Genomic DNA, 63190 nt, shown 5'->3' on the forward strand with positions numbered 1-63190 from the left:
CGAGAGCGACCAGTTCGCGAGGTGCTTCAGCCAGGGCACCAGACAGTGTCCGATGCACCACAGGCTGCATCAATCCTGTTTTGCTCCAACCGTGTAGAATTCCCCGAGGTTATTTTCTTCGTATGTTTATGTGAACTTTATGCACTTGAGAAATATATCCACTAGGCAAACTAGTTAGTCTATATGGTTTGTGATGGACGTCAAACACCAAAATCGATTATAGGAAATGTTGGGTACATTTCCCTTTGACGACTTTCTTGTAGTGCGTGGATAATTGAAATCATATCTAGGCCTGCTTTTTGCGGCTTCAGAGTGGGAGATCTTTTGTTCTTTTTCATCACTACTCCCACATCCACCGTGGAAGGAAAATCTGACTTGAGCCATTTCTATAAATGTTTTACGGATTAAAGTATGATATAACAATGTGAACTAACACGTTTGCCAAGTGTGTATCAACAAGAATTAAGTTCAGACAAACAAAAATCAACTTGGGGAATTCAAAGAAAATGAAGTTACATGACTTAGACTGATTGGATTATCACTTGAAATATTTGTCTAATTCATGGAACAATCTTGGACGAGGGCAATTTAATTTTGAAAAGATAATAAAAAGGACAAAGTGTAGTTGTCTGGGACGCGTCGAACCAATTGTGTGCACCGGACCGCTTACGCAGACGCGCTGCAAGTCGATACTCTCGACCTGGCTCACCGGACCATGGTTCAGTGTGCGCCGGACCACTTTTATAGAGAAGGCTGCAAATGGACGAGAAGACTCGGGCACACTGGTCCAGTCTGATGTGACCGGACCACTAGGGTCCAACGACTACCTCGGTCTCCAACGGGTGGCACAATGGCTAGCTGACGTGGCACAGGGTCCAGTGATGCACCGGGCCCATCCAATGCCACCTCAGAAGGAAGGCACCAATCAGGATTCTGGGATTGTGCTATAGAACTCGGTCCGGTGGTGCACCGGACCGATCGAGTGCACTAGCCGAAGCCGACCTCAGCAGTTTTTCTCAACGGCTCTTTAGAGCATTTGGGTTATAAATAAACCATCAAACCAGCCTGCTCAAGTCACTCAAGAGCTAGAGTTTCATTTCTAAGAATTAGAGCAACACCCCAAAGAGATCCAAGCACTCATATTCACGAGAATCATCTAGAGAGAGCTATGCTGCAGTTGTGCGCCTATGTTTTTCGTTCTTTGTGTTGTGCTCTTATGTGTGTTCTTCCTCCCTCTTCCTTTCATTAGAGTTGTAACTCCCATTCATTGGATACGGTTAGCAAGAGTCTCCAGTCTATGTGGCTTGTGATAAGAAAGATTAAAGAAAAGGAACTGAGGGATCAAGCTGATTGTTGGATCACTCAACTGGGACGTAGATTTTTCGAAATTGGACATCGGGGAACAAATTGATGCGTTTTGTGTTCTTTATTTTCTGTAAGTTGTTCTTCCTCTCTATCTCTCCAAGTTCTTGATACAAAATTCACCTATGTTAATGCTCTTAAATTAAACGCAATCAAATGCAAGAACTTTCCGATCTTCTTGCCCTACTAGGTATGTGCCTGTGCGTTGCCACAGAAATTAAAAATTAGTATAAATGATATATATAGAATGACAAATATAATAATGATATACAAAATCCGTGTGACAAACATCACATATAGACCTTTCTGTCAAAACAAGTGGATGTTAGTTCCTAGGCTGCTGCATAGGTGAGCAACAACTCTCCCACACACAACACCTTGTGCAGCAACTGAACTGGCGAGGAGAGCGACATGGTGGTGGTGGGCAGCGGGCCCGGAGGGTACATGGTGACGATCAAGGCTGCACAGCTGGGGCTCTAGACCACCTGCATCGAGAAAGTTCTCCTTCTCTATTGCTTTTGACTCCAGTGATGATGGGAAACCTCGATCTTTATCTAGATTTTCGCGCGACACAGTGGTCATGCAAGAAGGTTGATATGCGTACAAACCTCTGAGCCACCACCATGTTATTCTGCCTCAAGTCTGATATGTGTTACAAGATCAACGATAATGTGCGATACTTTGCAATTAGATGGCATGTTGAATTTGGCAACCACCTGTTTGAAAAAAACAAATCAGAGAAACGTATTCATTATCATCAAGTGTCGATGATGAAACATGGTTGCTACTGATAGTGGTAGCAGAAAAGATAAGATATGCTTCTAACTTGGTATGGTACTGATAGTCAGATTGCATGTCATTTCAAGATAACATCGCGGTTGTGCTCTAATAGTTCGAAAGCTTTATTACTCCATAGTATTCGTGTACTAATACTCACACTTAAATAAGCACATATGTTTCTACATTTGCAGCATAATCATGCCTCACCCTCCTACAATTCTTCTTTCTACAATATTATGCGTACAATGTGCTTAATTTCACAAAAACATGAGCATTTTAATGCTAATAAACATGAGACCATAAACACATATATAATATATTGCCAGAAATTTTGGGAGAAATAACAACATTAGACCCTATCATTTTCACTGCTTCATCTGCAGATTGGTCTTCTCCAGACAGCAACCTGTTCTAGTTTTTGAGCTGAGCAACAATAGCTGAATATACCAAAATGAAGCTAATGATAGTTAGAGAATTGAGAAGGTATATATAATGATGTACACTTCACTTAACAACAAAGAGGTATATATACAATGAGGTTGTGAGAAGCTCAAATCCCAACAAACAAATAAAAGAAACACATGGCGGATTTGAAACATGGAGCCTAAGCTTCTGAGAGGATGGCAGAAAACTGCTCTCAAGTCTGTTCATTAGCTAAGAAATTAGCAACTTGAAGTTCTAAGAGTGTGCTTAACACGGTTCAGGGTTAATCAACTTTTAAAAATGAGAGCAGTTAAAAGTACAAGACAAGAATATAGTACCCACACAGATTTCAGAATGGGTGATCAGGAGTTGACAGACTCCTGACTTTTAGTAGAGAAGTAATATCGTGTACACCTCATACCTGAAATATTTGTGAGCTTAAACCCAAGTTATTTTGTTGCCCTGAATGATGTTTTGTTGGAGATACAAGACTGTTGCCACATAATAATGACAAGAACAAATATGACTTAAATTATAAGAATAGTTGTCAAAAGCAAAATCCATATAATGACAGAACCAACAATAGTTTATTTCTCATTCACAAAGTGAGCATTAGGTAAAATATTGTTCATTCAGAAAATAAATTCTAATAATGTCCTTTTGCACTAAATCATATTGATTAATGCTCAACTTGCCCAAGAATCTTTTGAGAGACATAAAAGCTAACTTATTTTAAAATCAGTACAGGTTATCTCTAATGAACTTCCACCATGCAACAACAACGCAGCGTGTTCAAGGGAGGAAAACACCAACACAACTGAAAAATAGCCCAAGTGTAATGGCTCAACACAAATTGCTTGTGCAAACTCTAACATAATAAGTTTAACTTTTCCCTAATCCTTTCTTAATTGGAATTGATGAACAATTTCGATGTTTCACATAGAAATATGATTACCTCATTGAGGTAATAAACCTTGTGTGCCTTGAAAGCCTTGGTCGGGAACTCGGGATGAATTGGGTGGTGGTCCTTAGGTTCCATGCCCTAATGACCAGCCTGCGGATCAGCAAAACCAACACGTTAGCTAGTAAATCAACAGCTAAGAGCTAGCAGAGATACACTCGCAGATGCAAATTTGACTATAAACTAAGCATCATAGGAGGTTACTGGATCTAGATCACTCGGATCCAGCGAACTCATCATTCCAAGAAGAATATTCTAATTCATCAAGGACCCTGTATGATAGTGCCAATGTTCGCAAGCCCGCCCCACCACATTCATTCAGGTGCCTAGTTGTATCAACTTCATACATCCTTCCATTTTTTGCCAGCCTATCAAATATGATGCTTCTTGGTTGGAACAAAGAACAATCAAGGATAGGCAAGCTGAAGCCAAAAAAAGTAGTGGCATTGAAAAAGATAGAACAAACAAGCCAAGCATGTTGCCATCACTAAGTAATCAGGTGTGCAATTTGCTTCTTAACATTTTTAAGCTAATAAAAAAATTCAAAATATGAGTGCAAATGGCTTGATGTACATGCTTAGCCAAAAATAATTCCAAAGAGAATCACAAGTTTTTTTAAAAAACGGTACATATCCTACCTGTCTGCGCCCAAAATAGAAAATGGTAATGGATCAAAATAACTGCATTGATCATGTCATATATCAAGCTACCAACAAGCCCAATGCTGACAATGTCACCTCTATATCTATATCTAAATGTGCCTTCTTTAAAAAATAAAACAGTAGAGATCAAATGCCATGTAGATATGGATATTTAAATTCAAAAAGTGACCTACAACATAGCAAGCATTTTAATAGCCACCCATTAGATGGACGCTTGGGTTCCTACTGAATAAGAAAAAAATAACAACAAACCACAACAGCATATTGGTTCAGATGCTGTCAGGAATAGTCCAGGATGCGGATGCAACCAAAGAAAACATCAAGATTTTGACCATCTTCATTCTGGTTAATGTACCGGTTTTATCAGACAAAATTGTATGAACTCGGCCAAGTTCCTCATTGGCTCATTCAAGTTTGATGTACGCACATGAGTGGTATTGCCGATCTCCTCATCAAACATATGAATATCCCAGTTAATGATATGTGCTTGCAACACCTTCACAAGTTCAACCGAGACATACAATATTGGAATTAGATACCTATAAGGAATGGGAGCCATGATTAGATGGAATATCCTAGAAAGAGCAGGCATGATGGATCATCTAGCTTATTGCTTTCCTGTGACTGCAAGTACCACTAGTGGGGAAAATCTAACTTGATCCTCACAACGAATCCAATTGATGAGTCTTATGGGTCGTCTAAAGCTGGTTAGAAGTTGCATTTTGCAGAAATGCTCCATAAAAAACATAGCAACTCTCCACCGTGTAATGACAGTCTAAAAAGCATTATTGTGGTGGCAGTAGTGAGCAGCTACAGTTATTGTGGACGCTATGAAGTGTTCCCTACCTTGCACATTCACAACAGTAATCATTCTAATAGGATATATCCATAACTCATGAGCAAAGCAAAAATATGAAATTGAGCCAAGTTTGCAGTTTTACTATGACCGAGCAATCGAAAACGGGAGACGAAAAACAAGTAGCTGACCTCCAAGATGGCTGTTGTCTGCGCGAACTGCAGCGGCCTTGACGACGGCAATCAAAGAAACACTAAAACAAGATGCAATGTGCTTTAGGGAATGGTGAAGCAACCTCAAACAAATAGAACCTTGCCATCAGAATCTTCTTCTAAGCACTCAACACCAATCATGTCATCCCCTGCATTCAGCACTTGTTGGTAGAGGTGAATGGGGCCATCTGCACACGATTAGTAATAGCCAACAGAACTACGACCAGTGGATACAGAAATACCCCCACCTTGCTCAAGAGCTCAAGCTGTTCATCAAGTATGTAAAAGCTCACATTAGGTCCTTCTTCAAGCGTCGGCAAATTCTCGAGTCAGTCGATCACCTGTTACAGATCAGTGTACAACTAGCATGATACATTGGACTTTATGGCAAGAACATAACATCAACATCCAATTGCAGGTCCAGAAATATAATAGAATGACTAATTGTCATTATTTTATACTCTTGTTAGCATTTTTTTAAATGTTAAATAGGTTTATGTACCTTAAAAATATATATGTATGTGCCCATACTTCCGCATGGAAACTAAAAAGAAAATGACTAAATTCATATAAATATTTAAAAATTAGATAAAAAGTATCATAGAAAAGGCATAGTAATCTATTACACTGTTCTAGAGGATGCATGGAAGCACAACACATGACATTTATTTTTCAAATCACACACGTGTCAACAAAAACAACAAAACAAGATGCTTGTAGCATAAAATTTAAGTTAAATTGTGGAATGCAAGCAAGAAACCACATTTGAGAACAAGGGAAACCATGCTATAATTAATAGTACAATGTCTGATATTTGATATCTATAAAAATAAATCTAATATCAAGTGAACATATGGTACATATGCTGTAGAGATACATGTAGAGTATTTCTTCACCTTTGAACCAACGACAACTATCTCATATAGGTTCTACAATTTTTTAACATACACCAACTATACAAACAAGTAACTTAAAGAAGGTGGGCGGGTATCACGCAAAGGATAAAAATTGAACACAGGAGTTTATAAAATAAATTATTCTCGTTAATTTGAATAGGTTTAGCAAATTAAGTCCAATTCCAAAGAACAAAATTGTCAGCCTCCTTGAGGTCAGACAACTCGTCCCTCACATGCAGGTCGATCCGCTCCTCGTCGATATGGAACCTCACCCTCCACTGACGCTGCCGACAGACTCCAGCTCGTAGATGGACTGCAGGCTCCGGAGCACTTTAGCAATGACTAACCCTGCTATGACAAAGTTATGGAATAATCACTGGTTGCTCGCAACACTTAAGCAATTTCAACAGTAAGCTGTAGTGTTCATAAAAAATACATTATGCATTATTTTGCAACAATTTATTGATCATGGAAAGGAACACAAAAAATAAAGTGTCTGAAACAGGAAAGAGTTAGATCCATCCCATTGTATGGGGAGAACAGTATCATATCTTCCTCTAAATGTTACTGATGCTAGTTTTGTATCAGTAGGTGTATAAGCATGGAATCACTTGGGAACTTGAAAGATATCATAGCATATGATAGCAGGGGTGATTAGATAGCCAGATATTAAACAGGGCATTGCATACGAACATTTCAGGACATTCTGCTATGCACTTACAACATAAAGAACTTGGCCATCATCCATGGTCTTAAAGGACATGGAGCTTTCTCGATGCTGCGAAGGAAAAAGTGAGTTGAACTGTTAATTCCAGCCTAACAAAATGGAAATATATAGAGAGAGTAATTATCAACCGTTGTTTATCACAACATATGCTATCATAGGAAAAAGCCCAGAACATATAATTGCGGGCATTGTTGGTCTCCTAGATGGCAAAAGCCTCATACAAAAAGAGAAGGTACTACAAAAGGATAACAAACATAATACAAATTGTTTTATTCATGACTAACCATTTCATCAAATTGATCAGACTGTATAGAATTTCCAACTTGAAGTTCACGGTACTTGGGACCAGGCCTAAGCCCAAGGGCAGCAGCCTTAGATGGGTCAAACTTTCCCTTAATTTCTGGCAGCCTTAGATTATCCTGTGTGGGCTCTCTATTCCCTTTGAAAATCAACTTGGAGATTGGTAATTGGCATGCAACAAATATGTATAGAGTTATTACTATACTTGCATGGGCGAAGAATTGCTGAAAAGAGTGAAGTATAAACCCAACCTTGAAAGTCATCATGTTGAACAAAGAGATTTTTCCTCCAAAAGCAGACATGGCATATGAATCATTCTTTGACAAAGCAAAGTAGTGAACAACTTCTTAAAGATTATTGTCAGTCGTGTCATTAGTCATCAAAATGCCACTTGTTGGTTGCCATAGAGTGGGAGATACACTTGTGGTTGCCTATAAGATTGATGAATAGCAAAATTGAACAATTTAGTAACAATCTACACAAAATTTTCGCCTATGACATGTAAAGAAGATGAGCTATCTGAACACTATTTATGCACATCTATATGTACATAAGAAACAAGTCTCACCTTTCCAGAATTCCGATCATTGAGTGGCCATTTCTAGAGTAGACGAACAATGCTTGAAGTTAAAGCCAAGATCGCAAGACCAGAGTTTGTGTAAATCAATCTTGAAATCTATAATTATAGAGAAAATTCTTCAAACTACCTTATGTTAAAATCAGCACAGTCATTGCCAAGGAAAATGGAGAAATCAAGATTACAAGTCATATATGATGCTATCCATTCCATTCGGTTGGACAAGCATCACATATATTGAACTAAAAAATCTAAGGTAAAACGCGCAGGCAGGACACACCAAATGACAAAACGAGCTAACACACCAAACGGTGTATTCGTGTATACATGAAAACCAAGACCAAATAATGATGTGCCCGGACTTCATGAAATAAGTTGTAAACATACGTTATATTATATAGATTAAATGAAGAAGTGGAGGGCTTAAAGTACTATAACCTTGCTTATCTCATGTTATTCGCTAGTTTGATTGATCTGCACTGAGTTGACTCAGTTATCTCCATAAGCTTCAATTCCTTGACTTGTCAAATGACTCATCAGCTATTCTAGATTTTACATCAACCAAACTTCTGCTATCACCATTTTGTTCATTTTCCAGAGTACAACAAAGTTAGTTGGGCTCATAGTTGTTTTGTAATAGAAGAATACAAGATGAGCTGAAGATATAATATATGCAGACCATTGCAATTATAGCCGATGGAACACCAGCTCCTGAACTGCTTGCTGCAGCTACATTTGTCGCAACAGTCACTTGTCTTATGCAACATAACGTGCTCTTTCTACATCTTGTTGAAGCTTTACGTTATATTGACATTCCTATTGTCAAATCTGCACTAAAACCTCAGCTAAGGTGGTGTGTCTGCTAAGATGCCAAGGTACAATTATCCTCCTTTTCTTGTTTTTTACCCTTTTATAGTTCACATTATAGAATGTAAAGGATGGAAATTACATAAGAAGCATAAAATGGAAAACAAAATTTACAGGTGATTGGTTCTTCAATCATCATTTGGATAAGTAATGAATAATAGGAGTGAACAAATTATAAATTCTTAAACATGACAATTCCCTGTAATTTTTTAACAAGCTCAAGGGGGTAGCTAGGCAATTGGGTGTTGGCTGGTCGTCAACACCCGATGGCTAAGATCAGGCAAGCTAGGTTCATGTCAATTTTTTTTCTAAAAGAATAGAGACACTCTCTGTAGGATACTGGTTAGGAAGGGTAGCCTTTTCCTTGTTCGTTTATTGAACACTCACAATCATGCATAACATGAACATATCCTAGAACCAATGAACCTTTCTGAAAAATGAAACCAAAGGATTTTTAGTACACTTTGGCACTGCAATCACACAAACTTTTCTCCATAACGAGAATACAAAGCCTAATTATCTCACGAATGGTTCATCGTTGATTAGCTCAGGTTAACATTTCCATGAGAACATAGAGCACAAACATATGTGACAAAGGCTCCATCGTTGTGATGCAATTCTCAAATTACCTCTGACGAAGTCCATGGCGGACGCCTCAGGAACGTCATGCCCACGCCAGGAGATGACTACGGCGAGCTCAGCCTTGTGGTGTAGAGACTTGAGTGGCTCTGGGATCTCGACGGCGACGGTGGCCACACCAGCGTGGAGGAACGACGAGGTCGGCTTCAGGAACAGGATGGGCTCCTGTAACACACCTAAACACACGCAAGGTCAAATCCAGACTCCAGAGGTAGCATGGGAAGGAGTGGGGAGGGAGGTTGGAAGCGTGGCAGCGTTTTGGGATCGAAGATGGGAGGTGCGCGACTGCATCTTGGGGACCGGGTTGCCGAGCTCCTGGTCGTTCTTCTGTGGTCCGATGACCGGGACCGGGATTGCATAGATAGAGAGGAAATTTAGGGTTAGGGATTTCGGAAAACTTGAGAAAGAGATGGAGCGAACAATAGGAGGGGAACAAGCTGCAGCTCACCACTGTGTCGTTGGCTACCTTCCTCCGTGGTCCGGCCACCGGGCGCAGACTGGGGCACCCTCCACCGTGTCCGTTGTGCTCCCCCGTGGCAAGGAAGTTGGCGCCCCTCCACTGCGTGTAGGGAGCATCGTGGAGGCCCAAGGCGGACCTCCGTGCGGCAATGGTTGGGGTCGACGGTGCGGCGGCTGCGTGTGAGAGAAGGTGTAGCGTGTGAGGCGAGGAGATCCAAACACGTGCGAGGACCGAGGAAGGGCAGGGGCGTTGCTGGAGAGGGAGCGGTTGCTGTGTGACGCTCGTGCGGAGGAGAGGATGAGGAGGAGCGAAGCACGAACAGGTCTCGCCGCGGCAAAGGCTTTTGGTTGGGGATATGAAACATCTCAGAATTGCGACGACGGTTGTGCACGGTGAGCTCGACGACGTCTCCGTCTTGCCCGCCTCGTGCTCGCGATGGATGTGAAGGCGGAGGTCGAAGCGCCTGGGGCAGAGCGTGGTGGAGACGAACCTCCCGCATCGCTTCGTCAGGTTGGGCACGTCGAGGCCCCTGGAAAGCGACGACCAATGGTCCCCGGGGGAGCGGGAGGGCGGACAAGGAGGCCGACGCGGCGTGGGATAGGTAAGCATAGTGGAGGAACGACTGCTTGACAGGGGGAGTGGGACTTGGGATCCAGGCTGCGGGCGCCGCGCCGCCGCCGCTTAGGGTTTTGGATCCGAATAGGGGAGGCAAAACAGGGATCGCGAGCAGGTGTGCGTCGGGGAAGAGGGCGCACACATCGGACGACAGAGGGACTTTATGGCGTATCGGACGGTCCAGATCGCTGGAAAGCAGAACATGTCAGAGGCAGGCTACTCTTATAGCCTTAATAGTAGTAGAGATATATTCGAGATTTTGAAGTAACTAGAGGTGCAAACGGTCGGACGAGATGATTCAAGAAAGAGACATGGTGGTTACGGACGGTTGTAGAAATGTTGCACCGGTCATATTTTCGTAGTTCTCATGTATTATCTAGAAATCGTGTCATTTATTTGCATAAAAGCAGAAAAGGACTATCCAAATTCCACAGTAAACTATGATGGGTAGATAAAGACGACGTGGACGGTTCTGCAAGAACATCAGCGGGGCAGAGTTTCTTCAATGTGTTCCGACTCCAGCGCACCGATGACTGACTCGGTTTCAGTGAGCGCTGAGCCAACCGAAGCGGTCCTCCTCCTAGAGTGTGAGTCCGTCTCCAGCTGCAGGCTCTCCCTCAGCCCCTCCGCGACCTCGGACATGGTGGGGCGGTCCTTCCCTGCCTGCTCCGTGCAGCGGAGCGCCAGCTCAGTGACCATCCACACGGAGTTGACGTCGCAGTCCCCCCTGATTCTTGGGTCGGTGACGTTGTCGATGTCTCCCTGGGAGAGCCTCCCCCGCACCCAGTGCGCGAGGTGGGCTCTTTCGGTGCCGTTCACGGTGACGATAGCCGGACGGCCGGTGACGAGCACCAGGAGCACGACGCCGAAGCTGAACACGTCGCTCTTCTCGCTCAAGTGAGAGGTGTTGTAGTACCTGCGCACATGGTGGAAGAACAGTTTCGTCAGGAAGGATCTTCAGGAATGGTAGGACACTAGGCTGAAAGTAAGAAGTATATATGCGTACTCACTCAGGGTCTAGGTACCCAAGAGTACCCGCTGGTCGGGTGGTGGTGTGTGTTCTTGTTTCACTGCTGAAAGCCCTTGTGAGGCCAAAATCGGCGATCTTCGCCTCCATTTTTGAGGTGAGAAGGATGTTCTGGGTCTTCACATCTCTGTGTATCAAAGGAGGGTTGCATGACCTGTGCAAGTACTCCAGCCCTACAAGCATTGGGGTCATTTGAACATGAACCACCAAAAACATACAGAGTTAGCACACTGAACCCAGATGCGCCGCTGCCCTTTTTTTATTTTTGCAAAAACACAAAGCTTGCGTACCGTTACAGATGGCAATGAGTAAATAACAACCGGGTATTACTATCTCATACTCATACCCACGACAAAAAAATAACATTATCGGATCACACATATACACTGGTGGGTATGGATTTACTTCACACCCGTACCCATGTGGGTATGAGTCGCCCATCGGATCACTCGTACCCACAAAGATTAAATTTATCAAAATGCTACATTATATAAATGTCAAGTATATCCATATAAATATCATTATAAAATTTCTAGCATCATTTAATCATCCATTCAACAACACCAAAGATAAATGGATAAAGTAGCAACACTAGGATAGTACCACATAGCACATTACATGTTCCATTACATGGTCATTAAATAGTTGTTAAGCCTTCTATGACACTATGTCCCAAAAGGTTATTAAATAGTAAAACAGATGGATGACTGAAGCCTAAGTTCATGCTTTTAGGTTAAGTCTATACTAGATATTTTATACCCACGAGTTAACAGGTATGGATGATGGCGAAACATTCTAATATCCGTTTACTCATTGGGTCAAGCTTTTTGCCCAATAAAAGACCAAAGAGTAGAATATTTAGACTATATACATATTCTAATGAAATAAATAACCATAGGATACCCATTGCCATCTCTACTTACCGTAGGCAGAGTCCAGTGCAATCTTGAGGCGTTGTATCCAAGTCAGGTGCAGTTCGGCATGATCAGCTTCGTTGCCTTCGTTATAGACAGAAAAAAGCTAAAAAGAACTATATTTTGAAACAGGAAGAGTAGTAAAAATGATTACCCGCTAAACTAGTCCAGTGCAACTTCAAAAATAAAAATGTCGATAGAGTGCAAAAATCTCGAACCTTTCAGATAGTTCTCTAGGTTTCCACCGTCCATGTATTCATAAACAAGGCCTAAATGTTTTCGGTCCTTGCAATAGCCAATTAAGGTGACCAGATTTTTGTGATGGACCTTGGCCAAGTGCCGAGCCTGCAACATATATAATGTTTCCAAAGAAATTATATGATGACTGACAATTAGTAATGGTACTGGATCAGCGGGTGCATGCATGTGTACGTATGCACCTCGGCCAAAAACTCTGCATTCCCTTGCAGAGATGTCTGAGACCTCATCTTGACAGCAACTGGAGTTCCATCCAGCTTGCCACTGTAGACGAGGCCGAACCCACCCTTCCCGATGACGTTTCTGAAGTCATCTGTGATGACCCTTAGTTCCTTGTACTTGAATCTCCGGCTCTCAAATGGATTGGAAGCACGAGCCCCACCTGATCAGCACATAACAATCGTTTTTCATCTTCTAGCCATATCGTATGTGCAAGCAGTCAGTATGACGACAAATAAATGAATAATTAAGCACAGCTACCTTGTCTTTTCTTTTTCCTATGCCAAATGATGAGTAGGAGTACAGCCACGATGATAATAGCGCCGACGACTGGAGCAATAATCAAAGCTATGAGCACTGACTTGCGCTTCCTCGGGTTTGGAATAATGGCAGCACAAGATTGATTTGTGCATAGGTATGGATTGTTGTCAACCCTAGCAAACACAAGATTCATTTGTGGAAGATCGTATGTAGATAGCTAGAGAAGAATGAAGTCATCATAGAAACATGTTCACCAATTGATGCAAAGATCCTGCTATAGAGTCCAGACTTTACTATATATATGACAGTTAGCCTGGCTATTACCAACAGATTCCATGCATGAAGTGAAGAAGAAGAAGAAGAAGAAGAAGAAGAAGAAGAAGAAGAAGAAGAAGAAGAAGAAGAAGAAGAAGAAGAAGAAGAAGAAGAAGAAGAAGAAGAAGAAGAAGAAGAAGAAGAAGAAGAAGAAGAAGAAGAAGAAGAAGAAGAAGAAGAAGAAGAAGAAGAAGAAGAAGAAGAAGAAGAAGAAGAAGAAGAAGAAGAAGAAGAAGAAGAAGAAGAAGAAGAAGAAGAAGAAGAAGAAGAAGAAGAAGAAGAAGAAGAAGAAGAAGTTGTTGCAAGCAGGTGCAACCGTGTGAACCTTAGTGTCAGCACTCCTATCTGGGATCTTTGTAGCAGATTATTAGGTATTGATCCACTGAGGTTGTTGCTCGACAAGTCCCTATAAAAGAAGAGAGGAAATAAAAGTAAAAAAAGAGGAGCTTTCAGCAGTATATGCAGGTCGATCAGCAGGAAAGCTTACAGAAATGTAAGTGATGGCATTTGGCCTAGAAAATCTGGTATTGGTCCATTTAGATTGTTGCGAGACAGGTCCCTACGAATCACACACACACACACATGAAACACTCAAAAAACAAGTGCTGAAGTATAGGTGGAAAAGGTATGGAACACGCAACAGAAAATATATAGATGACATGATCATCACATAAAACATGGCAAAAGTAGGGTATACAGGTGCTCATCGTTTCAAACCGTAAAGGACATACAAGTGCTGGAGCAATGTTAGCTGACCAAAGGACGGATCAATTTCACCGGCTAGTCCGCTAGATGACATGTATCTGCAGGGGAAAAAAAAACTGAAGTCCTCATCGTTTTCGTTTCCTCTTAAGTTTCCATGTAATAACTCTACATGCACATATGCATGAATCGAGTGCAAATTGTTTGGTTTAGAACTTACAAGGCAGTTATTGTCGGTGGAGCACTGGGAGCGTAGCTACAGTTCACTCCAACCCACGCAAAAGCGACGGGGGAACAGGGATCCCCTGCCCAGTTTCTCTTAACCGAATACTTTGACTGGATGGCCATCATCGCGGTTGCTAATTAATTAAGAGGAGAAAATTATCAGAAAAGATACTTTTTTTTCAACAAGAATCGCTTATACGAGCCAAGGTAGATTAGATACAATATAAGGACATATATACATACCATCTCCAGAGTCAGTGGCAGACTCATTGAGGGGCCGAACCAAGAACACCTCCATGGCGCTAATCAGCGGAGGCTTGGAGTTGAGAGCTGGCACAAGGTACACGGCGTGGCTCCCCGCTCCTTGCACAGCAATGGCCGAAAGAACCGTGGCCGTCATCTGCTGTGGCCTGAAACCGCTAGCTAACGTGAAGTTGTCCAGGAGCACGTCGAACTGCCGGAACTCGCCCTGCTGCAGCGCCTCCACCTCGGCGAAGTAGAGCGCGAGGAGGTACTTGTCGCTGGAGGAGGCGCCGCTCATGGACCCGTCCAGGCTCCAGTACAGGCCCATCGTCGCCGACGAGTTGACCAGGGTGGACACGCTGCGCATCACCGCGGACGGCGCGCCGTAGGTGTCGTTGGGAGCGGTCTTGACGTCCCCGTTGATGGCGTCGGGCACCACTGTCCAGCCAGGGACCTGCTCGTACCTCTGCCATATCCTGTCGTAGGGGTCGTCTGGGAACCTGATGTGGCGGTAGTCGGTGCCGAAGTGGTAGCGGTTGGGCCCGAACCCGACGTCGGGGCGGAAGAAGCTGAGCAGGACGAGGGACTGCGTCCAGGTGGAGTCCGGGTAGAGGCTGGGCTTGAGGAGCCTCACGTCGAGCCCCGCGATGAACGGGGTCCCGAGCCCTCGGTTGACCAGGCAGACCTGCAGGTAGTCGGCGGCGGACACGGAGATGGTCTCGTGTATGTACGCCGTGCTCGAGTTGACGATGGTCACCGTGGTCCAGTAGTTGGGCCCGAGGACCGAGGTAGAGGTCGAACACGGGGAGCCTGTTCAGGGTGTCGTAGTTGCCGTACCCGAAGATGGCCCTCACCATGTACTTGGCAGGCGGCGGCGGCAGCGACCGCATCGTGTAGCAGTTGCGCGTGCCGTTGGGGAAGTAGCGGATGTTCTTGTACCTGTCGGCGAGGTCGGGCTGCATGTTCTCCGGGTACACTGGCCATGTGTTTGGTTGCAGTATGAGTCTAGCCAGTCCGGTATGAGTCTAGCCAGTATCGTTAGAATCAGGATTAGTCCATACAAGCGATTTTGTTTGGTTGTTTGTACATGCTTGTGCAGATTAGACACCGACTTTGTTTGGTTGTTTGTACTGAGACGTGAGTGTATAAATAAATCTCTAATATTATATAGTATGATTGGCCTAGTTTTGTCCACCAAAGTCTTAAAAACACTAATATAAAATTAATTAGTTGATCAAATCTTTTTAATTAAAAGATATAATAAAAAACAATCCAAAAATGTATTCTCGTTTTGCATGCTGCATGTAGCGGCCGACTGTGTCTAGCCTGGGCGCGCGCGTACGCGAGATGCGGGCGTATGGCGTGGGCCTGGCCGGAAGCCAATATCTGCATCTGACGATCCTGCATCTATAAAGAAGAGAACCAAACAAACAACACTTTAATGACCCACGGGTGCAGCTGCATGCATGCGAGCAGCAGTCAACCAAACACACACAGTGGGTGGATCACGCCGGCGTCGGTGAAGCCCACGTCCGCCACGTACGTTATGCCTGTCTTGTCGTCTGTGTAACTGGGCCTCTCCGTGTATCCACAGTCGATGCTTAGAAAGCCTATTAGCAAACAGCGTCGTCAATGGAGATCAGTTAAGTTATTAACACCAGAGGAGGACAGATCGATCGAGCTTCACACTACTGCATGCACCTACCGTGACTGTCAAGCTGGGCGTGATTCACGTCAATGCAGCTCAAGATGGACAGGGACAACAGCAAGATGACCTTGGCCGTCGTCCATGCGCAAACAAGACCATCTCTTGGCTGCACCAGCATTTCTGCTTCCTGGGCGCGCGTCGTCGTTCCCCTTTCCCTCTTCGCAGCACAAGTGAGGGCATGCCATTTGTAGCAAGCAAGCGACTCGTACGTGTCATTGTTCTTGACGCCATGGATCGACGTAGTTCTCGATGCAAAACACGCACGGCTTATTAGCTGCATAACCAAGAGCGCCAGCATATATGCAGATAGAGAGAGATATATAGCAGTGTCCGCTACATGCGACGTGCCAACCTAGGCTACGTCCTCGTTTCTGCACCACCGTACCATCTCTCACGTCATCAGCTGTCATAAATCATTCGTCATCACTACCTACTACCATCAGCGCGGTTCACAAAACAAAAATATAAAAAGACTGAACTCTACATGCACCATCGCTCGTCCACTTAGAGGTAGCCATTTGTTTCAGCTAATAGATTATATAATCTAGACTATATACGAGATTAAATGCGAACATAAGGTTGACTTATTTCTTGTGTTTCGGGTTGATGAGTGATTGTCAACAGGTAGGTTTTGGTGTGAGTCTTGTACTAACCAGAGTACGAGAGCTTAGGTTATGCAATAACCATGTCTCTCGGGTTGTGGTATGCAGGTGTGGAGCACAGGGACGATGGTCGACGGTGAAGGTCATGTGGGGTTCGTGCGATGGACCAGGAGCAGCGAAGGACGAGCGCTGGGACTTGATTGGTTGGGGGACTGGAGAAGATGGGCGACTAGCCGTGATGGCCGACACCTAGGGCACGCACGAGCGAGAGGACGTGGCAGAGCAAATCGTGTCACCGGCGTGGTCGAAGACTGGCAGGACATGTGTCCAGGACGTGGGGGACGCGCATGCGATGCGCTACTCACGACGGTTTTAGTGGTTGAGCCTCAAAACCACCGAGCTTATGGTTTTGCTGAGTTTGGAACTCAAAACTCGGTGTTGCGGTTCTGGCGGAAATCCGAGGCGTCACATGGCGTCATCACGAAGGGTACGTCGAGGCAAAGCAACTTCGTGTGAAGCGTGTGGTCGTCAGATCAAAATCTCAAGAATTGGTCCATTTCGCCCCGGCTAAGTGGATAGGCTCCACGTAATCTAGGGGTAGTTTAGACTAGTAAAATAACCCTCTATAAATAGATGGGTGGGCTATTGTGGACATCCATCTCTTTGGCTAAATCATTTATGTTTTGTTTAGAAAACCCTGGTCTCTATTTTCTTAGTTTAGCCCAAGATCCTCATATGCTTTGAACTCGATGTCTCTGCTTTTGTATTCTTCATCGCATCATTCAAAAAAAGGGTGGCCAAATCCATCCATAGGGTTTGTCGAATCACGTTTAGTTGTTATGTGCTGAAGTTTTTTATTCGATTTTGTCTTCGTGCCCATTTCCTCTCTTCTCCTTTGAATTTTGGAAGAATCCTTGATTTCTTGAGTTGGAGATTGTCTTGGAGTAAAGATCACTCTCTAGACCACTACAATCATTTGGTTTCAGCAGTTTGTGGTTGTGATTCGATCTGAACTGATTTTGAAAACCCCAACTAAACTCTGGTCTAGTATGTGTTTTCTGATCTGCAACGATTTACAAATCTATTTGAGTTCAAATTTTGTGGAGACCTTGGAGACTCATTTTCAAAGTGTGTCAAAATTTTAGATCAATCGGAGTGTGTTTGGATCATTTTGACATTCAAAAACTGAATTTTGAGCTGCTGAAAACAGCACTAGACAACGACACGGTTTTCGGCCGATTCAGACTTTTAAGTGCCCGATTTGCGATCCATTCATTTTGTTGGTCTCGTGTGAGTCCTAGGAACATTTTCAAAACATGAGATCACTGGTTGGTTGATGTACTTTTGTTCTGAGTGAATTCTTTATCTCCATTGAAGTGAAGTGCTCAAGTTCCGGTTTTTAAGCAACAAAATTTGATTGGCTCCCATTCTCCCCCCTCGGGTCGCCTTTTCGATCCTTCATTGAATAATATGGATTGTGCAATCTAGAGTAAATAATCTGGGTGTAGTTGTTTAGCAATCTAGCTTATTGACACTTTGACTATTGATCTTAGACATGTGTTGTGTGGCTAGAGCAAGGAAAAAAGATGGAACGCTTTTTGTGTGCAAAGAGTGATAATGTTGGATGATTTCTGTCGAGGTTGCAATGTGTAGTGAGTCTTTTTATCAAACTAGTTGAAATGTGTCACAGACGTAATAAAAATATCACATATATATACAAGATGTTTGTATTTATCGGTTGGGTCCTCGTTAGCCTAAAGTCTTCAAAACATTAACTCATTAACCATTACCAAGTCTATTTTGAGTATAACGGAGCACATGCAGAAGAGTACCTTTGACCGAAGATGGCACACTGTTGTTATAGTTACAATTACAAAGGTGAAGTTATAGAAGCTTCGTTTTGATGACACATGCTCATGGAGGAAAAGCTAGCTGAAGCAAGGCGAGATCCTCAAGACTTGTTGAACAAGACTACGAGGGGAAAAGACAACAATATCCTTTGTTTATTCAATAGCTTGTATGTATAGCCTTTAAGGGTACGATTGTAATTTCGCCAAAGTTGTACCCTACAACTATAAATAGAGGAATAATGTCATGCATTGGACACACTTTTTTGGTCAAAGTGCATTGTGTGGCTTGACATTCGAAGTCGTATATTCTTTTTACCTTCGTGCTACTGATTGTAAAATTGAAAGTATTCTTGTAATTATTTATCATGTTCTAGAGAATGAAATAAGATATTCATACACTCAAATGAGTAATTCATTCCATCTCCAATCTAATGTGTTTTATTTCAAGTTAATGCTTCTCTGCACCTTTTTTATCTTCCTCTTTGATTAACTCTCACAGAAGACTTAATTAAGGGGATAATATTGTTGTTTATTCATTTGTGTTGCATTGTTTTTGATACACTGAAGGAACCAAAAACAAGTGACCAACATTGGCGTCTACCTCTGGTGAATTCACAACGACCACAAGGAATATCTTCATCATGCCTCCAAAGAAGACTACAGCAGTTGGTTCTGTTCTTACTCCCATAGATCATAACAATGAGGAAGAAGCACTTCTCCGAGAGGCACGAAGCTAGAAGAGAAAGGTCGTTGACCCCCACCACAAGACGAAGAGCTTGATTGAGAGATCCGTAACCTTGAAACCATCCAACAACAAGTGGAGAAGTACAAAGAAAAGATGCTTCAACTTTACTAGCTCCAGAAGCAGATTGACGAAGCATCTGAACAAATGTGCAACATTACACAACAAATTGAGCAACCAGAAGAACAGTACCATTAGAGGGATCTTCAGCACGAGGACCACATCTCTGATGATTTCATGTGCGACAACACTTCTCCATTAGCTGCAGAACTACAGGCCATGACATGGCCACCATTGTACAAACCACCTCAACTACCAATGTATGGTGGACATTCAGATCCGAAGCAATTTCTCATGAGTTATGAGGCCACAACATCATCTTATTATGGTGGTAACACGATAGTAATGCAAAAATGTTTGTCATAGTAGTCAGAAGTGTGGCTCAAACATGGTATTCTTCTCTTCGTAGGCACCTTGACCTCATGGCAGAAGCTTAAGGACTTGCTCATCATAAGTTTTTAGGGTTTCCATACGAAGCCCATCACTGTGGAGGCCTTGTTCCAATGCACCATGATGAGTATCTTTAGGCCTTTATTCGAAGATTCCTTCAGCTTTGGGCTCAGGCGCCAACAGTCCTAAATGAAATCATCATTAAGGCAATGATCAAGGGGCTTCGTCTAGGCCTAACTGCTCAATACTTTGCCAGGAAGCCTCCCTAATCCCTGGAAAAGATGCTTAAAATACGGATGAATATATCATGGTAGACAACAATTTTCGCCAAAGAAGGGAGGACCAATGGTATTCAGAGATGACCAAGGGCTTCGAAGTAAGGTTTCACCCAAAACATATCCAAAGCATTCACAATCTAGGCCAAAATGTAGACAAACCTAGTCAGTCTCAAAGGCAACAAAGTCATTCCCATGAGTCAGGGACTCAACAACAATTCTCCCAGAATTTTTTTCGCCCACTAGCCCCAAGAAGAGGCTGAAGCTTTGAAGGAAGATTCAGTCAGGGGAAATTTTATCGTTGATACATGTCCTGATAAACCCAATTTTTCCTGTTTATCACTGGGCCCTGATTTTTACGTATCGGCCAAAAATTTAGGCCCTTTTTAAAATTGGGCCCAAATTAGAGGCGGTGTCAGGCCCGGCGTGAGGACGTGAGCTAGTTTTATGTCGCAGCCGCTGGAGAGTCAATCACATTCACTCAGTCTTCCACTCTTCCCCACCCGACGCAGCGGCTGTCGTCAAGTCGGAGAAGCCTCGGTGGCTCGGCCTTGGGCCTCGGCGCACCTGTTCCTTGCTGCTGCCACTGCTGGTACGTATCCTCTTTAGCTTTTCTCCCATGAGCACGACGACCCACGGCCGCCGCCCTCACTGATGCCGCGCAGGCACAGTCCTCGTTGCAAGTTTCCGCCTTCTTCTTGCCCTCACTGCCATGGTTGTCGTTGCCAATGCCGAAGATGGAGTGCCACGGCGGCTGGTGCGTCAAGACTCGGTCGAGCTCGCCACGACTGCTGGCGATGGAGTAGTTGTGGTCGAAGCTGGCCTTGGCCATGTCGAAGGCTCAAAGCTGATGACAGCCATGAGACAAACTGACTATTAAAAATCGAATAAATTAAAGCAAGCAAACTAAATATTAAAACTGAAGAAAGCCCGATGTAGTAGAAATGTTAAAAGTAGCACTTGTGGTCGATAGCTTCTTTAGGTTAATAGAAATATTAAAAGCAAGCAAACTGAATATTAAAAGCAATCAAACTCCATGAGACAAACTGAATAAAGCAGGCACTTGTGGTCGTTAACTTCTTTAGGTTCATAGGTTATTGTCATTTTTTGGTAAATAGTAATATTAAAAGTAGATGCTTGCTTACTAGTTAATATACAATTATTTGAGATGATTGTAGTAACACATGGCATTTGAGGTTGAGGAAGATGATGCACATCCTATAGGGCATTCAAATGCAACTGTGACAGATGAACAAGGCGATTGCCATCGCAAAGGAAAGGGTGTCATTGGGGACCACCTTATAGACCAGGCGTGTGAAGACTATCTACTAGATGGATATTGAGGAAGAAATTGAGGACGATGTTGAGTCAGATTCTTCATAAGGTAGCCTAATACATTTTGAATTATGTGATAACAGTTCAGATGATGGCGCATGTAATGATAAGTTCTATGTGAGGAATGAACTTTCAAGTTCTTTGATAATTTTAACAACATATAACTATTGTAATCTTTATGGTCTCAAAGTAGGTGATGAGTTTTGTCGGGGACCATAATTAGGGGTACCCTCAAGACGCCTAATTCTCAGCTGGTAACCCCCATCAGCATAAAGCTGCAGAGGCCTGATGGGTGCGATTAAGTCAGGGATCAGTCCATACGAGTGACTCGATCACGCTTCACCCGAGCCTAGCCTCGGACTCGGGCAGCCGACCTCGAGGGACTTCCGTCTCGCCCGAGGCCCCCCTTTTAACGGCGGACACATCTCCGGCTCGCCCGAGGCCTTGGCTTCGCTAAGAAGCAACCCTGACTAAATCGCCGCACCGACCGACCGAGTTGCAGGGGCATTTAACGCAAAGGTGGCCTGACACCTCTATCCTGACGCATGCCCCCCGGCAGAGCCGAAGTGACCGCCGTCACTCCGCTGCTCCACTGACCGGTCTGACAGAAGGACAGCGCCGCCTGCGCCACTCCGACTGCGGTGCCACTCGACAGAGTGAGTCTGACAGGCAGTCAGGCCTCGCCAGGGGCGCCATAGGGAACTCCGCTCCGCCCGACCCCAGGGCTCGGACTCGGTCTAAGACCCGGAAGACGGCGAACTCCGCTCCGCCCGACCCCAGGGCTCGGACTCGGGCTCGGACCCGGAAGACGGCGAACTCCGCTCCGCCCGACCCCAGGGCTCGGACTCGGGCTAAGACCCGGAAGACGGCGAACTCCGCTCCGCCCGACCCTAGGGCTCGGACTCGGGCTAAGACCCGGAAGACGGCGAACTCCGCTCCGTCCGACCCCAGGGCTCGGACTCGGGCTCGGACCCGGAAGACGGCGAACTCCGCTCCGCCCGACCCCAGGGCTCGGACTCGGGCTAAGACCCGGAAGACGGCGAAATCCGCTCCGCCCGACCCCAGGGCTCGGACTCGGGCTCGGCCCCGGAAGACGACGAACTCCGCCTCGCCCGACCCCAGGGCTCGGACTCCGCCCTGGCCTCTGCCGAACGACTTCCGCCTCGCCCGACCCAGGGGCTCGGACTCGGCCTCGGCAACGGAAGACAGATTCGACCCCAGCTTCGGAGGAACCCCCACGTCGCCCGGCCTCTGGCGCGGGCCCGCCATGTCAACAGGGAGCGCCATCACCACTCTACCCCGAGCCGACTCGGGCCGCAGAGAACAAGACCGGTGTCCCATCTGACCAGCTCCGCCAGATAGGCAATGATGGCGCCTCCCAAGCTCCATGACGGCGGCGGCTCTCAGCTCTCTTACGGAAGCAGGTGGACGTCAGCAAGGACTCGACCGCTCCGACAGCTGTCCTTCCGCCAAGCTCCGTTGCTCCTCCGACAGCCACGACATCACGCCAGCAGGGTGCCAAGATCTCTCCGGCTGCCACATAGGCATGTACTTAGGGCGCTAGCTCTCCCTCCGCTAGACACGTAGCACTCTGCTACACCCCTCATTGTACACCTGGATCCTCTCCTTACGACTATAAAAGGAAGGACCAGGGCCTTCTTAGGAAAGGTTGGCCGCGCGGGACCGAGGACGGGACAGGCGCTCTCTTGGGGCCGCTCGCTTCCCTCACCCGCGTGGACGCTTGTAACCCCCCTACTGCAAGCGCACCCGACCTGGGCGCGGGACAAACACGAAGGCCGCGGGACTTCCACCTCTCTCACGCCCGTCTCCGGCCACCTCGCCTCTCCCCCCTTCGCGCTCGCCCACGCGCTCGACCCATCTGGGCTGGGGCACGCAGCACACTCACTCGTCGGCTTAGGGACCCCCCGGTCTCGAAACGCCGACAGTTGGCGCGCCAGGTAGGGGCCTGCTGCGTGCTGACGAACAGCTTCCCGTCAAGCTCCAGATGGGCAGTCTCCAGCAACCTCTCCGGCCCGGGACGGTGCTCCGTTTCGGGAGTCTTGAGTTCATGTCCTTCGACGGCAGCTACGACATGATACTCCTTCCACCGCCGTGCGACAACGACAATGGCGGCCGACAACCCGCCCGCCGGCGGCGGAATCGACGACATCTCCCCCGCATGGTGGAAGAACAACCTTCGAGCTCGCTCCGTCCTCTCCCCCGCCAACGGAGGAGGAGGCGGGGCAACCAAGGCCAGGCGGGAGGCCGCGCTTCGTCGGCCGTCGAGCGAATCGACGCCCCCGACGCCTAGACGGAAGGCACGCCGGGCGTCGACCTCGCGTTCGAGACGAAGGCAAGCGCCGTCCCCCCGCGACACGCTGATCCCGAGCAAGAAGACGACGCCAGCGCGCTCGCGGAGAGCTTGCAGGACGTCGCCCTTGTGCCTGAGATGACGGCGCAACCAGTCCCCGATGTGACTACGTCGCTCCGCGTCGACCAAAAGGTACTGACTAACTCCCATCTTACGTCATTTCGACTCGGCCTCAACCCGCCTAGCAACCTTGCTTTGGCGGGCGCTCTCATTGAGGCGAGTGCAACCCCACTGGGGTTTCGTATGCGGTCGCCTTGGGACCGGTTGACGGACGTCTCAACCTACGGGCCCTCTGGGTCCGAGGAAGATGACGATCCCAGCATCTGTTGGGATTTCTCTGGACTTGGCAACCCCAGTGCCATGCGGGACTTCATGACCGCATGTAACTACTGCCTCTCCGACTGTTCCGACGGAAGCCGCAGCCTTGACAACGAGGGCTACGGCCCAAGCCGCGAATGTTTCCACATCGAGCTAGGGGATCCCTCCGAAGGCAACCATCTCGGCATGCCAGAGGACGGTGATCTTCCTAGGCCGGTGCCTCGCGCCGACATCCCGCGGGAGCTAGCTGTGGTCCCCGTTCCGGCGGGGGGTTACGACCCACAACTCGAGCAAGTCCGCGGGGCGCAGGCCAGGCTCAACGAGGGAACAGGAGCGCTTGAGCCGATCCGTCGGGACGTCGGACAGGTATGGGCGGGCCAACCCCCGGCCGGAGAAATACGTCACCTGCCCCAAGGTCTCCAGCACTGCGTCGCCAACGATGTCAGGGTCAGGCCACCACCCGCATCCAGCGGGGTCGGCCAGAACCTGGCAGCCGCAGCGATGCTCCTCCGCGCGATGCCGGAGCCATCAACTACCGAGGGTCGGCGGATCCAGGGAGAGCTCAAGGATCTCCTGGAAGGCACTGCGGCCCGACAGGCCGAGAGCACTGCCTCCCGAAGGCAGGGATACCCCTCAGAACCTCATGCCGCGACTTCCCGATTCATGCGGGAAGCCTCGGTCTACACCGGACGCACGCGCAACACCGCGCCTGCGGCCCCGGGCCACCTCGGCAACGAGCACCATCGACGTGACCGTCGGGCCCACCTCGACGAAAGGGTGTGCCGAGGCTACCACCCCAGGCGTGGGGGGCGCTACGACAGCGGGGAGGATCGGAGTCCCTCGCCCGAACCACCCGGTCCGCAGGCCTTCAGTCGGGCCATCCGACGGGCGCGCGTTCCCGACCCGGTTCCGACCCCCGACTACTATCACGAAGTACTCGGGGGAAACGAGACCGGAACTGTGGCTTGCGGACTACCGCCTGGCCTGCCAACTGGGTGGAACGGACGACGACAACCTCATCATCCGAAACCTCCCCCTGTTCCTCTCCGACACTGCTCGCGCCTGGTTGGAGCACCTGCCTCCGGGGCAGATCTCCAGCTGGGACGACTTGGTCCAAGCCTTCGCCGGCAATTTCCAGGGCACATACGTGCGCCCCGGGAATTCCTGGGACCTTCGAAGCTGCCGGCAGCAGCCGGGAGAGTCGCTCCGGGACTACATCCGGCGATTCTCGAAGCAGCGCACCGAGCTGCCCAACATCACCGACTCGGAAGTCATCGGCGCGTTCCTCGCCGGCACCACCTGCCGCGACCTGGTGAGTAAGTTGGGTCGCAAGACCCCCACCAGGGCGAGCGAGCTGATGGACATCGCCACCAAGTTCGCCTCTGGCCAGGAGGCGGTCGAGGCTATCTTCCGAAAGGACAAGCAGCCCCAGGGCCGCCCATCGGAAGAGGCCCCCGAGGCGTCTACTCCGTGCGGCGCCAAGAAGAAGGGCAAGAAGAAGTCGCAATCGAAACGCGGCGCCGCCAACGCGGACCTTGTCGCCGCCGCCGAGTACAAGAACCCTCGGAAGCCCCCCGGAGGTGCAAACCTCTTCGACAAGATGCTCAAGGAGCCGTGCCCCTATCATCAGGGGCCCGTCAAGCACACTCTCGAGGAGTGCGTCATGCTTCGACGCCACTTCCACAGGGCCGGGCCACCCGCGGAGGGTGGCAGGGCCCACGACGACGACAAGAAGGAAGATCACCAAGCAGGAGAATACCCCGAGGTCCGCGACTGCTTCATGATCTACGGTGGGCATGCGGCGAATGCCTCGGCTCGGCATCGCAAACAAGAGCGCCGGGAGGTCTGCTCGGTGAAGGTGGCGGCGCCAGTCTACCTAGACTGGTCCGACAAGCCCATCACCTTCGACCAGGCTGACCACCCCGACCACGTGCCGAGCCCGGGGAAATACCCGCTCGTCGTCGACCCCGTCATCGGCAACGTCAGGCTCACCAAGGTCCTGATGGATGGGGGCAGCTGCCTCAACATCATCTACGCCGAGACCCTCAAGCTCCTGTGCGTCGATCTGTCCTCCGTCCGAGCAGGCGCTGCGCCCTTCCACGGGATCATCCCTGGGAAGCGCGTCCAGCCCCTCGGACAACTCGACCTCCCCGTCTGCTTCGGAACACCCTCCAACTTCCGAAGGGAGACCTTGACGTTCGAGGTGGTCGGGTTCCGAGGAACCTACCACGCGGTACTGGGAAGGCCATGCTACGCGAAGTTCATGGCCGTCCCCAACTACACCTACCTGAAGCTGAAGACGCCGGGCCCCAACGGGGTCATCACCGTCGGCCCCACGTACAAACACACGTTCGAATGCGACGTGGAGTGCGTGGAGTACGCCGAGGCCCTCGCCGAGTCCGAGGCCCTCATCGCCGACCTGGAGAACCTCTCCAAAGAGGTGCCAGATGTGAAGCGTCATGCCGGCAACTTCGAGCCAGCGGAGACGGTTAAGGCCGTCCTACTCGACCCCAGTGGCGACACCTCCGAGCAGATCCGGATCGGTTCCGGGCTCGACCCCAAATAGGAAGCAGTGCTCGTCGACTTTCTCCGCGCAAACGCCGACGTCTTTGCGTAGAGTCCCTCGGACATGCCCGGCATACCGAGGGATGTCGCCGAGCACTCGTTGGATGTTCGGGCCTAAGTCCGACCCGTCAGGCAGCCTCTGCGCCTCGGTCATCAAGGGAGAGTCGGCCTCGCCTCGGCAGAGCCCGACCCTCCCTCGGGGGCTAAAAAGGGGGAACCCCTCTGCGTCAAGATTGGGCGTACTTCTCCGCGTCAAAAATTTTCAATCAAAAAAGGGGCCTCTCGCGTTCTCCTGGCTATGCCAGAAGCAGGGTCTCGGGGAGCGAACGTGGGTACATGTAAATGGCGAGGCCGACTGAGCCGAGGAACTCCTGCGCCTCCGGGTTAAGGATACCTCACTCATCACCTGCCATGAAGAATGACCCAACTCGGGAAGCCACCCTATTATTGACGAAGCTAGGACGGACACGCAAATGGGAAGAAAGGAGAGTACGACTTCATGCAAGAAAGACAAAGTGTTCAGGCCTCAGCGGCCGCGGTGAGACGCACATCCAACAAGAAATTGTTCCAACAAGAATTAGGCGCCGCCTTGGGAAGGAGCCGCGCCCTCAGCACCGTCCCCGCCGTCGGTAAGGTCCATCTCGGCCTCCGGTGACGGCACAGGGGGAAGGATCTCTGCCTCGAAGGTGGTCGCCAGCGCCGCGCTCGGACCCGCGGCGACCGCGTCGAGCCACTGGACTTCTGCCAGGGCAGCTTCGTCTTCGTCAGGAAGACAGTACCCCTCACTAACCCGCCCCAGGTCCACAACGTAGTGGGAAGCGAGCACGGCGAAGGCCCGCCTGACGTCGTGGTGTAGCGCCTCGCGGACTCTGCCGCGCGCGTGATCACCCAAGGCTTGAAGGCGGCTTTGAGGGGAGCTTCCTGACGGGACGTCGCCGGAGCCGAGGTTACGATAAACGTCCGAGACGGCCTCGGACATGGCCGCGAGGTCAGCCTCCCTCTGCTCGGCAGCTCCGGCAAGCGCCTCGGCGAGCGCCTTGGCGGACTCGTCAAGGGCGGACTCAAGCTCTGCGAACAACCAGAAGAAAGACCTCAAGCACAAGCAGAGGAAACCGACAAAAACAAGAATCAGGGACGGCCATGGCGTACCTCCGGCTCGGGCACGCTGCTCCGAGGCCGCGACCTGGGCTGCGGCTAGGTTGGCCGCGAGGGTCTCAGCCCGGCCTTCGGCCTCGGCAGCTCGGCCCCGAGATTGGTCCCGCTCCTCGACGACCTGGGCGAACTCCGACCGCTGCCGTTGCGCCTCCGCGCGCGCTGCTGCCGCCTCGGCCCTCAGGTCAGCGCAAAGCAACTGGAGGTCCGCAACCTTGGCGTCCTGCTGAGAAAGGCGCGCAGTAGCCCCGGCAAGCGAGGTCCTCAGGGATCGCAGCGAGCCCCAGACATCGGCCTCGCGGCGGATGAATGATGACTTGGTGGCGCTCCGATCCGTCAGGTCCTGGAGGAAGGAGACAGGGCGTCACGACGAACGCCTCGCTCGCAGAAAGGAAAAGGTATGCCTGAAACCGTTACCTGGAGGATTTTGGGGACATCCCTGCAGAGAACCTCCAGCGACGACCGGAGCGACCCCACCGTTGCTTCAACACACTCGCGAAGCTCATCCCAGGACTGGTCCTCCCGTTCATCGTCGAGGACAAAGACAGGGTCCGAGGCCTCGCGGGTCCGGAATCGGAGCGACGGGCGCCGGGCCTCGGGGCTCCGCTGCACAGCGATAAGGCTGCCACTCGGCTGGACGGATCGCGCGCCCACACCCACCTCTTCTGAGGCACTGGGCGCCGACGCGTCGGCCATCCTGACGCTGGCAGCAACCGGTCGCTCCCCGACTGGGACGGCGGCGATTTCGGCAGCAACCGGCGCCGGCGTGGCCGGCACGACGGGCAGGCTCGGGGCCACGTCAGCGTCGGCCGCCTCCCCTATCACAATGGCCACCTCGGCAGTAGAGCCAGCCTCGGGAGCCCGCTCCCCGGAGGCAGGCGACGCCCGAACCCCCTGCGGTGGAACGCCCTGCGAAAGGGTCGGCTGAACAACGAGACCTGGGGCAGCGCTGGCCGCGCAGTCCGGCGCCATCTTAAGGACCTTCCGGGGTGCCAGGTCAGTCTGGCCATGGCTTCGCTTGCTGGATATAAAAAAAGGAAGAAAAAAGAAGAGGAAGGGAGAATCACAGCCGAAGCATATGACTGGGAAGCCAAGACGAAGACAGTCCGAGATACTCACCCACTTCGGGCCATGATCCACCGCGCCTGGGGGGAGCCTTCTTGGATCCCGGCTCCCGAAACAGCCGCCGAGGTCCGCTTCGCCGGCACCTTCGGCGCCACCCTTGTTTTGGGCGCCCGGGAAGCAGATTGCCCGGGCACGGCCGCGATGACTTGAGGGTCACCCCCATGCGCCGCCGGCACGAGCGGCGGCCCCTGGGGAACGGACGCCCTGACCTGGCCCTCCGGAGCCACCTCAGCTCCTCCGGCTGAGGGGTCAGGTGACCTCTCGGATCGCCCCCGTGCCTCGGGCCAGGACCCCGACGCCCCAACTTCGGGGGCTGAGGGAGTCGGCCCGCTCGGGGGCTGGCTCGACGGCTCCTGGCCACACCCCAAGCCGGGGCTGAGGCCGAGACGGGCGGCCATGTCATCCTCCTCTTCATCATCATCGTCATCGTCGTCGTCGGGCGTCTCCGGCGACGGCTCCCTCGGGAGTCCGTCCCTCTCCTGCTGGCGACGACGCTTCTCCAAGGCGTCCCGAGCCCGCCTCCGCTCGCGGGCCCGGGCCTTCTCCGCGTCCTTCTTCTTCTTCTCCTCCGCGGCGACCCGCCGCGCTGCTCGGTCCACCGCGTCCTCCGGGACCCGTGGCCGGGAGGGTTTGTGCCACCCCACCTCCTAAAAAAGGGGAGAAAGAAACTCGATCGTAAGAACCCGGAGCAACCCGATGTATGAAGAAGGAGGGGGTGAGTACTCACCAGAGTTACGCACCCCTGGTCGGGGCGCATCCGAAGCTGGGAGTAGGCATGAGGGTCCGGCTTCCCCATCGCAGCCGACACCCACCATTGGAGGGCGTCGAAGGGAAGAGGATCAGGGGACATTTGCGAGCCCTCCCAGTCAGCCTCCGGAGTCATCTCCCAGAGCGGCAGCCGCCGCTCCGCCAAAGGAAGCACCCTCCGACGATGGATGGCGGCGACCACTCCCGCAGCGGTGAGTCCCCCCTCCGGCAACTCCTTCAGGGCCTGGAGAAGAGGTTCAAGATTCTTCTGTCTCTCGTGCGAGGTCCCGTGGCGCCAGGCGTCGGTGGCGGCGGTGACTACCCGCTGGGAGAACGGTGGGAGCAACTCACCGTCATTCCGGAGGTAGAACCACCGGCGCTGCCACCCCTTGTTCGAGGACGCAAGGATGGCAGGAATGTACTGCGACGCCCGCGACTGCCTCAGCAAGAGAGTGCAGCCGCCGGCCCGCACCGCTGCACGGACCCTTCTCTCCCCCGTCGGCAAGGCGAATGGCTCGGCGAGGAAGAGATGGGTCCACAAATCCCAATGGGGAGCGATCCCCAAATACCCTTCGCACACCGCTACGAAGATAGCGGCCTGCGAGATAGAATTGGGGGAGAGGTTGTGCAACTCCACCCCATAGTGGAACAGGATTGCCCGCATGAAGCGGCCAGTCGGCACGCCGAATCCCCGCTCGTGGAAGGAGATGAAGCTCACGACGTACCCCGGCGGTGGGGATGGAGCGACTCCGCCCGTGGGAGGAATCCACTCAGGTCGCTGCCCGTCGGTGAGGGGGCGAAGCAAACCTTCGCCAACCAGCTCCTTCAGATCGCTCACCGTCACCGTGGAAAATGGCCACGGATCGCGCGGGGAGATGATGGTCACTCGGTCAGCCATCAGCAAGGCGGAAGGGATGGCGGCGCAAGGGGCAGGAAGGGCGTTTTCCTCTCCTCTGGTCAAAGCCTCTCGGGTTGCGAAAACCTAAAGAAAGAGGCAGGAAGCGGAGCGAAGAACCGTCGCCGGGTTCTCTCCCGAGTATATAAAGACCAGGGCGAAACCGTTTCCAGCGCTCCGCCCGGACCGGACGCGGGATTCAAAAGGCGCGATGCAAAATAGCCGTCCCTCGAACGGCTCGCGCACGCGCAACGGCCGCCCCGCCAACCACTCGCCCCGTCGCATTAACTCCGCGGCGGGACAGGCGGCGCTTCTGGCAGGAGAAGCGGACGACGCTTCGCCTTCGCCGTAATAACCGCGCCAAAAAAGGTACGCCACGTCGTTCGATTTCGTATCCTTTCCCCTTTTTCCTCTTTCTCTATCTCTTGCAACAGGGACCGGGAAAGGGGGATACCCCGAAAAGGATCCTTCCCTGTGAAGGAACCGGGCTTCGAGCCCCCCCTACTGATCAGAGGTTCGAAGGCTGGCCCTCCGAAGGGTTCAACAGTCGCCTCAGATCGCGTGGGCCCGACACCCACTACTGATCAGGGGTTCGAAGGCCGGCCCCCCGAAGGGCTCCATGGCCGCCTCAGCCTACTCGGGCTCCGCGCCCATTACTGATCAGAGGTTCGAAGGCTGGCCCCCGAAGGGTTCACAGTCGCCTCAGACGCCGAGCGAGGGATGACCCGAGGTACGTTCGATACATAACCGAGGCTCGGGCTGCGCTCCCGAGGTACCCTAGGACATTTCCGAGACCAGCGGGAGCGATCTTGTAACGGAATCCCATCGGAGGGAGGCATCGAGCCCTCGGACCCCGTCGCCAGGGGACCGGGTCCGGCAGATCACCCGCAGGTACTTTTGGACGTGCCTCTGGGCCCCTAGCCGACCCCCAACGAACGGGGCACGGACGTCCACTCGGATTACCCGCTTGCAGCTCACCGGAGACACCATGTTCGGTGCCCATCGAGGGTAACATGGCGCACTCCCCCCCTCCTCCTTGCGGAAAGGCGACGTAGGGGCGTATGCAAAAAGTCGAGTCTGTCCCTGATCGTCCTCTCGCCCTGTGCGGAGGCTCGGGGGCTGCTCTCGCAAACCCGGCTCCGGCCGAACCGTTGACAGCGTCAACATACCAGCCCGAGAACTTGGGCCCCGACCGTGCACCCGGGCTACGGCCAGTTCGCATGAGGGAACGACCAGACCAGCCGAAGCGTTACGCAAGGCATTAAGACCTCGAAGGAGTGAAACCACTCCTCCGAGGCCTCGGGGGCTACACCCGGCGGGTGCGCTCGCGCGCACCCACCGGAATGAAATGCAACCGAGGAAGGCTGGTCCCCTTGCAAAAAAGTGCGACGAAAGCCTCCAAGCGAGTGCTAACACTCCCTTCGAGGCTCGGGGGCTACTGTCGGGGACCATAATTAGGGGTACCCTCAAGACGCCTAATTCTCAGCTGGTAACCCCCATCAGCATAAAGCTGCAGAGGCCTGATGGGTGCGATTAAGTCAGGGATCAGTCCATACGAGTGACTCGATCACACTTCACCCGAGCCTAGCCTCGGACTCGGGCAGCCGACCTCGAGGGACTTCCGTCTCGCCCGAGGCCCCCCTTTTAACGGCGGACACATCTCCGGCTCGCCCGAGGCCTTGGCTTCGCTAAGAAGCAACCCTGACTAAATCGCCGCACCGACCGACCGAGTTGCAGGGGCATTTAACGCAAAGGTGGCCTGACACCTCTATCCTGACGCATGCCCCCCGGCAGAGCCGAAGTGACCGCCGTCACTCCGCTGCTCCACTGACCGGTCTGACAGAAGGACAGCGCCGCCTGCGCCACTCCGACTGCGGTGCCACTCGACAGAGTGAGTCTGACAGGCAGTCAGGCCTCGCCAGGGGCGCCATAGGGAACTCCGCTCCGCCCGACCCCATGGCTCGGACTCGGTCTAAGACCCGGAAGACGACAAACTCCGCTCCGCCCGACCCCAGGGCTCGGACTCGGGCTCGGACCCGGAAGACGGCGAACTCCGCTCCGCCCGACCCTAGGGCTCGGACTCGGGCTAAGACCCGGAAGACGGCGAACTCCGCTCCGCCCGACCCCAGGGCTCGGACTCGGGCTAAGACCCGGAAGACGGCGAACTCTGCTTCGTCCGACCCCAGGGCTCGGACTCGGGCTCGGACCCGGAAGACGGCGAACTCCGCTCCGCCCGACCCCAGGGCTCGGACTCGGACTAAGACCCGGAAGACGGCGAACTCCGCTCCGCCCGACCCCAGGGCTCGGACTCGGGCTCGGCCCCGGAAGACGACGAACTCCGCCTCGCCCGACCCCAGGGCTCAGACTCCGCCCTGGCCTCTGCCGAACGACTTCCGCCTCACCCGACCCAGGGACTCGGACTCGGCCTCGGCAACGAAAGACAGATTCGACCCCAGCTTCGGAGGAGCCCCCACGTCGCCCGGCCTCTGGCGCGGGCCCGCCACGTCAACAGGGAGCGCCATCACCACTCTACCCCGAGCCGACTCGGGCCGCAGAGAACAAGACCGGTGTCCCATCTGACCAGCTCCGCCAGATAGGCAATGATGGCGCCTCCCAAGCTCCATGATGGCGGCGGCTCTCAGCTCTCTTACGGAAGCAGGTGGACGTCAGCAAGGACTCGACCGCTCCGACAGCTGTCCTTCCGCCAAGCTCCGTTGCTCCTCCGACAGCCACGACATCACGCCAGCAGGGTGCCAAGATCTCTCCGACTGCCACATAGGCATGTACTTAGGGCGCTAGCTCTCCCTCCGCTAGACACGTAGCACTCTGCTACACCCTCATTGTACACCTGGATCCTCTCCTTACGACTATAAAAGGAAGGACCAGGGCCTTCTTAGGAAAGGTTGGCCGCGCGGGACCGAGGACGGGACATGCGCTCTCTTGGGGCCGCTCGCTTCCCTCACCCGCGTGGATGCTTGTAACCCCCCTACTGCAAGCGCACCCGACCTGGGCGCGGGACGAACACGAAGGCCGCGGGACTTCCACCTCTCTCACGCCCGTCTCCGGCCACCTCGCCTCTCCCCCCTTCGCGCTCGCCCACGCGCTCGACCCATCTGGGCTGGGGCACGCAGCACACTCACTCGTCGGCTTAGGGACCCCCCGGTCTCGAAACGCCGACAAGTTTGGAAACGAATGGGAATTTAGAGGACCTAGTAGTGGTGGAGCATGTGATGTTTGAGCTAGCGGTGATGGATCAAGGGACGGTGAGTGGGTTTTCCATTTAGATTGAACTATAACATATTGAATTACAAAAGGTAGATAGAAAACATGTTGAGACTTGTATTTATGTTTGTAGGTGCTATGCATGAGCAAGCAGCTCCAAATCCTCCACTTCGTCCAAGATCAACAAGGCTAAAGAAAGTCACTGTGAAGGAACTTTATAAGGTTAGACAAGCATCTGGTCCTTGTATATGAACATTGAATTACAATTTAGCAACTTACTATTAACATGTCAACATTTACAGTGACAAGTGATCAAAGCCTCTCCAAGGACTATGGAGGATTTCATTGTCATATTTTCAGCACATGTCATTGCCTTATCTTGGACTTTTGATTCATGTGCTTGTATGCGATACTATATAATGTGCTAATGTGAACTATGAGTGGACTATAAATGTGTAAGCTATGAATGTGTAAACTATGAGTGGATGATAAATGTGTGAACTACGAATGTGTGAACTATGAATGGACTATAAATGTGTGGACTATGAATGTGCTAATGTGTTGTTTTATTTTGTTAAATGTCTAGATACAGTCTACATGATATTGTAGATAAACTAGCATTTTTCAAATTTGTACCGAAAAAATTTACTTATCGCCGATGGAAATCTGATGAACCTGATAATCCTGTTTATCACTGACCTCTAATATTTTCACCTATCGATAGAGTAAACCCTGGATTCAATGCACAACCAAGAAAGTTGTTTTGTCTTTTCTATGAGAACAAAGGTCATACTATGAAAAGTTGCCAAGTGGCTATACAAAAGCAGAATGAGCTTGTCGAAGCACGACAGAATCAGCCGAAAGAGGTCTTCCATACATATTTGTATCATTTTCCCTATATCCCAGAACATGTCCAACACCAACAGCCAAGGCTACAACCTTCGAGCTCTATTGCTTCGACAAGTCTACCACCAAGCCACTGTTCTCATCACAAAACACTTGACCGCTCACTCCACTCCTGATATTGGCATCGACCTCAATCACAACTAGAGACTTGGGACCTGCTTCATCTCTCAACTAGCTTGTATCCCCTAATATGAGCACCTACGTGCAAGATAATATAAGTCTCATCCCCTCGCTGGAAGTAGGGCCTTCTCTTGCCTGAACCACGATAAATCTCGTGTCTTTTTGCATTACACATCTGAATAGGGACACACATCACAAACTCACTTGTTGATTAGGACACTCGGGTCAAAGCACTGACAAGTACTATGTTTATTCTCACTACCTATGCATATATTACTTTATTCTATTACGATGCTGCTAGCTTTTTGGTTTGGGTCCATTTTGGAATTGTGTGTACTATGCATGTGTTTATCTAATGTTATATCATTCAAAGTATATCTACATCCGCCTTCATAATTCTAATAAGGATTATATTATATGTGGGCCTCGTTTAACCCATATATAGATTTTGTGTACAATATGCATGTGTTTATCTAATGTTACACCACTCAAAGCCTACATGCATTTGCCTCCATAATTCTAAGAAGGGTGGCCTTCGTAGGACATGAAAGACGACTCTAATATTGAGGCTATGACTAACCAAGATAAAAGGCGGTCAATAATGCATGGAACCTCCAATCATGCCTCCGCCTCGGATTTATTGCCCATAACTGATGAGGATCATAGATAGAGACCGTTGCACCAATCCCTACCGCTGACCTTGGAGTAACAATATATATTGTAGATTCACATAGAAATACAAATTTAGCACAACAACATAATAAGCAAGTTCTAAATCAACATCAGTTGATTCTTAGAGGTAATAACTGTTTACCTGTATTAACATTCATAAAGGTTTAGAACTTCTAATTATATATTGATTTTTCTATTTCTTCTTCTCATCATTAGTTTCCAATTTTTTTTCTATTGTTAGAAGGGAAATGAAACATTTTCCCCCTTAAAGAGAATGTATAATATATTGTCCCGTATCTACGATTAAGTCATAAATAAGTATTTAATTTCCACGCACGCTGGCACGTGCCATTAACTAGTTCTAAATTATGTTCAAACAATACATGCATCAGTACTAAAGAGGGGCATATATGTAAGGGTAGATTGGTCTTCTTCTTTAAGATGTAACACCATTAAGTAGTGTTAACGAAATAGGGGCAAATGGTACCTTTATTTTCAAAAAACAACGGCACTAGCACAAACCATAAAAAAGAGGGGTAAATCTACGGTGCTGTCACAAAGTAGGGTAGTCAACACAATTACCGCTATATATACACATCATTTTAAAAATAAAAAAATATTACTATATGACAGCAGCCTAAGCACAACATAACTCTCCTACCGGGTCAGTACAAACCCAATATAAATCGTGTTGCGCCGGACCACGATTTTTTGCAACACTATTAAATAAGCTATGTATTAGACGGGTCCACAAGATACAGGCACACAGCTCATTTGTCCATCAATATTTCGAATATCTGGTTGTTTGAAATAAGAAAAACGCAAGCCTAAAAGGATTAGGATCTCCTCGGTTCCCCGCGTGGCCGCGTATCAAGTACCCAAACCCTTTCGATCTGCTCAACTACCAAACTCTGCTCCTCCCTGCTTCCGTCACGCGAGAGCACTCCACTCCCACGCGAACCCTAGCAGTGGTTCTCCCTCGGGGCCCCGCTAAGCAGCTTGGTTCCAAGCTGTAGAAGCATCTCCGATCCCATCCGCGGCGGGTTGAGGCCATCAGCTCCGGTTTCTGCAGCCGGATTTGGGATCCGCGAGATGTCTTGGTCCGCGCCCGACGACATCCTCCTCTCCACCTCCCTCGCCGGCTTCTTGGACAGTGAGTTTATGAGATCGCCTTCTGAGCTTGTCTAGTTTCCTAGATGCTGATATTGGTCCGTAGGAGCCGATGCGCTTAGATTTGATTTTTAGGGGGGTCGTAGATCCCACTGGCCTAGTTTTCTGCTTGTGGAAGCCGTGACTCTAAGTCATTGTGCGAATTTCGTACCGACGATTGCCTTCTGTGAGTGGGTTCGGATCAAAAGCATGCACATTATTATGTGACTCTGCAAATCCTTGTAGCAGTTGTTAGTAGGAGAAGAGGGAAGGCTCTTACTGGTTACGCAGTTATCCATATTTAATACAACTCATTTGGTTTTGGCGAAAGATACTATTTTTCCTGTAACTCAGTCAAATTTTATCTTGTGACTGACTGACTTCCTTCAACTTTGTGAAAACTTTCATGGGTTTATCTGTTTATGCAGATAGATACATATTTTTGTGTGTGTGTGTACGGTTTGTGCCAATATCTGAATGCTACCATGTGTCTGTACTGAATGGGATTGTCTTATGTTTGTTGATGGAAATGAGGAAATCTTACCTGGAGTTGGTTGTGCCTCGTGGAATATGGAGGCAGAGTTCTGGTGCGTTCATACTAAGCGTTGTTAAAGGTTGTTAGGTCCCATGATCTGTTTGGTTCCAAATGTTTTTGGCAATTATTTGTGCAAACTTAATGCTATGTACATTGTACAGAATTATGGTTTATTGGACCCTCTCATGTGTGTTACATTTGTACCTGAAGCTTGCATTTGGAGCAATAGAGAATAGACTTGATTAAAAAAGGGCAAACCTTGTGTTGGAGGTTCCCACATGAGTGGGGTTTGGGGAAGGGATAAACCGAGGCAAGCCTTCCCTCCGTAAATACGGAGAGGCTGCTGCAAACCTGCGACCTGGTGACTCAGTGAGACAACTCTCACCCCTGCACCAGACCTGCCCTTCGGTTGGATAGACTTGATTATGAAATATTTAAATTCTGTGTTTGGACCAGCCTAATTGTAAGGCAACTTTGGTGTGTTCTTCAATCTCCAAGTGCATGAGCTCCCTCTGAATTAGTTGATGAATTTTATACCTCAATAGAAACCTAATTTAAATTGTCTGTCCTATGACTGTAGACCCTCAGCGATTTGGCAAGCTGATGACACTATGATTGATTGATATTTCTATTAATTTTGTAGTGTACATGAGACAATGAGAACACTAGCCAACCTGAGTTCTTTTGAATCAGTTTGTCTGTTAACGCCTCGATATATGTTTGGTTGAAATTGTTTCCATGTGATGGTACAAGCAATAGTTTTTCTGTTTTTTTAATGAGCGATGATATTATGATTGTTTGCCACTTTTGCAAGTGCATATGAAATAATGAGAAGAGAGGATAATATACGAAAGCATTGGGTAGCTGCAGTGCAAGGCGTTATTGACATGATAGCGTAACTTGCCACTGGAGCTAAAGGCCAACAAAATTTTTGCTTTCCTAAACAATCAACCAAATATATTGCTAGTTGTCTACTTAAGTACTTATCTATTGGTTTCTTGGCATATTGATAAATCAATCTTTTAATCTTGTATTTGTAAATCTCGTGTGGGTACTAAATATTGTTTGCAAAGGATGTTGTGTCTTCAATAAATTTTGTTCCTAGGGCATGCCAAGTGTAAGATTACCTTGGCATATCCTTAGTTCATTTAATATCTCGTTCTTAATTGGTGTTAATAGGTAGGTTACTCAGAAGAATATGCGGATAAGTTCTTTTCTGTTTACTTTATTACCTTTTTTCTCGAACGCGCAGGAGAGGTGCGCATCGTTATATCAAGAAGCAAATAGGGAAAGTCCAAAATGGACTCAGATACAAGGGAAACCTCCTAAGGAGGTCTAAAACAAAGATACAAAAAAACTATTCATAATTAAGCTAAGAACAGATACTCCACAACATCTAGCAACAACTAAGAAACATGGCAGGTGGCTACGAGAAACGAGAGTCCTTTTAGCTCCAGCCATTTCCCACAAATGACATTCCTCCCTTGCCTGACTAAGAGCTGCAGAAATACGCGGAGAAACTCCATCAAAGACACATCTATTCTGGTATTTCCAGAGAATCCAGGTACCCAACGCAATAAGAGAATTAAGATCCTTCATAGCCAGATCTCCAGTGACTTTCACATCCAATAAGAGAATTAAGATCCTTCATAGCCAGATCTCCAGTGACTTTCACATCCTGCTCCCACCATCCCATAAATGAAACAACACCAATGTTGGGGGCAAGACTGTGCAGTCCAAATTGTTGCAGCAACAGGAACCAAAACTCCCTTGCGAAAACGCAAGATATCAAAATGCGGTCCAAGGTTTCAGATGCCTGATCACATAAAGGACACCTTTCTGGATGGTCAAGCCCCCTCTTAGCCAACCTATTAGCTGTCCAACACCTATTTAGGGCTGCGAGCCAGAGGAAGAAGTGGCATTTGGAGGGGGCCCAAGTTCCCCAAATCTTTTCATAGTGTCCGAAGGAGACAGAACCAGTAAACAATCCTTCATAGGCAGCTTTAGCTGAATAAACCCCATTAGCAGCAATACTGAAAATATGATTATCCTCCACATTGGGATGCAACACAAATTCTGAAAGCAGATTCCAAAGGTGAAGATAATCCATTAAGACCCCAACAGATATTACTTTCATTACCTTGGAAGTATAATTAGTGGGTGCATGGATTATGCTCTTTTGAGGTTTAAGCTAAACTATTGTTATTGATAAAATAGTTTAAACCAAAATATTGTACTAGCATGAGTCATGTTAATTAACATTTCTTTTTTATATTTAATAAAAACAATATCGGCGGTAACCGATGGTACTAATTTTTTTTCGTACCTGATCTCAGAGAAACTTATTGTCCTGCTAAGAGATGGACGGAAACTGCTTGGCACCCTCTGCTCATTTGATCAGTTTGGTATACCATTTTGCTCCCACTTTTGTGCTGTTTTCAGTTCTATTTTCTGCTACTAATCTTCTCTTTTATTATTATACTTTGCAGCAAATGTTGTTCTTCAGGGTGCTTGTGAACGAGTGATTGTGGGGGAACAATATTGTGATGTTCCTCTTGGGCTGTACGTAATCCGGGGAGAGAACGTTGTTTTAATCGGAGAATTGGTAATAACCTCTGTTGCATTAAAAGTGAACATGGCCAAACTCACATCTCCGCGTTGATGTTATAGATCTGGTATATTGCATTGAGCAGGATCGCGAAAAGGATGAACTCCCTGCTCACATGACCTGTGTTTCAGAAGCAGAAATAAGAAAGGTGTGCATTGGTCTTCAATCTATTCTTGTTTTGAAGTATTTTTTATGGTGTTTAGCTAATTCTTTTCTGCGTCTAGATACATGCATGTTGATATCCTAGTGATAAAGATTGTTCATGAACGGCTGTGTGTTTTGTCAAAGACAATTTAAACTGTGGCGCTAAAAGTTGTCTTGCTCTTTTACTGGGTGTTTCAATGATAAGTTATGGCCACAGTTTCAGCCTTAAAAGGTGTACATCAACTTTTTTATTAGATGAAAATACAGATAATTCCTAGATTGTTGTAACATTTGGAACCCATCCTGTCATATGACATGGAAAATTGTTGATGCAACCATTGCCATTTTTCTGTCCTAACCATTGCCATTGTTGTAACCCTAGATAAATTGTTGATGCATTACTGCAGAACAGACAACTTGTTCCTTTCATCTGGTCTATCTGGATCTTCTAATGCTTAACAATAAACTGCTAATGAGGAACAAATACTAATCTGTAATATGTGTGTATGGCTTACCTTTACGCTTAGACAAAGGAACCTGACTCCTTCACGTTGCCATTTGTGTCCTAGTAGCTAATGGTGTTTTTTTTTTGCCCCCTTCATCCAGGCTGAAAAGGCAGAACGGGAAGCCAGAGATCTGAAAGGGACGATGAGGAAACGGATGGAGTTCCTGGACTTCGATTAACACCGTCACCGCGGCCGTTGCCGCTCCCCATTGTGGCGGAATCTTTAGTGGCGGCCTGTGTGCCATACATGCCTGGTGACCGCGCCGGCGCACCTTGGATTGCTGGAGGGTTTAGCGAACAGTTTCTTTTTAACTAGCAGTGCTGTTTTATACTCTCGTGGCCACAGACCCTTTGAGCGCCTCCTGATACAGCTTTGTCACCACTCTGATCATTGCCTCGATGAATTTATATACCTGACGTTTTGGATTGGATCTGCGCCAAAACGCCATTTCTATGCAGAGAGTCTGTACTCTTATAGCTGAGACAGATTTTTTTCCTTTAAACGATTTGGGATTGGATCTGGGCCAACGCCATGCCTTTGCAGGATCCTGGATGCCGGAGCAAGGCTGTCTCAGCTCCTCTGAACAGTACATTGCTCTATATTTAGAGGACAACGACTAATATATAAGCAAATATATAAGCAGGTGCAAGTATGTAAGTAGAGTTTTTAGTCTTTAGATATGTATCCAACGGTAGATACAATTGTAGTTTGTTAGAGAGTTTTTTTATAAAGCTATATCATGTGGTGGTGGAAGAGTTTAAGTGTTAAATATGACATACTGTTGGATCTAGATCTAACGGACGAAAAAATCTCTTGCACCTAATACCTGATTGTATATTAGTCGTTGCCATATTTAGAGAATGTTCTATAAAACGCTCTCTAAATATAGATGACACTTTTTCATCCTCTTTCTATGGAGACTCTCTATTCTCTCTTCTATATGTTTTTATAATTTAAATAATATATGTACTAGACATTTAAGGGTATAAAAAATACGCACATATAAAAATCTCCGAGAAAAATATGTCTCTAATAATATGATTATTTAATGTATAGAGGATGATGCCGTTGGAGAAAATGAGATATATAGAAGCCTTTTGTGTACTATCCTTTAGATGAGCCAATTGTATATTTAGGACTCTAAACATAGTGTTTCGCAATATTGTCATCCAAAAGATTTACTTCGCAAAAAAGGGACTACAAATATGTTCTAATTGATTATACTACCATTTACTATATAATCTTCCTTTTATTACTTCTTTCCCTGTATTTATTTATGGGAGGTTTTTCATCCCTTTATTTTAGTTTCTAATCTAGCACTCAAAAGAAGAATGTAAATGAGGAGTATATAGATGACATTGTTGGAGATACTCTAACAGACAGTCAATCAAAGCTGCCAATCATCACGACGGCGCGCAACGTGGGTGCTGTGCTGTGCTGAACTGGTCTGGTCTCGCAAGTCGCAACAATAACACTGTACTAGCTTGCAACAATAACGCTGTATCCCCAGTGACATGCTATGCAGGTGAGGTAGAGCGAGGGTGCTGCGGGCCGCTGTCGGAGCCTCGCTTTCCCTGCCCCTGTCCATCCTTGCATTGGCGGGGTTCACGTGAAACGACCCGGCCGGTCAAGCACACCACCATAGCCAGGACAACCAAAGTGGGTGGATGGGAAAGCTCGGTTGATTAGTAGACAGTTCGGAGCATTAACAGCAGTGATGTTATTCATTGGTTATCAGTAGCACAAATTTAAGTACAGTAACTATTAATGGAATGGGTCCAAAACCCTAGTACAGTCTAGTATTGCGGTCGTGGTTGGAGGCTTGGAGCTGCAGCAGCACACTGTCTCCCAGGACTTGAGGACTACCTGCTGCATGCATGCATGCTTGTTTGCGGGTGACCATGGAACCGACACCCCGACCCGACCCGACCCCGTTGTACTGTACATGATCTGCGCCCCTCCTGTTCAGACGTCAGCAGAGCAGAGCAGCGCCGCGATACACGAACTACCGAATGCTGCATCGATCGCGGCAGCTACGACCTAGCAGGCCGCCTGCGGTCCCGCGCGACGGGGACGAAGGGCGCGGCGAAGTAGCGCTCCACGTCGGCCCACGGCGGGTACGCCTCGCCCGGGCGGCCCGAGCCCGACGACAACGCCGCCACGCAGAGCTCGGCGAGGCGCCACGCCGCGCGCCGCAGCCACCGCCGGAGCCCGGGCCCGGGCCCGCGCCCGCGCGCGCCGCCGCCGAGCCGGACGACGTGCACCTTGCGGCGGCGGGGCAGGCGGAAGGAGGAGTGCGCGGCGGCGGCGGCGCGGCGTGGCAAGACCACGGCGCGCGAGGGTGGAGGCGGAGCTTCTTCCCCCATTGTTTGTTCTGTTGCGCTGCGCTGCGCTCCTCTCGTCTCTCTCGTGCTTCTCTGCCGTGCGTGTATATAAAGGGAGGGAGCAGGGAGGGAGACACGCGGTCGGGATGGGCGGGCAAGCCGGCGAGGGTTGATCAGCATTCAGCAGAGAGAGTATTTGTATTTGTCAGATGAAACGAGACCAGGTGGCAACTCATGCATCTTCGTTCGCGCCCTGTGAGTGACTCGCGCGCGGTACAGGTACAGCTCTGAAATGTACAGGGCAGCTACTACTACTGCCTGGATGGACGATGGGGTAGGGTAGTTCAGACACGTTTGTCAGTATAGGTTGCGCTCACGGTTGGTGACGACAGAAAGAGCCAAGATATTCAATGAAAAAGGAGGACTGCAGGCGAGGACCATGTGTTCGTACGTGTACTGTACGTCAAGCAGCAGGCACACGCTGGTCTCGACTCTTCTGATGTCTGTGTAAATCTCTTTCGGAGAAGACAGGCCCCAGCATCGATCATATCACACCACTCGTAAAGTTAGGTCATCCCTATCATGTCAGTTACGGACATCGGAGGCGTGATACAATGCCATATCATCAGAGTTCAGGGAGACACGGGCAGGTGGATGCAGTCAGCAGTCGTAGCCGTAGCACACACATATATATACTACACGGGGAGCGGTTGCGGATACCATTAGCAACCCCGGCCCTCCGCGCGTCAGGTTCCTCTTCAGAGAGTGGAGAGATGCGGGTGAATCAAAAGAACTTCGCTACCAAAATCCAGCCAGGGATTGACGTTTTCAATGTAATTTATCAAGCACTCGGCGAACTAACACTCTCGACAAAGATATCCTTTACCAAACATGGGACACTCGGCAAAGACCCCTTTTCTTTTGAAAGATCAGGAGGAAAGACTCCTACTGAGATTTTTTATTGAATATGAAAAGGGTACACTTTAAACTTGGTTACAAGAGTCAGTATGAAAGATCTAATTGAAAAGTTACAATGATTAAACTGAGCAAAACAAGTCTTATGATTGCCACAAGCCCAACCAGCTTGGGATGGAGTTGTCATATTTCCCACGTGCTCTGAGAATAACCAACCGAAGCTCCTTACTGAATTCATGTGTACATTGAAGTACCGAGGGGTCTTTATTTTGAAATAGCCACTCATTGCGGCTTTTCCAAATGCTCCATGTCATGAGAAATAATGACCTCCATAGAAAAAGGAACATTAAGTTGTACCGAGTGCCAAACTCTCAGCGAAAAACGACGCTCGGCAAAGGGCTGTCAGCAGCCATCTATAGCTTACGGCTGTTAACATTACCGAGCGCCAGGCGTTGACACTCGGCAAACCAATATTTTATCGAGTGTCTTTAGTGACACTCGGCAAAGTATATTTTTATTTTTTTTCTTTTTCCTACCAAACTTTTCATGGTTTGTTCCTACACTATATAGACTTACATGTTCGATATTGGCACAATTATAAAATTGTTTGTTGTAACTATCAGATTTAGTTCATTTAATTGAATTTTCTCGGATAATTTAGATTTGAACTGCAAGTCACTCGAAAGATGAAAAATCGTGAATGCAAAAATGATATTCATGTTATTTAACACAAGTTACAGCCTTTTTTAGAAGCAGACCGGAATTTTCTAGCACCATACTAACTAAACAAGACCGTGAGCCTTTGTCGAGTGCCTACTAATATATTCGGCAAATAAACTGGCAAAGGGGCTCATGGGGTGCTTCTTTGCCGAGTGCCACGGTGGCAATTGACAAAGTCTCCAATGTCGTCACCTGACATTGTGACGACGACTTTTCTTTATCGAGAGCCATGTGGCACACGGCAAACTCTTTGTCAAGTGTCCGATAAAAAGTATTCGCCAAATAAACCGTTGTCGATGTATAGTTCACCAAAACTTTTTTTTATCGAATGTCATATTTGTTAAAAAATTTGACGAGTGTTTCAGATTTTGCCGAGTGCAGTCATGTTTTGCCGAGTGCAGCTATGTTCCATAGTGATTGTGTGAGAGCTACTCCAAGAGATTAGCTAAAAAGACTAGCCAAATTTACTGATTTAGCTACTCTCTAAAATAGATTTTAGAGAAAAAGTGTAGGCTAATCCAACAGACTCGTATATCTATAAAGTGAATAGAGAGTGAACTAGGCTATCTAAAAATGAAGAGCGAAGTTGAAGGGATAGAGAGTCGCTAAATTTGAAGAGTCGTTTACAGAGTCTATTGGATACACTTAACTTATAATATTAGCTAAATTTACCTTTACAAAACTATATACCTAGTCTTTTGGAGTTGCTCTGAGGCCGTACCTCACGGACTCACCTTCCTGATTTTGCTGCATGTTTGGAATGGTACACCTTGACATGCGTATGAATGGATGCACCGACAAGATTAGATGCTCCTCAACGCGTGACGGTTTCGTACGTGCAATTTGTGTTTGCTGTATACATGGAGTAGTATATAGATAGAGATCGATGGAACGACAGGTGAATAAACAAGACTAATTGTAGGCATTAGTCTTAAGAATGCATAACGTTCTTTGACTTTTAAATATTGTTGGATGAGAGGATATGACTCTATCTTATTTGCCTATATAAATAGGTCAATTTGTACCATATACAATCACTAGTACACAGAAGCTCTGTAGTGGCGGTTGAAAACGTATTTATAGTGGCGTTTCTCAGTTCCGTCAGTGCTAGGGGCCAGTGGAAATCAGCATTTCCACTGGCGGTTATTTTGGAACCGCCAGTGAAAAGGGCATTTTCACTGGCGGTTTTCTTAAGGAACCGCCAGTGAAAATGCCCTTTTCACTGGCGGTTTTCTTAAGGAACCGCCAGTGAAAATGTTTCCCCGCCTTTTTTCAAAATTTCAAACAATACTGAATTATAGATATATTTATTTACACACACACAAACATATATATATATATATCTATATTGATATTGAAAGCAACATGGAATTAAATTCTATCATACATTTATATACATCAAAGTATTCTGTTTACAACCATATATGCTTCATGCATTCTATACATCAAAAGTTTTCACCTAAGTTCTAATAACTATCTCGGCTAAGAGATAATCTACTAATTTCTGTTAGTATTCTGAACTCTGGCAAAGCTAATGTCCCGGAAGCATCGTGATATTTTCCTTCTGCGGGAATGACCTCTTTCAATATGAATGTGCAGAGGTCCTCCACTATGCCATACAATGCAGCTTCGGTCAAGTTCTCCGGGTTTCCTCGTTGAAATTGCTGTAAAGGAATTTTATAAACATCATCTATTTATACACATTTGCATCTTTAATGACATAAATACATACTTGACTATTACTAATAATACCTTGTCAGGGTTCGTGACGTATCGTCCGTTCACTCTCATGAACTCGCACGCATAGAATCCACATAGGACTGATCCTTGTGGTTGCTTGTGGCACTACATAACGGGAGATTGGTTATTTAGTTGCAACATTGTGTATGATATGTATTCATAAAATCACATACTTACCGGCCAGTGATGATGGATGTCTAGTGGCACGAGTTTTTTCGACAGGTCGTACTTTCCACCTTTCATCTTATAGAATCTATAAGCACTGTGATCTCAAATAGAATCACCATGTTATTCTCAAATTTTAATCGATAAAAGTATGCATGCATAGAAAAGGCTTACAGCTCTAAGATGCTGAGGAATGTTGCATATGTCGAAGGGTCGAAGTTCAAGGAGTCGAGCACCAGCACCTTTCCAACCTTAGGATAAATGAGGAAGCATATCCAGTGGTCCCTGTACGAATCAAATTTGTGATGCATGTGTATTGAAATTATTAATTTTATTTATGCAAAATCACACTTACTTAAAGTTGTACGGGGCCATTATGGCTTCCCTGTCTTGAAATTGAAGCATTGCATGTCCTATGTATGTGGCGTATCGAGCTTCAAAATCCTTCTTCATTTCCTTTATACGCTTCTCAACTTCTTCGTCCGTCTTTCCCCTTATTTCATCGTTGTCTTTCCCGATTCTAAAAGTGTGGCTTTCCTCGGATATAAGTATTGGGTTGAGATACCCAACCCTTTTACTGGCACTAGCATTGGGCTTGGTACCGTAAAGAATCTCCTGCTGATCATGTTGCATTCTGCAAGTCACACGTGCATGTCAGATATTGAAATTTTATACAGCTCACTAATAATAACACACATATGTGGAAGTATGAGCGACACTTACAATGCAAACATCGTTACAAGTTGCACGTCGAGTCTCTGAAGGTTCATCATTAACCACATGTCCTCGAATGTAACAACGGCCTTTTGGTTCGAACCAATAAAAGCATGGTCTGGTATATGCACACTGATGGTGTCGATGCCAACCGATGATGCCCGCATGTACCAGTCATGCAACCTTTTAACACCAGCCGGGACCTTTCTTAGTTTCTCAAGAGGTAGCAGAGGTCTGCCCGGCACATATTTTTTAGGCACGTTTTTGTAATCTGCCTTAGTTGGCTTCTTTATCTTTGCGGCCATTGCCTCAGCCTTTTTTGCAGACTCCTCGTGCTCGGCCAAATCAACAGTTTGTGACGTGAGGCTCCGTCCAATCCCTTTCAAAAACCGAACTGTGCCAGCAGTAGTAGCTTTACTCTTCTTTTTCTGATACGGGGACACCAATTTTGGAATAGGAAGTTTAGATTTCTTTGATGGCCTTGGATCGTTTGATGGCTGTGGAGAAGGTGGATCCCTTGATGGTGGCGTACACAGTGGGTCACCAAGAGGATGGGGAGGAGAAGGTGGTGGAGCCCTGAATGGTGATGCTTGTGGCGGAGACGGTGGGTCAGAAAAAGGATGAGGAGCAGCATGTGAAGTTTGAGGAGGTGAGGATGATGGATGTACAATAGGAGCAAAAATTTGAGAAGGCGGAGACGGTTGGGCCTGCGACGCCTGCGGCGAATTCGACCAATCAAGCAAATCGACATCCCTTCGAGGCCAAAGGATAAAATTCTTGATAGCTTGTCCAAGTTTCTCGATACCTTCGGGCCCAGGGATGTCTAGCATGTCGTCCTCGGATCCTTGGACGACCGTCGTCACTTCTACTTTGCAATAATCATCTGGAATATCGTTTCCATGGAACTTGCGTCCTGGGATCGCAAGGCCTGTGGCTACTTTCTTTGTACGTTTATTGTTAATACCATATCTTATAACCAGTGCGCACGCCACAGGCCTTGTGATGTCATCAACTGGATAACGGTCCTTATTTCCCGTTGAAGCAACAGAGCTTGGTAATGTCGTACAATCTGTGGAAGCCGGCGGTTGAGCTGCTGCAATTATTTGTATTTGTGGAGTGGTCATCTGTTGAACAGACATCGCACTCGCCAACTGTTGCATCAATTCTGGAGGAGGATTCGATAGCATTTGAGACATCATGGCTTTGAACTCTTTCTTGGCCTCCAACTTAAAATAATCCGCCATCTCTTCCTTGTATCGATCACGTTTCCTGTACAGACCTTCCCACTGTTGTCCGAATCCTTCCTTCCATCCTTCCTTAGACGAGATTCCTCGTACACGGCCAGGATGCTCAGGGTTACCGAGACCAGCCGTTAGGATGTCTCTTTCCCTTTGTGGCTTAAAAGTTCCTTCGCTCTGCTTAGCTGCCATTGTATATATGTTTTTTGCCGCTTCTTCGACAATGGGATCATCAAAAGATACACCGGTCTCGGTTTCCCTTGGTTTTCTAGCACGGAGCCAATTTGCCGCCCTTTCACCAAGTTGCTCGGACAGCGTCGGCAACCATGCGGCCTTCTTCTCGGCGTCTTCTTGTCTCCATTTAGGAACCTGACGCTTGTAACCACCTGTGCCTAGGTGGTGGCGGTACTTGTTCTTCTTTGATAGTTCAGAATTTGCCTCACTTAGAGATATGAAATCAGGGCTGCTCCTCTGCTCTAAAAATACTGCCCACTGACCTGCTGAGATTTTATATTTTTTGGTCGGGTCCAGACCTTTCTTTGCAAACTTTGTGTTCATCTCAGACCTCCAGTTTCGGAAATTTATCGCAAGCTGCTTCATCGTGTATTCCTTCACGAGTTCTTCTGAACCCCGAGGCAGAACGAACCTCATTAATAGCTTATTCCATATTTGATTCTTGACATCATCTGACACATCTCTCCACTGTCGTATTGTTATGTCAAGATTATCTCTAACTAAAAACCCAAGTGCATTCCGGAACTTAGGTAGTGCCTCTTCTGGAGCAAGGGGCTGACCTTTCGGGCTCACGTCTGAGATTTTGTATGTTTTGTCGGGAAACTTGTTCAGCCCCCTGTCACCTCTTTTTCGATCGCTCTGCTTCCTTTTCCTTGACGTCTCGGTTGTTGTCTTGGTCTGTTCCGGTGCGTCTTGGGTCGGCTCCGGTACGTCTTCGTTTCGTGCCACGGCTTCTTCGAGTATCGCACGAAATTCAGACATGACCTCCTATTCATGTAATAAAATGCACAAGAGATCATGCATGTGAAATCAGTAGGGTACACATACGAAGCTAAAGATGCGTACTTTTACCTCAGCTTCTCGTGGATCATAAGTAGGGTCACGTTGCAATTCACGGAGAGCGGCCCTATCTATGCTAGTGGTAGGAAAAGGGTCGCTAGGCGTTTCATATCCTTCACTGCTGGATTTTTCTTGAGCAACACTCTTGTCCTTGATCGGAGAACTCATTGAGCTATATATATACAAATACATAAGCAATAATTAAATACATATTAACACATATTAACGTAAGCAATAATTAAATTCATATTAACAAATAGTATAATTAAATACATCCTCAGGCACTAAACCCTTAACCCTAACCCTAAACCCTAACCCTAAACCCTAACCCTAACCCTAACTATAACCCTAAACCCTAACCCTTAACCCTAACCCTAACCCTAACTATAACCCTTAACCCTAACCCAAAACCCTTAACCCTAACCCTAACCCAAAACCCGAACCCTTAACCCAAAACCCGAACCCTTAACCCTAAACTCTAACCCTAACTATAACCCTTAACCCTAACCCTAACCCTAACCCTAACTATAACCCTTAACCCTAACCCAAAACCCTTAACCCTAACCCTAACCCAAAACCCGAACCCTTAACCCTAAACCCTAACCCTAACTATAACCCTTAACCCTAACCCAAAACCCTTAACCCTAACCCTAACCCAAAACCCGAACCCTTAACCCTAAACCCTAACCCTAACTATAACCCTTAACCCTAACCCTAACCCTAACCCAAAACCCGAACCCTTAACCCAAAACCCGAACCCTAACCCTAACCCTAACCCAAAACCCGAACCCTTAACCCAAAACCCGAACCCTTAACCCTAACCCTAACCCTAACCCTTAACCCAAAACCCGAACCCTTAACCCTAACCCTAACCCTAACCCTAAACACTAACCCTTAACCCTAACCCTAACCCTAACCCTTAACCATAACCCTAACCCTAAACCGTAACCATATAGTATCGTATAGTCGTATAGTATCGTGTAGGACGGGGAGAGAGTCGCATAGGACGTATAAAGAGGGAGAGAGGGAGAATCGTATGGATATTATCGAGTTACGTATAGAGAAGGAGAGAGGGAGAGTCGTATAGGACGAGGAGAGGGAGAGAGGGAGAGTCGCATAGGACGTATAGAGAGGGAGAGAGGGAGAGTCGTACGGAAATTATCGAGTTTAGATCGAATTCGGATCGGATCGGATATGTATATTATCGAGTTGTGACGGATAAAATTACAATGTATATATTAAACATACATTTGAACACATATGAACACACATATATATTGAACACATACATTTGAACACATATGAACACACATATATATTGAACACATACATTTGAACACATATGAACACATATATATATTGAACACATATGAACACACATATGTCTCCCTCCTCTCTCTCCTCTCCCTCCTCTAACTATCTCTCTCCTCTCCCTCCTCTCTCTCTCTCTCTCTCACCCTCCTCTCCCTCCCTCTATCTATCTCCTCTCCCTCTATCTCTCTCCCTCTCTCTATCTCTCTCCTCTCCCTCCTCTCTCTCTCTCTCACCCTCCTCTCCCTCCCTCTATCTCTCTCCCTCTCTCTATCTCTCTCCTCTCCCTCCTCTCTCTCTCTCACCCTCCTCTCCCTCCCTCTATCTCTCTCCTCTCCCTCTATCTCTCTCCCTCTCTCTATCTCTCTCCTCTCCCTCCTCTCTCTCTCTCACCCTCCTCTCCCTCCCTCTATCTCTCTCCCTCTCCCTCCTCTCTCTTCCCTCTCCCTCTCCTTCCTCTCTCTTCCTCCCTCTCGGCGGCGGCGGCGCGCCCCTCCTCTCTCTCACTCTATGCAGAGACGGCGGCGGCGCCCGCGTGCGCGCGGCGGCGGCAGCGGCGCGCGCCCTCCTCTCTCTTCCCTCTCACTCCTAGACCGAGCCCGAGCGAACGAAGAAAGGGAGAGAGAGAGAGAAGAACTCACCTACGGCGCGGGGACGACGGCGTGGACGACGGCGTGGACGACGGCGGCGCACGGAGGAAGATCGCCGGGGCGAAAATTCGGCAGCCTGACGGCGGGAGTGTAAAAGACAGGGCGCCAAAAGACTTAGCGAAATTTCGGCCCCGCGCGCGCTCCTTTATATAGGAGATATTTCTACTGGCGGTTGACAATGAAAACCGCCAGTAGAAATCATTTCTACTGGCGGTTGTCATAGAGAACCGCCAGTAGAAATGCCATCCACAGACTGTGGAGGCCATTTCTACTGGCGGTTCTCTATGACAACCGCCAGTAGAAATGATTTCTACTGGCGGTTTTCATTGTCAACCGCCAGTAGAAATGTTTTTAGTATATTATTTTTTATTGTATATTCATACATTAAGTATATAAATTTTTGTACATATTAAATATATAAATATATATATTTAGTATACATAATATATATATTTATATATTACTTCTCTCTCTCTCCCCTCTCTCTCCTCTCTCTCCTCTCTCTTCCCTCTCCCTCCTCTCTCTTCCCTCTCTCTCCCCTCTCCCTCTCTCTCTCCTCTCTCTCCTCTCCCTAGCTCCTCTCTCTCTATCCTCTCTCTCCTCTCTCTCCTCTCTCTCCTCTCCCTAGCTCCTCTCTCTCCTCTATCCTCTCTCTATCCTCTCTCTCTCCTCTCTCTCCTCTCTCTCTCTCTATCCTCTCTCTATCCTCTCTCTCTCTATCCTCTCTCTAGCTCCTCTCTCTAGCTCCTCTCTCTAGCTCCTCTCTCTCTCTATCCTCTCTCTCTCCTCTCTCTCTCCTCTCTATCCTCTCTCTCTCTATCCTCTCTCTCCTCTCTATCCTCTCTCTCCTCTCTCTCTCCTCTCTCTCTCTCCTCTCTCTCTCCTCTCTCTGTCCTCTCTCTCCTCTCTCTCTCTCCTCTCTCTCTCCTCTCTCTCTCCTCTCTATCCTCTCTCTCTCTCTATCCTCTCTCTCTCCTCTCTATCCTCTCTCTCTCCTCTCTCTCTCCTCTCTCTCTCCTCTCTCTCTCCTCTCTCTCCTCTCTCTCTATCCTCTCTCTCTCCTCTCTCTCTCTATCCTCTCTCTCTCCTCTCTAGAAAGTCGTGTAAAATTACATGCTTCGGTTTGTCGCTAACAATAATCAATTACATGACATGTCCTAACAATAATCAATTACATGACAACTATATAATCTAGGGAGCTATTGTTCTGCCTTGTCCATCGTGGCGTACCCAGGGCATCGAATTGCGTGGGATGCTTCGCTCAACGTTCCTTATCTTGGTTGGATGGTCTATGAAAAGAGACATGTCATTGAACTGGTTAAAATCCTCTAAATCAGATACACCATCAACTCCTATAGCTTGTTGTTTTCCAGGAAAAACTACATGCTTCGGTTTGTCGGTGCTTTTCTTCTCATTGTTAGAAATGATATGTTCAGCATAGAAGACCTGTGCAGCACGATTAGCAAGGATCCATGGGTCATCTTTGTAACCTACCTTACTTAGATCAAGAACTCTGACCCCATAGTTGTCTACCGTGACATGTTTGTCTTCAACCCATTGACATCGGAAAACCGAGATCTGAAATGTACCATAGTCTAGTTCCCATATGTCCTCAATAAAGCCAAAATATGTAATAATCTCACCAGTTTCATCATCTATGGCTTCGCATCGAACACCACTGTTTTGTGACATGCTCTTTTTGTCCTTGGACTTGGTACAAAATGTGAATCCACTAATGTCATAGGTTTGCCATGTTGTGACCTGGCGTGATGGTCCAGATGCCAAGCCCTTGATGGTTTGTTCTTCTATTGTTTCTCCACGTGGAATGTCCTTCACCATTAGCCATGTGTTGAACCGCTGCTTATGTTGCTTCATTACCCAATCATCCGTATGCCCAGGATTTTGCTCGCGAAGCTCATTGATGTGTTGTTGGATAAATGGCTCCATTATTGTTAGCTGATGTAGGATGCTCTGATGTGCCTCAAGTACTATATCGTAATCCGGTGGGATGAAAGATTTCCGTCCCATCCTCCCGCTTCCATACAGTCTACCCTCGTGTCGTGACGGAGGCAGACCTATTGCAACCTGGTCTTTTAGGATACTATTGCAGAATGGAGCTCCGGACTCAATGGCCTCTTCGGTACAGTACCCCTCTATCATGGATGCCTCGGGACGAGCACGGGTTGATACATAGCCATTCAGTATTGACATGAAACGTTCATACGTCCACATTTCATGCAAGTACATAGGACCCAATGCCTCTATTTGTGGCACCAAGTGCACCACAAGGTGCACCATAATATCAAAGAACGATGGAGGGAAACACATCTCAAACTGTGATATTGTCTCCACTGCGAATTCCTGAAGAGATGCCAACTCATCACGGCCAATTACCTTTTGTGAAATCCTGTTGAAAAAGTAGCACAACCGTGTGATTGCCATCTTTAAAAACAAAGGATTTATAGCCCTGATGGCAATAGGTAGGAATGTAGTCAGCATGACATGGCAATCATGTGAGTTGTAGTTGGTGATTGTCAGGTCTTTCATTGACACAATACTCCGTATGCTAGAGCAGAATCCGGATGGGACTTTCAAATTCTTGAGCCAAACACACATCGCATGTTTCTCATCTACATTGAGATTGTAGCTTGCTGCTGGGAGATGGTACTTCCCATTTTCTTGAAGAACGGGATGTAGTTCCTTTTTTATGCCTAAATCTACCAAGTCCATGCGTGAATTGAGCCCTTCTTTTGTTTTGCCCTTTATGTCTAGCAAGGTGCCCATTATGCTTTCAAACACGTTCTTCTGAACGTGCATACCATCGATCGCATGCCGCACATCTAACTCTTTCCAGTAAGGCAAGTACTCGAAGAAAATAGACTTCTTCTTGAATATAGCCCCCGAAGCTGGTTTGACATCCTTCCTTGTTTTTCCGTCTTTTGTCTTCTTCCCGAAAACAAACTTGATATTCCTGACTATTTCAAAAACTCTATGACCTCTATTGTTACCCGATGGAGCAGTAGAATGTAGTTCACCATTATTGTCGAAGTACTTATCCATCTTTCGCATGCGGTACCTGTGTCCTTCCAATAAAAAGCGTCTGTGCCTCATGTAAACTATCTTCCTAGATGCAGCAAGGGATACGTAAGCAGTTCCATCAATGCATACTGTGCAACCAACCTTTCCCTTAAACTGGCCTGATAATGTGAAGAGAGCAGGGTAATCGTTGATCGTAACAAAAAGAATTGCTCTCAGCGTGAATGAACCTTTACGATACTCATCCAACATTTGAACACCCGTTTCCCACAATATTTTCATATCCTCCATTAAGGGCTCCAAAAATACATCCATGTCAACTCCAGGTTGTGTAGGTCCAGAAATAAGGATGGTTAGCAAAATGTACTTCCGTTTCTGCATCAACCATGGAGGAAGGTTGTATATGGTGAGGATCACCGGCCATGTGCTATGCTTGCTGCTCCTCTCAGCAAATGGGTTCATTCCATCAGTACTCAGTGCGAACCTAACATTTCTCGGTTCATCGGCAAAGTCTCGGTGGTTGTCATTGAAATCTTGCCACTGCTTCCCATCGGCTGGATGTCGAAGCTTCCCATCGTTTTTGTGCTCATCAGAAGCATGCCAGCTCATAAGTCTGGCATCCTCAGGATTAGCGAACAAACACCTCAATCGATCGACGACGGGGAGGTACCACATCACCAAAGCAGGAATCTTTTTGAGCGCATAATAGTCTACTTCTTCTTTTTCTTTGCTCGTGGATTTTGAAGTCTTTTTTTGGGCTTTCTTTCGCTTCTTCCCTTTAGACACGGATGCAACACACTCTTCGTCCTCTCGATAGTCTTTATTCGTCTTGTACCTACTTGCACCGCACTTTGGGCAGCTCTCCAAGTCTTTATAATCATCACCTCGATAAAGGATACAGTGATTTCTACACGCGTGGATCTTCTCCACACCCATAGTGAGCGGACTGATTAGTTTCTTTGCATAGTACGTGTTAGCAGGCACATTGTTCTCCTTTGGAAGCATTGAAAGGGAATTAGGCTTACACCTAGTTCCTAAATAATTTTGGTGGTTGAATTGCCCAATACAAATCTTTGGACTAACTAGTTTGCCCAAGTATATAGATTATACAGGTGTAAAAGGCTCACACTCAGCCAATAAAAAGACCAAGTTTTGGATTCAATAAAGGAGCAAAGGGGCAACCGAAGGCCCCCCCTGGTTTGGCGCACCGGACTGTCCGGTGTGCCACCGGACAGTGAACAGTACCTGTCCGGTGCACCAGGGGACCCAGACTCAAACTCTTCGCCTTCGGGAATTCTCAGAAGCCGGCGCGCTATAATTCACCGGACTGTCCGGTGTGCACCGGACATGTCCGGTGCTCCAAGGAAGCTCGGCCTCCTGAACTCGCCAGCCTCGGGTTCGCGCGGCAGTCGCTCTACTAAAATTCACCGGACTGTCCGGTGTGCACCGGACTGTCCGGTGTGCCAGCGGAGCAACGGCTCCCTGCGGCGCCAACGGCTCCCTGCGGCGCCAACGGCTCCCTGCGGTGCATTAAATGCGCGCGCAGCGCGCGCAGAAGTCAGAATCGCCCATACCGGTGCACCGGACATCAAACAGTACATGTCCGGTGTGCACCGGACACCCAGGCGGGCCCACAAGTCAGAAGCTCCAACGGCTAGAATCCAACGGCAGTGATGACGTGGCAGGGGCACCGGACTGTCCGGTGTGCACCGGACTGTCCGGTGCGCCATCGAGCAGAAGCCTCCAGCCAACGGTCAAGTTTGGTGGTTGGGGCTATAAATACCCCAACCACCCCACCATTCATAGCATCCAAGTTTTCCACTTCTCAACTACTACAAGAGCTCTAGCATTCAATTCTAGACACACCAAAGAGATCAAATCCTCTCCAATTCCACACAAAACCCTAGTGACTAGTGAGAGTGATTTGCCGTGTTCATTTGAGCTCTTGCGCTTGGATTGCTTCTTTTCTTTCTCACTTGTTCTTGAGATCACAACTCCATTGTAATCAAGGCAAGAGGCACCAATTGTGTGGTGGCCCTTGCGGGGAAGTTTTGTTCCCGGCTTTGATTTGAGAAGAGAAGCTCACTCGGTCCGAGGGACCGTTTGAGAGAGGGAAGGGTTGAAAGAGACCCGGCCTTTGTGGCCTCCTCAACGGGGAGTAGGTTTGCAAGAACCGAACCTCGGTAAAACAAATCTCCGTGTCTCACTTGCTTATTCGCTTGGAATTTGTTTTGCGCCCTCTCTCTTGGACTCGTTTATTATTACTAACGCTAACCCCGGCCTTGTAGTTGTGTTTATATTTGTAAATTTCAGTTTCGCCCTATTCACCCCCCCTCTAGGCGACTATCAATTGGTATCAGAGCCCGGTGCTTCATTAGAGCCTAACCGCTCGAAGTGATGTCGGGAGATCACGCCAAGAAGGAGATGGAGACCAGCGAAAAGCCCACTACAAGCCAAGGGAGCACTTCATCGGAAGAGTCCCGCACCAAAAGGAGGGAGAAGAAGAAGAGCTCCTCCAACAAAGGGAAGGAGAAGAAATCTTCTTCTCACCACAAAGAGAAGAAGGAAAAATCTTCTTCCCACAAGCCGCATCGGAAAGGCGACAAGCACAAAAGGATGAGGAAAGTGGTCTACTACGAGACTGACACTTCATCAACATCGACCTCCGACTCCGATGCGCCCTCCGTCACTTCTAAGCGCCAGGAGCGCAAGAAGTATAGTAAGATCCCCCTACGCTACCCTCGCATTTCCAAACATACACCTTTACTTTCCGTCCCATTAGGCAAACCACCAACTTTTGATGGTGAAGATTATGCTAGGTGGAGCGATTTAATGCAATTTCATCTAATCTCGCTCCACAAAGGTATATGGGATGTTGTTGAGTTTGGTGTACAGGTACCATCAATAGGGGATGAGAACTATGATGAGGATGAGGTAGCCCAAATCGAGCACTTCAACTCTCAAGCCACAACCATACTCCTTGCCTCTCTAAGCAAGGAAGAATACAACAAAGTGCAAGGGTTGAAAAATGCAAAGGAGATTTCGGATGTGCTCAAAACTGCGCACGAGGGAGATGAGCTCACCAAGATCACCAAGCGGGAGACGATCGAGGGGGAGCTCGGTCGGTTCCGGCTTCACAAAGGGGAAGAGCCACAACACATGTACAACCGGCTCAAGACTTTGGTGAACCAAGTGCGCAACCTCGGGAGCAAGAAGTGGGACGACCACGAAGTGGTAAATGTTATTTTAAGATCTCTTATTTTTCTTAATCCCACTCAAGTTCAATTGATTCGTGGCAATCCTAGATATACTAAAATGACCCCCGAGGAAGTCATCGAGCATTTTGTAAGTTTTGAGTGCATGATAGAAGGCTCGAGGAAAATCAACGAGCTTGGCGACACATCCGAAGCTCAACCCGTTGCTTTCAAGGCGACGGAAGAAAAGAAGGAGGAGTCTACACCAAGTCGACAACCAATAGACGCCTCCAAGCTTGACAATGAGGAGATGGCGCTCGTCATCAAGAGCTTCCGCCAAATCCTCAAACAAAGGAGGGGGAAAGACTACAAGTCCCGCTCCAAGAAGGTTTGCTACAAGTGTGGTAAGCCCGGTCATTTTATTGCTAAATGTCCTATATCTAGTGACAGTGACCGAGGCGACGACAAGAAGGGGAGAAGAAAGGAGAAGAAAAGGTACTACAAGAGGAAGGGCGGCGATGCCCATATTTGTCGGGAATGGGATTCCGACGAAAGCTCAAGCGACTCCTCCGACGACGAGGACGCCGCCAACATCGCCGTCACCAAGGGACTTCTCTTCCCCAACGTCGGCCACAAGTGCCTCATGGCAAAGGACGGCAAAAAGAAGGTTAAATCTAGATCCTCCACTAAATATGAATCCTCTAGTGATGACAATGCTAGTGATGAGGAAGATAATTTACGTTCCCTTTTTGCCAACCTTAACATAGCTCAAAAAGAAAAATTAAATGAATTAGTTAGTGCTATTCATGAGAAGGATGACCTTTTGGATTCCCAAGAGGATTGTCTAATTAAAGAAAACAAAAAACATGTTAAGGTTAAAAAGGCTTATGCTCTTGAGATAGAGAAATGTGAAAAATTATCTAGTGAGTTAAGCACTTGCCGTGAGATGATTGACAACCTTAGACATGAAAATGCTAGTTTAAATGCTAAGGTTGATTCACATGTTTGTAATGTTTCAATTCCCAATTCTAGAGATAATAATGACGATTTGCTTGCTAGGATTGAAGAATTAAACATTTCTCTTGCTAGCCTTAGATTAGAGAATGAAAATTTGATTGCTAAGGCTAAAGATTTTGATGTTTGCAAAATTACAATTGCCGATCTTAGAGATAAGAATAATATACTTCGTGCTAAGATTGTTGAACTTAATTCTTGCAAACCATCTACATCTACCATTGAGCATGTCACTATTTGTACTAGATGTAGAAATGTTGACATTGATGCTATTCATGATCATATGGCTTTAATTAAACAACAAAATGATCATATAGCAAAATTAGATGCTAAAATTGCCGAGCATAACTTAGAAAATGAAAAATTTAAATTTGCTAGAAGTATGCTCTATAATGGGAGACGCCCTGGCATCAAGGATGGCATTGGCTTCCAAAGGGGAGACAATGTCAAACCTAATGCCCCTCCAAAGAACTTATCTAACTTTGTTAAGGGCAAGGCTCCCATGCCTCAGGATAACGAGGGTTACATTTTGTACCCTGCCGGCTATCCTGAGAGCAAAATTAGAAAGATTCATTCTAGGAAGTCTCACTCTGGCCCTAATCATGCTTATATGTATAAGGGTGAGACATCTAGTTCTAGGCAACCAACCCATGCTAAGTTGCCTAAGAAGAAAATTCCTAATGCATCAAATGATCATGTCATTTCATTTAAAACCTTTGATGCATCTTATGTGCTTACTAGCAAATCCGGCAAAGTAGTTGCCAAATATGTTGGGGGCAAGCACAAGGGGTCAAGGACTTGTGTTTGGGTACCCAAAGTTCTTGTGTCTAATGCCAAAGGACCCAAAACCATTTGGGTACCTAAAGTCAAGAACTAAAATTGTTTTGTAGGTTTATGCATCCGGGGGCTCAAGTTGGATACTCGACAGCGGGTGCACAAACCACATGACCGGGGAGAAAAGGATGTTCTCCTCATATGAGAAAAACAAAGATCCCCAACGAGCTATCACATTCGGGGATGGAAATCAAGGTTTGGTCAAAGGACTTGGTAAAATCGCTATATCTCCTGACCATTCTATTTCCAATGTTTTTCTTGTTGATTCTTTAGATTACAACTTGCTTTCTGTTTCCCAATTATGTCAAATGGGCTACAACTGTCTTTTTACTGATATAGGTGTCACTGTCTTTAGAAGAAGTGATGATTCAATAGCTTTTAAGGGAGTATTAGAGGGTCAGCTATACCTGGTAGATTTTGATAGAGCTGAACTCGACACTTGCTTAATTGCTAAGACTAACATGGGTTGGCTCTGGCACCGCCGACTAGCCCATGTTGGGATGAAGAATCTTCATAAGCTTCTAAAGGGAGAACACATTTTAGGATTAACAAATGTTCATTTTGAGAAAGACAGGATTTGTAGTGCATGTCAGGCGGGGAAGCAAGTTGGAGTCCATCATCCACACAAGAACATCATGACGACCGACAGGCCGCTTGAGCTACTCCACATGGATCTATTCGGCCCGATTGCTTACATAAGCATCGGCGGGAGTAAGTATTGTCTTGTAATAGTGGATGATTATTCTCGCTTCACTTGGGTATTCTTTTTGCAGGAAAAATCTCAAACCCAAGAGACCTTAAAGGGATTCTTGAGACGGGCTCAAAATGAGTTCGGCTTGAGGATCAAGAAAATTAGAAGCGACAACGGGACGGAGTTCAAGAACTCTCAAATTGAAGGCTTCCTTGAGGAGGAGGGCATCAAGCATGAGTTCTCTTCTCCCTACACTCCACAACAAAATGGTGTAGTGGAGAGGAAGAATCGAACTCTATTGGACATGGCAAGAACCATGCTTGATGAGTACAAGACACCGGACCGGTTTTGGGCCGAAGCAGTCAACACCGCCTGTTACGCCATCAACCGGTTATATCTTCACCGAATCCTCAAGAAGACATCATATGAACTCCTAACCGGTAAAAAGCCCAACATTTCATATTTTAGAGTTTTTGGTAGCAAATGCTTTATTCTTGTTAAAAGAGGTAGAAAATCTAAATTTGCTCCTAAAACTGTAGAAGGCTTTTTACTTGGTTATGACTCAAACACAAGGGCATATAGGGTCTTTAACAAGTCCACTGGACTAGTTGAAGTCTCATGTGACGTTGTGTTTGATGAAACTAACGGCTCTCAAGTAGAGCAAGTTGATCTTGATGAGATAGGTAATGAAGAGGCTCCATGCATCGCGCTAAGGAACATGTCCATTGGGGATGTGTGCCCTAAGGAATCCGAAGAGCCTCCAAATGCACAAGATCAACCATCCTCCTCCACGCAAGCATCTCCACCAACTCAAAATGAGGATGAGGCTCAAGTTGATGAAGGGCAAAATCAAGAAGATGAGCCACCTCAAGATGACGGCAATGATCAAGGGGGAGATGCAAATGATCAAGAAAAGGAGGATGAGGAAGAACCAAGACCGCCACACCCAAGAGTCCACCAAGCAATCCAACGAGATCACCCCGTCGACACCATCCTCGGAGATATTCATAAGGGGGTAACCACTCGATCTCGTGTTGCACATTTTTGTGAACATTACTCTTTTGTCTCCTCTATTGAGCCACACAGGGTAGAGGAAGCACTTCAAGATTCGGATTGGGTGGTGGCAATGCAAGAGGAGCTCAACAATTTCACGAGGAATGAGGTATGGCATTTAGTTCCACGTCCTAACCAAAATGTTGTAGGAACCAAATGGGTCTTCCGCAACAAGCAAGATGAGCATGGTGTGGTGACAAGGAACAAAGCTCGACTCGTGGCCAAAGGGTATTCACAAGTCGAAGGTTTGGATTTTGGTGAAACCTATGCACCCGTAGCTAGGCTTGAGTCAATTCGCATATTGTTGGCCTATGCTACTTACCATGGCTTTAAGCTTTATCAAATGGACGTGAAAAGCGCCTTCCTCAATGGACCGATCAAGGAAGAGGTCTATGTTGAGCAACCTCCCGGCTTTGAAGACAGTGAGTATCCTAACCATGTTTATAGGCTCTCTAAGGCGCTTTATGGGCTCAAGCAAGCCCCAAGAGCATGGTATGAATGCCTAAGAGATTTCCTTATTGCTAATGGCTTCAAAGTCGGCAAGGCCGATCCTACACTCTTTACTAAAACTCTCGACAATGATTTGTTTGTATGCCAAATTTATGTTGATGATATCATATTTGGGTCTACTAACGAATCTACTTGTGAGGAATTTAGTAGGATCATGACACAGAAATTCGAGATGTCAATGATGGGGGAGTTGAAGTATTTTCTAGGATTCCAAGTCAAGCAACTCCAAGAGGGCACCTTCATTAGCCAAACGAAGTACACTCAAGACATTCTTGCTAAGTTTGGGATGAAGGATGCCAAACCCATCAAGACACCCATGGGAACTAATGGGCATCTCGACCTCGACACGGGAGGTAAGTCCGTGGATCAAAAGGTATATCGGTCGATGATTGGTTCATTGCTTTATTTATGTGCATCTCGACCGGACATTATGCTTTCCGTTTGCATGTGTGCAAGATTCCAATCCGACCCTAAGGAATCACACCTTACGGCCGTAAAACGAATCTTGAGATATTTGGCTTACACACCTAAGTTTGGGCTTTGGTACCCTCGGGGATCCACATTTGATTTGATTGGTTATTCGGATGCCGATTGGGCGGGGTGCAAAATTAATAGGAAAAGCACATCGGGGACTTGCCAGTTCTTGGGAAGATCCTTGGTGTCTTGGGCTTCAAAGAAGCAAAATTCGGTCGCTCTTTCCACCGCCGAAGCCGAGTATATTGTCGCAGGCCATTGTTGCGCGCAATTACTTTGGATGAGGCAGACCCTGCGGGACTATGGTTACAAATTAACCAAAGTTCCTTTGCTATGTGATAATGAGAGTGCAATCAAAATGGCCGACAATCCCGTCGAGCATAGCCGCACTAAGCACATAGCCATTCGGTATCATTTTCTTAGGGATCACCAACAAAAGGGGGATATCGAGATTTCTTACATTAATACTAAAGATCAATTAGCCGATATCTTTACCAAACCACTTGATGAACAATCCTTTACCAGACTTAGGCATGAGCTCAATATTCTTGATTCTAGAAATTTCTTTTGCTAAGCTTGCACACATAGCTCATTTGAATACCTTTGATCATATCTCTTTTATATGCTATGACTAATGTGTTTTCAAGTCTATTTCAAACCAAGTCATAGGTATATTGAAAGGGAATTGGAGTCTTCGGCGAAGAAAAAGGCTTCCACTCCGTAACTCATACTTCGCCATCACTCCGAGCAACTCTCTCTTCCTTGGGGGAGAAATGAGCACCAAGGAAAAGGACTTCATCCTTGGGGGAGAGAGTAAAAGCTCAAACGCAAAAGGACCGGTTTTCGTCTTTGGTATAATCTTAACTCATTTATTTATGACCAAAGAGGAAGAACTTACTTCAAGGGCTCTAATGATTCCGTTTTTGGCGATTCATGCCAAAAAGGGGGAGAAATGAGCCCAAAGCAAAAGGACCGCACCACCACCACCAAATTCAAAAACTTAGTGCTTTCCAAAAGTATTTATCATTTGGTATCCTATTGTGTTCGAAAGGGGGAGAAAGTAGTATTTCAAAAATGGTATATCAAAACCCTCTT

General features: G+C 47.7%; 2 protein-coding genes across 4 annotated transcripts; one reads left to right on the plus strand and one right to left on the minus strand.

Moving 5' to 3' along the window:
- Positions 1 to 10760: 10760 nt before the first annotated feature.
- Positions 10761 to 16267, minus strand: LOC103642774 (putative leucine-rich repeat receptor-like protein kinase At2g19210). The gene is given in 14 exon segments (XM_020545476.1): positions 10761 to 11193; positions 11288 to 11477; positions 12228 to 12302; positions 12437 to 12563; positions 12659 to 12858; positions 12957 to 13129; positions 13597 to 13677; positions 13759 to 13830; positions 14003 to 14074; positions 14194 to 14332; positions 14442 to 15222; positions 15224 to 15380; positions 15937 to 16051; positions 16147 to 16267. Coding segments are annotated over 14 exon segments (2736 nt in total).
- Positions 16268 to 36209: 19942 nt separating this feature from the next.
- LOC100280029 (uncharacterized) lies at positions 36210 to 40955 on the plus strand. Of its 3 annotated transcripts, none has more exons than XM_008663602.4 (5): positions 36210 to 36649; positions 39517 to 39585; positions 39670 to 39785; positions 39874 to 39936; positions 40539 to 40940. In XM_008663602.4, the coding sequence occupies exons 1-5, from the start codon at positions 36589 to 36591 to the stop codon at positions 40614 to 40616; spliced, it is 387 nt and encodes a 128-aa protein (XP_008661824.1). In that variant the 5' UTR covers positions 36210 to 36588; the 3' UTR covers positions 40617 to 40940. The 3 variants fall into 3 exon arrangements, with proteins under 3 accessions (XP_008661824.1, XP_008661825.1, NP_001146445.1); NM_001152973.1 differs by having other exon boundaries at positions 36368 to 37232; positions 40539 to 40865; XM_008663603.4 differs by lacking the exon at positions 39517 to 39585 and having other exon boundaries at positions 36259 to 36649; positions 40539 to 40955.
- The last annotated feature ends 22235 nt before the right edge of the window (positions 40956 to 63190 follow it).

Source organism: Zea mays, chromosome 10, assembly GCF_902167145.1.
Source record: "Zea mays cultivar B73 chromosome 10, Zm-B73-REFERENCE-NAM-5.0, whole genome shotgun sequence".
NCBI lineage: Eukaryota > Viridiplantae > Streptophyta > Magnoliopsida > Poales > Poaceae > Zea > Zea mays.

Excerpts from the sequence above, each read along its gene's own strand:
- LOC100280029 (NM_001152973.1), top strand. The coding sequence starts at position 37,052 with ATGGGTTTATCTGTTTATGCAGATAGATACATATTTTTGTGTGTGTGT. Across the intron at positions 39,786-39,873 it reads TTGTTTTAATCGGAGAATTG|GATCGCGAAAAGGATGAACT; the intron begins GTAATAACCTCT and ends TGCATTGAGCAG. Across the intron at positions 39,937-40,538 it reads CAGAAGCAGAAATAAGAAAG|GCTGAAAAGGCAGAACGGGA; the intron begins GTGTGCATTGGT and ends CCCTTCATCCAG.